Source organism: Moschus berezovskii, chromosome 13 (genome assembly GCF_049115385.1).
Source record: "Moschus berezovskii isolate FMDL1 chromosome 13, NW_MosBer_1.0, whole genome shotgun sequence".
NCBI lineage: Eukaryota > Metazoa > Chordata > Mammalia > Artiodactyla > Moschidae > Moschus > Moschus berezovskii.
Genome location: NC_142472.1, coordinates 56,030,145 through 56,102,034, shown reverse-complemented (window position 1 = coordinate 56,102,034; position 71,890 = coordinate 56,030,145). Strand labels below are relative to the sequence as shown.

General features: G+C 47.9%; 2 long non-coding RNA genes across 2 annotated transcripts; one reads left to right on the top strand and one right to left on the bottom strand.

The window, feature by feature from the left end:
* Positions 1 to 13,271: 13,271 nt before the first annotated feature.
* LOC129556610 (uncharacterized) lies at positions 13,272 to 14,818 on the top strand. Its single transcript, XR_008686038.1, has 3 exons — positions 13,272 to 13,405; positions 13,891 to 14,062; positions 14,643 to 14,818. It is a non-coding gene; the product is annotated as an uncharacterized LOC129556610 (long non-coding RNA).
* Positions 14,819 to 34,864: 20,046 nt separating this feature from the next.
* Positions 34,865 to 41,480, bottom strand: LOC129556611 (uncharacterized). Its single transcript, XR_008686039.2, has 7 exons — positions 41,363 to 41,480; positions 40,995 to 41,063; positions 40,743 to 40,902; positions 40,567 to 40,664; positions 38,275 to 38,383; positions 37,118 to 37,318; positions 34,865 to 36,154 (listed from the first exon to the last, which is right to left on the bottom strand). It is a non-coding gene; the product is annotated as an uncharacterized LOC129556611 (long non-coding RNA).
* Positions 41,481 to 71,890: the final 30,410 nt, after the last annotated feature.

Here is a 71,890-nt window from a genome sequence, read left to right as displayed (position 1 = left end):
AGCGGAGGGGTGGTGGCTGGTGGAAGGAGCCACTGGCTAAAGGAAGCTGAGTTAGGACCCCGAGCTAGGCAAGAGGAGGAGGGGAATCCAGATCTGCTGGTGAAGCTCGTGTTTACAACCTTATTGTTAACTTAGATCTGAAGCTTCTTTATGCCTCTGGTGACAGCAAGGCTTCCTCAATGGAGCTGCCCCCAGGAAACCCCCTCCAGCATCCTGTGTAGTGCATCCAAGGAAACACAGGTCTCTCCAGGCTTTTCATCTGTGGTTGGATTTTCCTCTGCAGTCGATGGTCCCCTGCTGCAGAGGCTCACGCTCTGACATATTCAACAGGAAATAGGAAGGGTGGGTTGAAATGAGTCAGGCACGAGGGTCCCAGGTTCCTTGCCCATCGGGAGGGCTTTGCATCTGAGGACCCTCACCTTCCCCGCCCTGTCCACTGGCAAGGGTCTCCTGTTGTCAGAGGACAGCTTTGGCTGCTCAGCGGATGGCTGGGGAGGGATTTTTCAGGTAGATTTGAGGAAAGAGATGTGAGGGAACCAGATGGAAAAGTGAGAGATTTTTGTCTGTGACTCTGTTTAAGAAATGCATGGAAAGAACATCGACTATTTTGCAGTGGCTCTGGGGTTCATGGATGGTGTTTCCTGGTCTGAAGCTGACCATGTAGCTTATAGCTTCGATGGGATCATGGAAATAACCGTGTAAGGAAGCACATGATAAACCCACACCCTTGCAAGCTTTAGCAGCCCCTCTTGGATCCTGGGCAGATCCAGGCTCTGCATCCAGAAGGTCTCAGGAGGAACAGAGGGATGGAGGAAGCCTCTTCTCTCTGAACCTCTGAACGCATGTTCACGACAGATCCCCAAAGAGCTGGGTCTCCAGGGCCAAGCTCCGTGCGTGTCTTCCGTCCGCTGTTCCTGTCTGTTTCTGGATCTCTTTGTCAGAATGATGATCCCATTTTGTCATTTGCTGGAGTGCTTCTTCAAATGCAATGGGTAATTTGCTTCGCTATACCATTAGCATACATTTGCATATTTGTTTCAGCATTAAAATATGAGTAAGAAGAAATCTACACCAAAACTGTGTGAGTCGCCATGATTAAAACAGTGTACAGTAATTTTCCTCTCTGGTTTCAAGTACGGCATACTCTTGCGTTCGTTGTATCCTTAGTTCTGCAGTGGGAACACTGCCATCAGGTGCTGGGCATGGAAGTTAAAGGTGTTCCCCAAGCTCAGCTAGTCTTCCTCAGTGGTGTGTTTTGTTAACAGGCTTCATAATCATAGCAAGGAGATCCAACCAGTCCATTCTAAAGGAGATCAATCCTGGGTGTTCATTGGAAGGACTGATGCTAAAGCTAAAACTCCAATACTTTGGCCACCTCATGCGACGAGTTGACTCACTGGAAAAGACTCTGATGCTAGGAGGGATTGTGGGCAGGAGGAGAAGGGGACTACAGAGGATGAGATGGTTGGATGGCATCACCGACTCAATGGAGGTGGGTTTGAATGAACTCTGGGAGTTGGTGATGGACAGGGAGGCCTGGTGTGCTGTGATTCATGGGGTCGCAAAGAGTTGGACACGACTGAGCGACTGAACTGAACTGAACTGAAGTATATAAATACCTTAATTTTGGGAGAGGTACTGAATATTGCTCCATTTTTTATTAAAGAAGGAAATGCGTGCCTGCTAAGTCACTTCAGCTGTGTCCGACTCTTTATGATCCCTGCATTGTAGCCTGCCAGGCTCCTCTGTCCATGGGATTCTCCAGGCAAGAATACTGGGGTGGGTTTCCACGCCCTCATCAGAGGATCTTTGGGACCCAGGGATTGAACCCCACGTCTCTTTTGTCTCCTGCATTGGCAGGCAGATTCGTTACCACTCGCGCCCCCTGGGAAGCCCAGAGAAGGAAATGTGAAGTGAAAGGCGCTCATTCGTGTCCGACTCTTTGGGACCCCATGGACTATACAGTTCTTGGAATTCTCCAGGCCAGAATACTGGAGTGGGTAGCCTTTCCCTTCTCCAGGGGATCTTTCCAACCCAGGGGTCAAACCCAGGTCTCCCGCATTGCAGGAGGATTCTTTCCCAACTGAGCTATCAAATAGCTTGGAGCAAATCTTAGGGGCAGAGACTCTGATTGTAGGCTGGTGCTGTGAAACCCATTTTTCTTCTTTGTGAGTGCAAACTTGGGAGAGCTGTTGATCTTTCTTCATAATAAGGAACTCATTTTCTTGAGGATATGGAATTCCAAAGAGTCACCTTTCTGGTGAATGAAAAGCTGACAGTCAGAATTTGGACTTCTTTTTTTTTTTTTTTAATGAGGCTTAGGAGGAACCATTGGCTCGGGTGACTCTGTGTAAGTAAAGTGATGAAGCCCAGTAGAGTCCTCCTGGTCTTCAGGGACCCGCTGCCCATGAAGCGACACCAACCTTGTGAGGGTCTCCCCCTGGCAGCAGGCGCTGGATTCGAGCCCTCGGTAGCCTCCTGCTCGGGTCTTCCTAACACTTGGGACCTGGCTTTTGCACCTTCTAATGAGACCAGGTTCCCGGGACAGAGATCCCCCAGACCTCACGTCAGTCCATGAGCTGTGACTGGACAGGGGATGGAGAGGGACCAGACAACAGCACGGTTTACCTGACTCCCTTCAGAGCCTGGCTGGAAGACCCCTGCCGCTCAGGGGTCACTGAGGACCGGCTGGTGACCGGACGGAGGAGCGCTGGTACCTCCCAGCCGGCTCCAAGCATCCTCCTTGGGTCCAGCCTTAGTCCTGTCCGCCCTTCCCTTCCTGGCCTCCTCTTCCTGCCGCCTCTGCCCTCGTGTCAGTTCGCATCAGTTCCCACCCTGGTTGCAGCAGCACCTCTGCCTCTGGCTTCCGTGCATCAGTCCATGACACCCTGCGCTGGTGGCCAGTTTCCTTCCTCTGCCTGAAACACTCCAGGCTCCCCCTAATTACTGCAGATTAAACAGCAGAGACATGACTTTGCCAACAAAGGTCCATCTAGTCAAGGCTATGGTTTTTCCAGTGGTCATGTATGGATGTGAGAGTTGGACTATAAAGAAAGCTGAGTGATGAAGAATTGATGCTTTTGAACTGCGGTGTTGGAGAAGCCTCTTGAGAGTCTCTTGGACTGCAAGGAGATCCAACCAGTCCATTCTAGAGGAAATCGGTCCTGAATATTCATTGGAAGGAGTGATGCTGAAGCTGAAGCTCCAATACTTTGGCCACCTGATGTGAAGAACTGACTCATTTGAAAAGACCCTGATGCTGGGAAAGACTGAAGGCAGGAAGAGAAGGGGACAACAGAGGATGAGATGGTTGGATGGCATCACCGACTCGATGAACATGGGTTTGGGTAAATTCTGGGAGTTGGTGATGGACAGGGAGGCCTAGCATGCTGCAGTCCATGGGGTCGCAAAGAGTCGGACATGACTGAGTGACTGAACTGAATTTACTGCAGAAAATGGTCCCAATGAAGCCTGGTATTTCAGGCCTTTCCTGATGGCCCCCCCTCACTCCCTGGGCACCCTTGTGGAAACACGGCTCCCCCAGAACGGGACCTCTTCCCTGATCCCCAAACACAGGCCCAGGCCCAGAGGGTCTTCCTGACCCTTTTCTCTTTGACATTCTAGATGCGCTGAGAAGGCAAAGTGTGAGACTAGAGTTGGGTTGAGAAAAAACTATGACAGATTCGGGGACTGGAAGATAGAGGACCACCTGCGGTGGGGGAGCAGGGAGCTGGATCCTCCAGCCTGTCCACCCCCTCTCCCCACCTGCTCCCTTCCGATTCAGATGAGCCACCGGGTCCCTGCAGTTCTCCCTTGGCCATGTTTCTCGAGTCCACCCCTTCTTTTTCATCCTCACAGTCCCAGATACTAAGCCCCTCTTAATCTGAATGTTTCTGAGTTTCCTCCTGACTTGGAATCTGTTCCACTTACATCATCAGGCAGGTCTTCCTGAAATCCTGATTCAAGCCACGTCTTCAGCTAAACTAAGTCATCGGTGACTCCATATTGTGGACAGGCAGGTTGGGACGCCCAGCCTGGCATTTGAGACCCTCCACTTGCTTTTCCATCTGTATTTCCTCACAGAATGCTTCACCAAATAGGCTGCGCTCCCTGTCCTGTGAATGTCATTTCTGTGTTCTCACCTCTGTGCCTTTGTTCATGCCATCACCACCAGTACCACCCCCCCCACACACACACACCTGGCCATTCAGACCAGTGCCACTGAGCAGGTGCTCCATCTCTAGCTCAGAGGGGTGTGAGGACGTGAGGTCTGGACCATGGCAGCCCTTTTGTTTTCATGAAATGAGAACCTGATGACCATGTGCTGCCTCGGGACAAAACCACGAGTGGAGAGCAGGTCAGGGGCAGAAAGGAACTGGCCCTAGTGACATCATTAGGCCCCAGCATCAAGCCTTTCCAAAAGAAAGACAACCTTGTCTCTAGACTTTTCCACTGTGAAGCCAATAAATCCTGTCTGTTATTTAAGGCAGTTTGAGATGGGTCCTCTGTCACATACAATATTAAGTGTCTAACTGATAGACTTCCATTTACTGAGACAAACTGAGTATATCTTTATCCCTCACAGCCTGAAATTGCCTAATTTATAAAGTATCTAATGATGTTTTCAAGGCAATCCTTTATCTGGCACCCTGAGCTACAACTCATTGCCTGCTACACTTCTCTCTTAGAAATAAACCGTCAAACCGAGAAGTACGTCCTTGGAATACATCCTCCGTGTTAGCAGTGTTTCGGTTACTCTTCATTGTGTAACTCTTAAATAAGTTTGGATTCAACAGATGAACAACCAGGAAATTTTTCTTGTGATTGAACTGGTGTCTGGGTTGCTTCACTGGGTCATTCATTCAGTAAATCTATGCTGAGGACTCACCATGAACTGGGGAGCTTGCTAGGCCCTGGGTGCGTATAAAATGAAGAACGAAGCAGACATGGCCTTTGCCCTCATAGAAGCTATAGGCTACTGGGAGAGGCAGACATTAAACCATAACCACATAGATAAGCAGGGCATTTAAATACATTTATGTATTTAGAGAATTGCATGAAAATTAAGTGGGCTTCCTTTGTGGCTCAGTGATAAAGAATCTACCTGCCAATGCAGGAGACAAAGAGACGCAGGTTTGATCCCTGGGTCAGGAAGATCCCCTGGAGAAGGAAATGGCAACTCACCCCAGTACTGCTGTGGGAAATCCCATGGACAGAAGAGCCTGGCAGGCTACCCAGTCCCAGGGTTTGCAAAGAGCCAGACACGACTATTGCTGTGACTAAACAACAATGACAACGTAAACGTTAAGTACTAAGTTTCTAACCTATATGGAGTGGTTAGCAAAGACCCTTTGAAGGAGAGGACTTTAAGCTGAGAGCCAAAAACCGAGTATCTGTTCACTAGGCAGAGAGTGGAGAGGACATTCTGGGCAGGAAGAAAGCACGTGCTTTCTTTTCAGGGCAGGAAAGAGCTTGACTCATTTGGGAGCTTGAGAGAGGCCAGTGTGGTCAGTGAAGTGAGGGAGGGTTCGTAAGGAGAGCGGCCAGAGGGGCACACGGTGAGCCTCACAGTCTGTGTTAAGGATCAGAGCCCGAGTGAATGGGCACCACTGAGGTGACCTGAAGCGGAAGTGACATGCTCTGAGTTGTTCTTTTCTTTTTTAATTTTAATTTTATTTTCATTCATGTCTTTATTTTTACCGCAGCATGGGGCCTGTGAGATCTTAGTTCTTGGACCAGAGTTTGAACCTGTGCCCCCTGATTTGGAAGCACGGAGCCTTAACCACTGGACTCCATGAGGGAAGGAAGTCCAGGGAAATCCTGTGAGTTGTGTTTTTTAATTATAAAAAAATTCTCTTGCTCCTGTGCAGAGAATGGACCAGGGAAGCCAAGGGTAGAAGCTGTGAGACCAGCAGAGGGCATTGCAGGAATCCGATGAAAGGTTCCTGGTCTCTTATATTTGGATGGTATCATGGCCATAGAGTGGAGAGAGTTGGAAGGCATTGAGATGTTTTTAGGGAGAATATATAGGCTTTGGGGGTGGATTGCTTCTGCATATGTTGGGAGAAGTGAAAGGGAGGGGGCTGTCAAGTCACATCAGTCAAGGAACTTGCAAGCGCCCATTGAATACTGAGTGGTTATTTGGGGTTTGATTTGCACGCATGTATTCTTGGGCTTCCCTGGTGACTCAGACGGTAAAGAATCTGCCTGCAGTGCAGGAGACCTGGGTTTGATCCTGGGTTGGGAAGATCACCTGGAGGAGGGCATGGCAACCCGCTCCAGTATTCTTGCCTAGAGAATCCCTATGGACAGAGGAGACTGGTGGGTACAGTCCATGAGGTCATAAAGAGTCGGACACTGCTGCTGCTGCTGCTAAGTCACTTCAGTCGTGTCCGACTCTGTGTGACCCCATAGATGGCAGCTCACCAGGCTCCCCCGTCCCTGGGATTCTCCAGGCAAGAACACTGGAGTGGGTTGCCATGGGCGACAAAACATAGCAACAGAGTTTTTGTCAAAACGGGCAGAAGTTTTGTGTTCATGTCTCAACTGGTTGACCACACCAGAACTTTGCCCAATTAAGCTTTTCTAAATGTAGCTTGAAGTCACACAAATGTGGATAACCAGTCTCACTCTTTCTAGAAAAGCACAGAGAGAAAGCGGAACAGAGCCAGGGCAGCATTAAAGCACTAGAGGGGAGAAGGTGAGAAATCCTCTCCAGTCGGGTCCTCCTCGCTGCCCTGCCACTTTCTTAGTTGCCTCATCATGTCCCTGCTTCGGCCTTTGCAATAGCCTCATACTTGTCTAGTGCCTCAAGCCCTGGGGACATCCCAAAGTTCTTTTAATTTCTTTAAGATTTTCATTCCCTTGACACAGGAGTTCTAGAGGCAGCTAGGACTCTCTTTTTTAATTATCAACTTATTTTCAACAAGCTCTAAAAACACTGTATCGAAGAGATTTTTGGAAAACAGGAAGAAATCATACTCATGATCCCATTGCCCATGTACAACAATTGTCTTTCTTGGTTTTTTGTTTGTTTGTTTGTTTTTTGACTGTGCATATAATGGTTTCAGTCCTCGAGTCACTGATCATTCATTTTGAGTGCTTATGGAGCATATATTAGGTGCCAGGCATACAGAAGTGAGCAAAACAGACAAAAGTCAACAAGCATGCCTACTTCAAACAGTCCTAGTACTGTGTAGATGCCATTCTAAATTAATCTTTATGGATTTCAAATGGTATTTGCATCTTTCTTAATTATCATTTAATGCCTGCATGTTGTAGCAACATGTTAAGAATACAATTCCTGAAGACATTCACCAATTGGGACCATAGGCTCTTTGCAAATAAGAACTAGAATAATTTTTTACCACTGCATCTCCAGCCCCCAGCGGAATGCCCTACAGATAGATAGAAGGTGCTCAGTAAATATTAGCTGAATAAATAATGTCTCTTTGTTTCCAGTTTGGGAATAGCAATTACGCCTCTGCAATCATCTTTGTATCAAGCGGCTCCAGCTTCTCTTAGATTATTTCCTGGAGATGGATCTTTTCAGGCTTTCCCATCAAAGTTCTAGCAGCCGTAGAAAATGCACCTTTGTGAGTATAATATATACATATATTCAAATCTAATTAAAAGTACTTGGATATAGAAAAAGTTTTGCAAAGTATTGCTGAGAATACTTTCTGTTCACCTCTGTTTGGCCCCGGAAGAGGTAGCATTCGGGTTTGACCCACACAGCAGGTCTTCCCAGGTGGTGCTACTAGTAAAGAACCTGCCTGCCAACGCAGGAGATGCAAGAGACACGGGTTCTATCCCTGGGTCAGGAAGATCCCTTGACTCTTCTGTAGGGGAGAGGTCCCCTGGAGGAGGGCATGGCAATCCACTCCAGTATTCTTGCCTGGAGAATCCTGTGGACAGTGGAGCCTGGTGGGCGATACAGTCCACAGGGTTGCAAAGAGTCGGAGACGATTGAGGGGACTTAGCATGTGCTGTTAACTTCCCTCACATTTTACAGCCACTGTTACTGCTAAAAACATCACTATATAAGCAGACCAGTTTAGCCCAACCTTGCTGGATATTGTTCTGGGTTGAATTGTGTCCCCTGAAAGATGCTGAAGTCCTAACACACCAGGACCTGTGAATGTGACCTTATTTGAAAATAGGGTTGTTGCCACTCCAGTACTCTTGCCTAGAAAATCCCATGGATGGAGGAGCCTGGTAGGCTGCAGTCTGTGGGATCGCTAAGGGTCGGGCACGACTGAGCGACTTCACTTTCACTTTTCACTTTCACACATTGGAGAAGGAAATGGCAACCCACTCCAGTGTTCTTGCCTGGAGAATCCCAGGGACGGGGGAGCCTGGTGGGCTTCCGTCTGTGGGGTCACACAGAGTCGGACACGACTGAAGTGACTCAGCAGCAGCAGCAGTAGATGATCAAGTTAGCATGTGGTCATTATGGTGGCCCCTAATCCAGCCTGACTGGTGTCCTGATAAAAAGGAGAGATGTGTAGACAGGTCCACACGCAGCGGGAACATCACGTGAAGCTGGAGGCAGAGATTGAGGTGGAGAGTCCAAGGACCAGCGAAGGCCTCAGCAAGTCACCAGAAGGTGGGAGAGTGGCCTGAACAGATTCTCCCTCTCAATCCTTGGAGGGTTCCAGCCCTGCTCACACCTTGATCTTCGCCTTCTGGCCTCCAAAGCTGTGGGACCATCAATTTCTATTAAGTCACTCAGTTTGTGGCACTATGTTACAGCACTTCAAGCAAACTAATATAGATGTTTTATATAGAAGCTTTTCTTTTTCCTTTATACACCCTAGTGGGTACAAAGGGCTTCCCTGGTGGCTCAGATGGTAAAGAATCTGCCTGCAGTATGGGAGACTCAGGTTCAGTCCCTGGGTCGGGAAGATCCCCTGGAGAAGGAAATGGCAACCCACTCCAGTATTCTTGCCTGGAGAATTCCTTGGATGGAGGAACCTGGTGGGCTACAGTCCATAGGGTCACAAAGAGTCAGACAGTACTGAGCGACTAACACACACACACACACACACTGAATACAAAATGAGTCTTCAAGTATGCTTTAATTTTTTCATAACTTGAGGTAGTGAATTGTGAGTTTGCTGTGAGTTCATTTGTCATATTTCCAGCTGTTTCCTGGGGTAGGAGTTTTTCTCACACATGAGATGGGTGTGGGTCACTATGTACTTAATAGATGAGGAATTAAAGAATCAATAGCATAGTTGAATGTCATTCCGTGGAACGTTTGTCCAGTTAAGTCTGATCAAAGGAAGCATATGCTTTGATTCCTATATCTACTGTCAGCACCTATGACAGAGCTGAGACATTTCCCTAGAGAGAATTATTTAGCTCATGCCATCTAGACTGATATGTTCACGAGTGCTCAACAGCTGTGTGTCTGTCTTGTCTGAACAGTCTGCTTTAGGGAAGATATGGGGACTGATTTATTCAGCTCCCTAGCCCAAGATCCAGAAGTGCCTGTCCCACGGTAGAGGCGCCATACAAGCTTGAGAAAAGAGCTGGGGATAATGAATTGCACCAATGGCCCACTTCCAAGAACATGAGATGGGCTGAAAGTGAATGATCCACTTCGAACCAAGGTGAAACCCATCTGAAAGCTGATCCTACATTAGTTCAGGTTACTGACATGGCCACAGCAGCTGCATCCCTCTGCTTCAGGCCTGAATCTCACTCATGGAGTCTGATGTGGGTCAGGTGGCTCTTCTCCATCTTGCAGTTACATTCTCTGCAGAAGATGAAGGAGATGGAGGCCTCAGGGGCTGGAAAAGAGGAAGCGGAGGATCACACCAGTTCTTAACCATCTCAGCATGGAATGAAAGGGGTAGCTTCTGCTAACATTTCATTGGCCAGCACTGGTCACATGACACCAACCTAACTGGGCTGGGGGTGGGGTGGGGGGGAAGGGCGGAGCTACAAGATGCATAGGATTGCAAATGGACATCATCTCTGCCGTAGTTTTGGTGAAAAGCAACTGGACAGCAAGGCATCCCTGTGCATGCAAGGATTTTCACAATGAAAATCTGTTTAGAAGTAGCCTTGAGGACTTTCCTGATGGACCAGTGTCTAAGACTCCATGCTCCCAATGCAGGGGGCCTGGGTTCAGTCCCTGGTCAGGGAACTAGGTCCCATATGCCTGTTAACTAAGACCCGGCACAGCCAATTAATAAATAAATAAAAATAGATATTAAAAGTAGCCTTGAAAAAATTCAGAGTTTTCATAGTTTGGATTTGGAATCTCCCTTTGAAACAACGCTCTTGTTCCTCCTTTGCAACACAGATATGGAGATAAGTGAACTGAAACCACTGGCCAGTGGAACACCGGAACTGAACCAGGATGCAAAACACAAGTGAAAAAGACGCATGCATATTCGGAGAAGGTGATGGCACCCCACTCCAGGACTCTTGCCTGGAAAATCCCAAGGGTGGAGCCTGGTAGGCTGCAGTCCATGGGGTCCCTAAGAGTCGGACACGACTGAACGACTTCACTTTCACTTTTCATTTTCATGCATTGGAGAAGGCAATGGCAACCCACTCCAGTGTTCTTGCCTGGAGAATCCCAGGGACGGGGGAGCCTGGTGGGCTGCTGTCTATGGGGTCGCACAGAGTCGGACACGACTGAAGCGACTTAGCAGCAGCATGCATATTTGGAGGCTCTTGGATGGTACGTAGGCCATGTTGAGTGGTCACATGTCTATGAGTTGCTGGGTTGGCCTGTGTGTGAGTTTAGTATCAGAGATTCCAAAGGCTCTGATTTTTGGGCTTCTGACAACTTTGCTTTTAATCCCACGGGGGCTTAATTTAGGCTATGAGAACAGTCTGTGAACACTTGTTTGTTTTCAAAGTAGCTGTGTAGGAGGAAGGAGTGAGAAGATTAAAAAGTTCTATGTCGTATCAGAGGGGCTTGGTTTCCAGAACAGAAAAGCAGAAGATGCTTTGCTATTGAGATGCTGGAAATCTTGACAAAGCTGGTCCCAGCATGGCTGGCTGGGCAGAGCAAGGGCGTTCCTGGTGAGCTGGGTGGGGGGGTCACTGTGCGTGGAGGGGTTTTACTGGTGAGGCGGTAAGCAGGGGAAGGAAGGAGGATTTTTCCCAATTCTGAGATTGGGCTGCTATTCAACACCCACTCAGGCTGAGGACCCCAGACACACTTACAACCCCAGATGCATTTTGTAATTCTCTTTTCCTCTTTTTGAAATAAATGGCAGCTCTTGATATGCCTCCCCCATAGCTCAGTGGTAAAGCATCTGCCTGCAAAGCAGGAGATGAAGGTTTGATCCCTCGGTTGGGAAGATCCCTTGGAGAAGGAAATAGCAACCCACTCCAGTATTCTTGCCTGGAGAATTCCACAGACAGAAGAGCCTGGCGGACTACAGTCCATGGGGTCACAAAGAGTAAGACACAACTGAACGACTGAGCACACACACACACACACACACACACACACATTATGTTAAAGATAAAAATTGGAACTTTGGGAGGTCAAACATATAACTAGCTCAAAGCTATTTAATTAACAAGTGGTGGAGTCCATTTTCAATTTCACAGGCTACAAGTGGCTGGCTCACTCAGGTTCCTATTATACAGGCAAGGGAGGGGCTTCAGCGATGTTGTGGCACCCTCCCAAAGGGATCTACTTGGTCAGTGACAAAATCCGAATCAAAACCTGGAGCTCATGACTCTCAGACCAGGTCTGTCCTCTGCTCTGTAGCCTGACCCCCACTTGTCCATCATCCTTTGTCTTTCCAAGAGTAGATACGTGTCCACCGTGTAAGGTCAGGTACTCTGGGGCAAGTGGATCTTTGTCAGTAGCTATGGAACACCAGGACCTCTGTGTGGGGAGGCAAGGTCTCTCTGGAAACCCCCTTGTGGGCTGCAGCCTCAGGGCTTGGCTGTCCTGTGCAGGACACGCAGCCTGCCCACCCACCCCAGCCCTGCCACCCACGAGCTTCCACCCATGTTAGAATCTGGTCGTGCCTCAGCTATTTGGACCAGATTGTAAAATGAAAGGAAGAGTTAGCTGATTTATCTATCAAATGGGACTTGGCCTTGTCTAAGAAAAGAAAGGCATTTTAAAAAGTGAAATAGCAGGGCAACTTATCACAATTTCCTTTCCTAGGGAGTCAGACTCCCTGGAACAACCTATGTAGTGGATGCTTCAGGGAAGTGTGGTAACTGGTGCTTGCTTACTGTTGGAGAGACTGCTTCCTTTTCTCCCTGAAGCACATTGTGAGAAGATATTCCCAGCTTCCCTTGCGGTTAGACCATGTGACTGAATTCCAGCCAATGGCGTGGGTCTACTTTTCCACTCATTGGAAAAGACCCCGATGCTGGGAAAGACTGAAGGCAAAAGGAGAAGAGGGCTGCAGAGGATGAGATGGTTAGATAGCATCACCGACTCAATGGACATGAATCTGAGCAAACTCCAGGAGATAGTGGAGGACAGGGAAGCCTGGTGTGCTGCAATCCATGGTGCTGCAAAGAGTTGGATATGACTGAGCAACTGAACAATAGCAACAGCTCCCAGGCCTCGCCAGTGAGACCTACCCTGCACAACAGCCTCTTTTATCACTTTCCCATTTTCTGGATGTCGATCCCCAGGGCACCCTTAGAAGCAGGACGTTGAAAATGTCAGAGCCTTTTTTTTTGGCCAGGTCTGTATAAAAATGGCAAGATTAAAGGAACACTGCTCACACTCCCATCACCTGCTGGTCATTCTGAGAGGTTCTCAACCAGGATCTATTTCTGTTGCTTGCAACTAAGAACCCAGATGTATACACTGTCAGGAAAAGTTATCTGCCTATAAAGAATTTATTTTATGAGTAAATTGCATTGTTAGGCCAGAGTATGGTGGTCACTGTAGCTGGTCATAATTCACATAGCACTTGTGAGAATTCTTAACACAGCATCACGGGCTGTTAGCTGTGACTTGTGGCCTGGAATTAATTCCGACTTTGGAAAGCCTGTCTGCGAGGATAAACAGGTCATATATCAGACACTTTAGACTGGTTTCCTGAAGAGAGAAAGGTAAGGAGAGATCTGAGAAGGAGAGAGGAAGGTAAGCAGAGATCTGGGAAGGAGAAAAGTCAGATAAACAATAATGATAACATGGGACACACGTACACGGCTCCCACTATGTACAGCTTCTGTTCTCAGGGTATTATGTGCAGTTAGTCATTTTAGCTTCATGACAGGCTCTGCTGACAGGTGTCCTTTCTCATCCCTTGTTAACAGAGATCGAGCCCACTGCCCCAGCCACCTGGCCACTAAGGACTGGCTTCAGGATTTGAACCTGCCAGCTCTTCACCACGACTGCTGGAGGCAGTTAACACAGAGGAATCCGATTAACTCAGAAGTCTCTGTCTTTCAGGTATAATCGGGACAACTGAGAAAGGGCTGAGGGAACAAAATAGAAGCCAGTAATTCTTGAGAGTCACTTGTACTGCAAGGAGATCCAACCAGTCCATTCTAAAGGAGATCAATCCTGGGTGTTCATTGGAAGGACTGATGCTAAAGCTGAAACTGCAATACTTTGGCCACCTCATGCGACGAGTTGACTCACTGGAAAAGACTCTGATGCTGGGAAAGGTTGGGGGCAGGAGGAGAAGGGGATGACCGAGAATGACATGGCTGGATGGCATCACCGACTCTGTGGACATGAGTTTGAGTGAACTCCGGGAGTTGGTGATGGACAGGGAGGCCTGGCGTGCTGTGATTCATGGGGTCGCGGAGAGTTGGACACGACTGAGCGACTGAACTGAACTGAACTGAACTGAATACTTGGCAGGGCACTTGGAATAATTTGCCCGAGGCACCCAATTTTCCCTCAGATAATCTAGACTCCTTCTTTTATAGGGCATTTAAGGAGAAGAACGTGATGACAGGAGATTTCTGAAAATGGCCTGAGGCTCTCCCAGTTCCCTCTCCAGGCTGCCCCTGCTCCCCAGCAGCTTTGCTCCTCACTCCTCCCAGGGTGTCAGAGCCAGCATCTCCGAAAATCACCTGCTGACAAGGTTGACTGAACCGAGTATGTGTGCCCGGGAAGCCTGCCCAAAGAGCCGGGGCCTGGCCCATCACCTTCCAAGGACGAGGCTTCAGGGATGAGGAAGAATTCTGGGGGCCTCGGGTGGGTTGTTGGAAGAAGAGAGTTGTTGCCAAGTTGTGTTAGACCCAGAAGAGCCCTTTTCTGCAGGAGTGAAGGAGGGGTTGTAACAGAGGTGGCGGTGGGAGGGCGGGGGGTGAAGGGGTGGGGTGGGGAACAGAGGGGGTCTAGTTCTGTGTGCATCCAGGGATATTGCCCGGGACCCAGGCCCTGGGGATGGTCTGTCTCACCACCCAGGCCACCCCAGGGCCACCTAGCATGGGGTTATCGGCCCTGGAGCCCAGGGACGTCCCCTGATTTTCCCCAGTGGCGGCCTTGCGAAGGGCCATGTCCTCCTGGGTTCAAAGGTTTGAGAGCCAATGTGAAGGGCCGTGGTCTCTGCTGGGGGCCCAGGAGCCATTCACTAACTGCAGTGGGGGACAGCGAACGAGGGGACCCCCCCTGCTCTGTCCCTGGAAGGTCTGTTTATCTCTCTGGTCCCCATCTCCTCCTTTTCCTCTTACAGCTTCCACACTCGGCAAATGGAGACTGGGCCCTGTTCAACTTCTCCAATCACAGCTCTCGATGGGAAGGTTCTAGAACCCTTTATCCAGTACCGTGCTGGAACTCACCCCACCTGGCCTGTGTCTGCCACCACGGTACCTGGTACCTGGAACTCGCAGCATCACGCGTGCCAGAGCCTGGGCTCTGGAGTCAGACTCTGAGGAAGGGCAAGCCTTCTGGGCGTGTCACCCCTGTTCTCAGCTCCCTGCCCCTCGCTTCAATTTCCTTCCAGTATAACGGCGACCTCTCCTTCCAAAGGTGGTTGCGCGCATCACAAAAGTCAATGGATGCAAAGCCTTGGTACCTCATGTATGGTAAGCGCTGGGTTAAGTGTTAGGTGTTATTATGATCGTAGCGCCCTGGGTATGTAGCCTGCGTGCAAGAGTAAGTTAATAATAATAATAATAACAATAGCATGAAAGCTAACAGCTCACATGCATCCTGCTTCTGTGCCCTTCCCCCTTCGCTTATTAACTCCTCACTCTCCAAGTGCCCGGGTGTCTCTGGTTGCTCAGACAGCTAAAGAATTTGCCTGCAGTGCAGGAGACCTGGGTTTGATCCCTGGATTGGGAAGATCCCCTGGAGAAGGAAATGGCAACCCACTCCAGTATTCTTGCTTGGAGAATCCCATGAACAGAGGAGTCTGGAGGGCTACAGTGCATGAGTTTGCAAAGAGTCAGACATGACTGAGCACACAGGTCACTCTCCAAGCCTGTACCCTTGTCCCCAGGCTGGGTGGGGCTCCTCATCTGTCCCACAATGCCTCTTACTTAATGTCAGTGTGACACCTGCTGCCCTGCATGGTTGCTCTCTCCTCCTCACTCCAAGCAAGCTCTCTTGGGGTGGACACTGGGCCTTTTCCTGTCATGTCCCCAATGTCCTGCCATCCAGATGCTCAGGGTGGCTGGAGGAGTACAGGCTTTCCTAGCCCCAGCTGCAGGTGGCACCTCCATCCTTACTTCTGGTTCCACAGAAGGGACTCTGAACATAAATTCAGAATAGCCAGGGGCTGAGGGGGCCCCTGAATTCTCAAGCTTCCTGCTCAAGGTCATGGCCCTCTGAGCAGTGCACAGCCTTGATGACCGACCTCTGCAGGATGCCCGTCCCTGGATCTGGTCACTTAGAAAAAGAAAGAAGAGCTGGCCCTCCATGGCTCTTACCAAGAGAGAAGTGTTATTTCAGATATAATTGGGGTTGGCGTGTGGACAGCTGGGCCTGATAAATAAAAATACCCATTCGGCCTCATTCCGGGCTCACTGTGAGCCCCACAGAACGGAAAGGACTCTCCAGCATGGTGCTGAGTGGCTCCTGCCTCAAAATTTCATTTAGTGTGAATGGTCACATTAATGCAAAAGGCAAGCCACTGACACTATAAATAACTTAAGCTGAGTCCTGCTGATGGTGACAAGCCTGACACCGAACCACTGCCCTGTTCCCTGTCTGAATGAGGCAGTGATGTGCCCGAACCATCACTGATTCCAAGACGGGCCCCCTGGAGCCTAGCACGACCCCGGCCAGGCGGCATCCTTTACCACCGGACCCATCAGAGAAACTGTGTTGTTTTTATCTTGCATATATATAGATATATATTTGGCTGCTCTGGGTCTTTGATGCTGTGCAGGCTTTTCTCTGGTTGCAGGGACTTGGGGCTGCTTTCTAGCTGTGGGGGCATCTCATTGTGGTCTTCTCTTGTGAAGCACAGGCTCTAGGGCACTTGGGCTTCAATAATTGCTTCTCCCCGGGCTCCAGAGCATCAGCTCAGTTGTTGTGGCGTGTGGGCTCAGTCACTCCAAGTGAGACCAGGGATTGAATGCGTGTCCCCTGTATTGGCAGGCGGATTCTTCACCACTGAACCAGCAGAAAAGCCCCAAAGGAACTTTAAAAAGTAGGTGGGGTGGTCAGAATAATAATTTGTTACAGCAACTACAGGGAACTAGTACTGTAGGCAGTTGCTCTAAAGTGCTTCTGAAAGGATCCCTTTCTTCCACCATGTATTTCTTTCCTGCCTCCCTTGTTTCTGAGAAGGGTCAGAAGCAGAATCAGGGGATGGGAGGGAAGGTTTAAGAGGAGGTAAAGGGAACTCAGGCTTCCAAGGTGGCGCTAGTGATAAACAACCTGCCTGCCAATGCAGGAGACTTGAGACAGGTTCGATCCCTGGGTCAGGAAGATCCCCTGGAGGAAGACATGGCCACCCGCTCCAGTATTCTTGCCTGGAGAATCCCAGGGACAGACGAGCCTGGCGGGCTACAGTCTGTGGAGTTGCAAAGAGTTGGACACAACTGAAGCAACTTAGCATGCACAAAGTAACCTCAGTGTTTGCCAACCACCCACCCGTCGGGGATGAAGCCATACTGCTTGGAAAAACTAACAACATTAATTTTCTTAGTGGGAATGGGGCAGAGTCACTCTTTGTCAAAGCTTTCACATTTAAAAATAGTTCTGCATGGTGACTGTCCCCCATTCTTCCACCCCCACCCCCACTTTGGCTTTCGTGTCTGGTGAAACCCTAGCTTTTTACCTCTTATACCCGAGCCACCAGCCTTTTTCAAAAGTGGGAGATTCATAAGTCATGTGGGGTAGAGTCTGAGATTGCCTGGGGTGGAGGAAGCCGGCTCAGCGTATCTGGCCTCCTGCCACCTCCAGAAGGACTTCCCAAACCTTCATATTACAAACAAGTCTGAGGATCTTATTTAAATGCAGATTCGATGCGATGAGTCCGGCGAGGTGCTGAGATCCAGCCTTTTTAACCATCCTCCGGGGATGCCCTGAGTCCCGAGGACACGAGGGCAGACGTTCGGGGTCTGAGAACCTGGGACCCATGCACAGCTCACCGGTGGGCATACAGCTGCAGTAGAATCTTGCTTCTCCGGGTGTGGTCCCCACAGAAGCAACACTGACAGATCCTGAGCTTGTTAGGAAGGCTTTCTCTCTGAACCCCCATCCTGCCAGGTCTACTGAATCAGAACCTGCATTTTAACTAGACCTTCAGGGGACCCGATGCACACGGAGCTTGGAGAAGCACTGCCTGAGAGCCAGGTTGGTTCTCAGCCTGTCTGAGCCTCAGAAGCACCTGGAGGTCTCAGGACAAGACAGATGCTGGGTTCTGCTCTCGGAGTTCCTGATTCACTGCGTGGCAGATGGGGCCTGAGCACGTGTATTTCTAACCCCAGTCCCCAGGTGATGTGATGCAGACCCACTGCCCTAGGGTGAGCCCAGACCTCCGGACTGGTGGCCAACATCCGTGCATGCTAAGTTGTTACAGTCATGTCCGACTCTTTGTGACCCTATGGACCGTAGGCTCCTCTGTCCATGGGATTCTCCAGGCAAGAATACTGGAGTGGGTGGCCATGCCCTCCTCCAGAGGGTCTTCCCTACCCAGGGATCGACCATGAATCTCTTATGTCTCTTGCATTGGCAGGTGGGTTCTTTACCATTAGGGTCTACCTGGTAAGCCTGGTGGCCAACATACCCACCCACAAGTTCTAGAATGAGCCCCAGGGACACGTGTTTGGATTCTGAGGTCTACCTATTTTCTTCAATGATGAATTTTTGGTGTGTGTGATGTGGTAAGAAATATATATATATTTGGTTTCACATGAGTGTCTTTTGCACGAGATGACAGGGACCGGATGGCAGTGTTTCCGTGGACTGGAAGGGGAGATGGCTTCAGGATGATTCAAGCACGTTACATTTATTGCGCACTTTATTTCTAACATACAGTGGCTCCACCTCAGGTCATCAGGCACTGAATCCTGGAGGTTGGGGACACCTCCTGTAAATGGTGAGGTTCCCAGAGCTTCAGGTTGGTGAAGGCCTCCATGTGCCGGGAAGGTGCTCACTTCAAACTCCACAGGTGTTCCCTTCAAACTCCAAACTTCCAGGATGGAAGCTTCACACTTGGGACCCTTCCAGACCTCACAAACAAATCCTAACAAATTTCTGAAGCTGAGGAGGGCCTTCTAGGAACGTGAGGTATGTAGTCAGTTGGTGAGAAGTATAGGTGGGAACCTGGGGCTTGTGACTGGCCGTCTGAAGTGGGGACAGTCTTCGGGGGCTGAGCCTTTCACCTGTGGGATCCTTACCAATTCCATGGAGTTGATGTCAGAACTGAATTGTTGGACCCTCAGCTGGCATCCAGAGAATTGGAGAATTTTGTAGATGTTGGGGAAGGCGCCACACAAGTGGCGTCAGAAACACTGGTCGTAAAATACCTCAAGGTGCTTTCATATAAATAGTATATGCATTTTCATTTTATAGAACTTTTGTAAAATGAAACAACAGGTGCTCGCCTCAGCTTTATGGTCAACTGCACAACCTTGCCCGGGAATTCCATTTCCTCATCGAGAAAGTGAAGGGGTTGAATTGTGATCATAAAATTCTATAGTTTAGAGTCTACTTTCAATATCAGGTGAAGACGGCAAAAAGTTCAAGACTACTGAATCTTGGCTTTCACGCCATTTATGGGTGAGCCCCCTGGTTTATTTAAGTCAAAAATGCAACCCTCAGCTGTAAAATGGTGCCATGAGGGGGATAAACTCTTTCCCTCCTAGTTTTCTTTATTGTAAAAACAATATTAGAAAGTAGTAAAGACAATTTAAGAGATGAAACATTTCATTCCCGTCTAACACAACAGCTGTTTTCCTTTTGCCGAGTCCCCTTCGCGGATGTGGGTTCCCCTAGAGAAAACACACCTACACTTGTCATCTGTTTCTCCATTCCGTATTTGGTCATAAAAGCGCCACCAGCAACATATACACAAATTAGAAGGCACTGCCGTTGGCAGTAACTTTGGCTAATGTGATGAATGTCGTTGGTAGCTCACTGATGTTTGAAGTTGCAACTGTGTGCCATCAGAGATGTTGATCATTTCCCCCCATCTTGCTTATTAAAATCATATGCTTCGCATCCTCCTGTGTTTAACTGAGAAAACTGCTGCATGTCTAGGATAAAGCAGGCAGGCAAGAACAACCTCAGCACATATGAGTTTACACCTTTTCTGGGGCTCATTTACTTCCCTGGGAATGGTGGTTGGCAGGGGGCTGCAGAAGATGCTTGGTGCCAAGGGGCTGGCACAGTGGTTGGCGTGGAAGGGGTGCCTTTCCCTGTGCTCTTGGTTCACCTGCCAGGGCTTGGAGATGTTCTCAATGTAGCTGATGCCCACTTCGGCAGGGATGTGCCCACGGATCACATGGGGGGTGGGGGAGGGGGAGTGGAGTCTTTCCTGCACTAGGCGAAACAGGGAGTAAAAACACCTCCTCATGGAGCTGCAGGAGTAAATGAGACCACACGAACCCGACACTTCGCCTTGCGCCTGGCGCGCGGGAAACAGTCAATGGCTGTGGGCTTCACAGTGTGCTCAGTCATTTATATTCAGAGAGATTATTATTTTTAATTTTAATGATCTCGGCCAAATTGCTTTCCAAAGATTTAAAGTGGATGTCATTTAAATTTAGAAGACTACTCAGAACTTTGAATTGAAAGACTTATTTGCATTTTAAAATCTCAAGTAACACATTGCACGAAGCCTGTTCCCAAACCTCCCATCTCAGAAACAAGGAGAAAACATTGTTGAAATAAAGGCATTCGCATAGTGCCAAGCAGAAATCACTACAGCCAAGGAAAAAGCATCTTTTAAAAACTCCTATTTGTTGATGGCAAACATTACTTTTTTTTTTTAATGCCCTTGCACTTATATCAACAGAATCTCTTGAGGAAATTTCACTTGAAATTTCATTTTCAATATTTGAAGTGAAATATTACAAAATGATTTAGCGGGGAACTTATGTTAGCCAAGAGTGACTTCAAGTTGAATATAGATAGATAGGTATAGATATATATGTGTGCGTGTGTTCAGTTGCTCAGTCATGTCTGACTCTTTGCGGCCCCATGAACTGTAGCCTGCCAGGCTCCTCTGTCAGTGGGACTTTCCAGGCAAGAATACTGGAGTGGGTTGCCATTTCCTTCTCCAGGGGATCTTCTTGACCCAGGGATTGAACCCAAGTCTCTCGTGCCTCCTGCATTGGCAGACGGATTCTTTACCTGTGCCACCTGTATAGATATACAGAAGCGTATTTTTAAAAATATGTGCCTAAGAATAAGGACCCCATGGAGAAGCTTCTCATTTCTTATGATACAGCAAAGCAATAAAGTGCTTTATGACCTGCGAAGCATCCTCTCACACATTTCCTGATTTGATTTTCACAATAGTCCATGAGAGAGGAGAAGCAGATTTTACAATCCTTATATGAGAGATGAGAACACTCATACACAAAGAGGTTCTGACTTGCTTGTCTGTAGGTCCCTTGGTTTTCTGGCATCAACACATTACAATCAGATCCACCAAAACTCACTGCTGCTGCTGCTGCTAAGTCGCTTCAGTCGTCTCCGACTCTGTACGACCCCATAGACGGCAGCCGACCAGGCTCCGCCATCCCTGGGATTCTCCAGGCAAGAACACTGGAGTGGGTTGCCATTTCCTTCTCCAATGTGTGAAAGTGAAGTCGCTCAGTTGTGTCCGACTAGTAGCGACCCCGTGGACTGCAGCCCACCAGGCACCTCTGTCCATGCTATTTTCTAGGCAAGAGTACTGGAGTGGCTTGCCATTGCCTTCTCTGCAAAACTCACTGGTCTTGGTCAAACAAACCCCAAGCCATTGGAGATGCAGAAAGAGAATTTCTGAACCTCTAAACATAACTCGCATTCCATTTTCAAAAGACAAGCATTGCCCATGGGGACAAGAACATGCTCATTGCTGTTGAGGATGATGAGATGGTTCTTGGTTAGCTGGGTTCCGCCCAGGGCTCCCACAGTGATTCATCTGGCTGCGTTACAGCCCAAATGTGTCCGTTTCCAGGGACTTGGAGAGCGGTTAAGCAAGCACAGGTGTGTTGTTGAAGACTCTGATAGGCAAAGGAGCAACAGTACAGAGATCCATGCCCCGAGGAGGCTGCCAGCCAGTGAGGACCGGCCCAGTTCCCAACTGGACCCGCTTGATGTGGAGCCGGCAGCTGGGGCTGACTTATCGGAAGGCAGCTCCCCGATCCTGGGGAGGGCGCATCTCCACGGCCCCCTCCCCCAGTACGGGATGCTTATGAACATCCTTTGGGCCACATGACCTCATGCAGCCCTGTGAAATTAGCACTGGAGGCTCCAGATGAGGCCATGGGACTATTAGCAAATGCTGACTGTTTCAAGCAAGGTTAGACAAAGAGCCTTCTTAGTCCTAAAGGTAAACATTGATACGTATGTATTCAGGGATGCTTTATGTCATAGGAGACTTCATTCCTGCCTGCGTGAGTGTCCTGGCCTGGAAAGACACTTTGGTCCCTTTCTGGTGTTGCTACTGATTTTCTCCCTCTGGTATCCACGGGGGATCTGCTCAGATACCTGGACTGTGGCTCAGAGACCTGGATGGGAAACGGGTCCCACCAGGGACAGTTGTGTGGTCGTGGGCAAGGCGGTTCGCATCTCTGAGCTCTGCTTCCTTATCAGTAAAATGACGATAACTGTTTGTTCTCACACAGTTAGGAGATGCAAAGGTGACCCAGTACGTGAAAGAGCACGGGCCATTAGAAAGAACGATTTTTTCTGGAATTTTTTTGGATTTGAAAATATTTTCAAATTATGAGAATATAGCCTGTTGGTTGTAACAGGTGAAACAGTTTTAAGATAGATGAAGGAAATCTCACCATTACTAACTTCCAGTCCTGCTCTCCTGAGATATCCAGAGTCCTTGTACTTTTATGTTGCTCATCTAGGCAACTACACACACATACATTGGGGTTTTGGCTAATTTCTTTTTAATGAATGGAATCACCAAGCAATGGCTCTGCATCTTGCTTTTTCATTTCATGGTATCATAGACACCCCTACAAGTCTGTGGATATGAACTTACTTGGTATTTGTTCCTTAATTTCTTTATGAACACACACCTACAAATACATGCGTATCTGAGCTGTGTATGGAATAGTTTTTATTTTTAACTTTCCCCCTCTCCCACTACCCCTAATGACATTGCCTCTTCCCTGTATAACTATCATATTTTCCTCCATGTTGATATGATCACATAAACTCTTAACACACACATGTATTTTTGTAAGGGTTTTCTTCATTATTAGTATCAAAACTGGATTGTATGCACACTTCTCTTATTCCACCCCCCAAAAATACTTGTAAAAGTACCTATAGTGTCAACTGATTTCGCACACCATTTTTAATGGCTATGTATCATTTTATGCTGGTAAATGTTCAACAACTAGCTCTCTCAGGAAAAATGCTGGTTGGCAGTGTTTGCGGATATCTGTGCACTAAATATCCCCACCCTTGTTCATTTCAAACCTGGGTGACATGCTGGTGGGACAAAACGGGGATGGGAAGATGTGTGCGCGCTGTGTTGGGGCCTGATTCCTGCAAACTATTGGAGAAGGTTCCTCAGTGAATCCAATTCCTCTCCACTGATGATGAGCACAATTTGTTTCCTGGTTTCCCCACCCCCCACTACCAACAGTGACTCATTAACCCAAACTTATAACTCCATTCTAAAGGGGATCAATCCTGGGTGTTCATTGGAAGGACTGATGCTAAAGCTGAAACTCCAATACTTTGGCCACCTCATGCGATGAGTTGACTCAGTGGAAAAGACTCTGATGCTGGGAGGGATTGGGGGCAGGAGGAGAAGGGGACGACAGAGAATGAGATGGCTGGATGGCATTACCTACTCAATGGACAAGAGTTTGAGTGAACTCTGGGAGTTGGTGATGGACAGGGAGGCCTGGCGTGCTGTGATTCATGGGGTCGCAAAGAGTCGGACATGACTGAGCGACTGAACTGAACTGAACTGATAACTACATTCTTCAAACTGATTCTTTTATGGGCTTCTCTGCACTAGATCCCCGAGTGAGATTGCTCTAAAAAATGAGTATGGATTTCTTAAAATTTTACTATATACTGCCAAACTGTTTTTCCAACTTTTTTAAAAAAACATTTGCAATTCACATTTCTACCAGTATTATAAGAGAGTACTCTTTTCCCCAGCATCTCAGCAATGGGTATTAATGTTTATATATACATAAATATAAATATATATATATATATATCAGTCAGTTCAGTTCAGTCGCTTAGTCGTGTCTGACTGTTTGTGATGTCATGGACTGCAGCATGCCAGGCTTCCCTGTCCATCACCAACTCCCAGAGCTTGCTCAAATTCATGTCCATCGAGTCTGTGATGCCATCCAACCATCTCATCTTCTGTTGCCCCCTTCTCTTCCTGCCTTCAGTCTTTCCCAGCATCAGGGTCTTTTCCAATGAGTTAGTTCTTCGCATCAGGTGGTCAAAGTATTGGAGCTTCAGCTTCAGCATCAGTCCTTCCAGTGAATATTCAGGACTGATTTCCTTTAGGATGGACTGGTTGGATCTCCTTGCTGTCCAAGGGACTCTCAAGAGTCTTCCCCGAGACCACAGTTCAGAAGCATCAATTCTTTGGCGCTCAGCTTTCTTTATAGTCCAACTCTCATATCCATACATGACTACTGGAAAAACTATAGCTTTGACTAGATGGACCTTTGTTGGCAAAGTAATGTTTCTTCTTTTTAATATGCTGTCATAGATTTTCTTCCAAAGAGTGAGCGTCTTTTAATTTCATGGCTGCCGTCACCATCTGCAGTGGTTTGGGAGCCCCCCCCGAAATAAAGTCTCTCACTATTTCCGTGGTTTCCTCATCTATTTGCCACAAAGTGATGGGACTGGATGCCATGATCTTAGTTTTTTGAATGTTGAGATTTAAGCCAACTTTTTCATTCTCCTCTTTTCACTTTCATCAAAAGGCTCTTCAGTTCTTCACTTTCTGCCATAAGGGTGGTGTCATCTGCATATCTGAGGTTATTGATATTTCTCCCAGCAATCTTGATTCCAGCTTGTGCTTCATCCAGCCTTGCATTTCACATGATGTACTCTGCATATTAGTTAAATAAGCAGGGTGACAATATACAGCCTTGACACCTACTTCTTTCCCAATTTGGATCCAGTTGATTGTTCCATGTCTGGTTCTAACTGTTGCTTCTTGACCTGCATACAGATTTCTCAAGAGGCAGGTAAGGTGGTCTGGAATTCCCATTTCTTGAAGAATTTTCCATAGTTTGTTGGGATCCACACAGTCAAAGGCTTAGGCATAGTCAATAAAGCGAAAGTAGATGTTTTTCTGGAACTCTTTTGCTTTTTCGATGAGTCAACGGATATTGGCAATTTGATCTCTGGTTCCTCTACCTTTTCTAAATCCAGCTTGAAAACATCTGGAAGTTCACGGTTCATGTACTGTTGAAGCCTGGCCTGGAGAATTTTAAGCATTACTTTTCCAGCGTGTGAGATGAGTGCATTGTGCGGTAGTTTGAGCATTCTTTGGCATTGCCTTTCTTTGGGATTGGGATGAAAACTGACCTGTTTCATTTCTGTGACACTTCTGAGTTTTCCAAATTTGCTGGCATATTGTGTGCAGCACTTTCGTAGCATCATCTTTTAGGATTTGAAATAGCTCAACTGGAATTCCATCACCTCCACCAGCTTTGTTTGTAGTGACACTTCCTAAGGCCCACTTGACTTCACATTCTAGGATGTCTGGCTCTAGGTAAGTGATCACACCATCGTGGTTATCTGGGTCATGAAGATCTTTTTTTGTGTAGTTCTTCTATGTATTCTTGCCACCTCTTAGTATCTTCTGTTTCTGTTAGGTCCATACCATTTCTGTCCTTTATTATGTCCATCTTTGCATGAAATGTTCCCTTGGTATCTCTAATTTTCTTGAAGAGATCTCTAGTCTTTCCCATTCTATTGTTTTCCTCTATTTCTTTGCACTGATCACTGAGGAAGACTTTCTTCTGTATTACTATTCTTTGGAACTCTGCATTCAGATGCTTATATCTTTCCTTTTCTCCTTTGCCTTTAGCTTCTCTTCTTTTCTCAAGTGTTTGTAAGGCCTCCTCAGACAACCTTTTTGCCTTTTTGCACTTCTTTTTCTTGGGGATGGTCTTGATCACTGCCTCCTGTACAATGTCACGAACCTCCGTCCATAGTTCTTCAGGCACTTTGTCTATCAGATCTAATCCCTTGAATCTATTTGTCACTTCCTCTGTAATGGATTTGATTTAGGTCATACCTGAATGATCTAGTGGTTTTCCCTACTTTCTTCAATAAGTCTGAATTTTGCAATAAGGAGTTCATGATCTGAGCCACAGTCAAATTTATATATATAAATATATATATATTTCAGTTTGGTAGATTTAAAGTAGTAACTCATTATTGATTGTTACTTTAATTTGGACTTAACACTCAATCAGATTTGAACATTATTTCAAGTTTTTTGGTCATCTGGATTGGTAATTTAGCATGTGTTCTGGATCCAAGACGTGTTAAAATCATAGCTCTGCTACTCAGTAGCTGTGTGACCTCTAGCAAGTTACTTAATCTCAATAACTTGCCTCAGTCTTTCATATGTAAAATAAAGACAGAAATATGACTTATCTTATTTCATAACAGGACTGTTATGAAAATTAAATGAATTAATGTATGTAAAGCCTGCAGGGAAGTGCCCTATAGGCAGAGATACTAGACAAATGTTAGTTCTTGTATTCTATCAACTGCAATGATATATCCATGGATAATTTTACATTAGCTTGTTTGCCTTGTGGATTTGTAAATGTCTTTTATGTGTTAATAGATACTGGTTCTTTGTTATTTGCATTGAAAATATTTTTCTAGATCAATTGTTCCTCTACTGACCTCCTTTATAATTACTTTTGCCATTTAAGAAAATTTCTTTTTTTTAATGTAGTCAAATATGTCTATCTTTTCTCTATTTTTTCCTGGGTTTTGCAACTTAGCTGAAAGGGGCAATTCTCCTGAATTTTTACTAAGTCTCCTAGATTTCCTTTAAAGACACTTTTGTTTATTTTTCACATTCAAGACATCAGTTCAAGTGAGTTTATTTTTGTTTATGGTCTGAAATTGGAGTATTCTTGCTTAGAGAATCCCGTGGACAGAGGAGCCTGGTGGGCTGCTGTCCCTAGGGTCACACAGAGTCAGACACAACTGAAGCGACTTAGCATGCATGCATGCATTGGAGAAGGAAATGGCAACCCACTCCAGTATTCTTGCCTGGAGAATCCCAGGGACAGAGGAGCCTGGTGGGCTGCCATCTATGGGGTCACACAGAGTTGGACACGACTGAAGTGACTTAGCAGCAGCAGCAGCAGCAGTTTTCTCTTCAATGACTAGTCAGTTGTGACAGCATCATGTGTTAAAATTTCCTACTGGATTAAATATCACCTTTGCTTTATATTTGGAGAAGGAAATGGCAACCCACTCCAGTACTCTTGCCTGGAGAATTCCATGGATGGAGGAGCCTGGTAGGCTACAGTTCATGGGGTCGCAACAAGTTGGATACGATTGAGCGACTTCAATTTCACTTTTGCTTTATATTAAATTCCTTATCTATTAGGATCTATTTCTGGAAACTTTAGTCTGGTCTACTAAACTGTTATTTTTCTATATGCTGTACAATATTAACAATATTTGACTACACTGATTCTCTAGCATGTTCTAATATCTGGTTGAAAACAAAAAACTTTCCCGGGCTATTCTCTGGAATTTATTCTTCCAAATAAAGTCAAAACTACTTACTTCAAATAAAGCCTCAGACATTTGTTACTTCTAATTTGAATTTCAATAGATACATGTGCTAATTCTTTTTGGAGAATTTTTATGTTTGTGTTTGGCCTGTCTATCTGAATACATACTGCATTTTTCCTTTATTCAGATCTTGGCTATTCAGGAAGACATTATACAGGTTTTGCTATTATGATGAATGGAGCCCCATATTTCTATTTTAAGTGCTTATTACTGTAAAGAGAAAAGCTATTATATATATAAACTCTCTTACTAATACCAAAACTCTCTTCTTAATATGTTAGGGGGTGGGGGGGGGGTGGTCTTTGTTCCACTTTCCTTTTGTGTCTAAAACTTACCAAACTCTCCTACTGATTCAAATAGTTTTTAAGAAATTGTCTCTTGGTTTCTCAGCAGTGAGCTTGCTACACCAGCCTCCCTTGAGAAGTGGACAGTGGAGGGGAGTCAGGAGGTGATGCTAGCTGGTGATTAATATGATGGGAGTGTCCATGACTGAGAGTTGGGGCCTGGGTTCCTGAGGTTCCTGTTGAGTTTCCAGCCGTCCTCCTGGCTGGTAGCTTGATTCACCAGCCTTCTGGAGAGTCTCTGAGCTTCCCCGTGTCATTCAGCTCATTTGAAAATTTCCAGTCCATCACAGACTGGTACTTTCGGAAAACATAATACATGTGAATTACTAGAAAAATCAGTATAAAAATGAAACAGCAAATGCCCTCCAAACATACAAAATATAAGTGTGGATTTTTCTTATCAATTCAACAACATAAAAAGATTCTGTCTAATTGCTAGGAAAGTTTCTACTGATTGCTCTCAATCTCTTGTCACGGGCTGGTAACAGCTCACAGACAGCTACAGACCCGCAGACCACACTTTCAGTTGCTCTGCCTTAATCAGTTCCCTTGGGGCAACTAAGCTTCAGAATTAACAAGAGGTGAATACTCAATACTGATGCTGTAAGCCAAGGCGGGTAGTTAACAGGAGCGTGTTCAACAGTCCTTCCATTTTTAACAGGAGATGAGTGGGCATGAAGGATAGAAAAATGAGGATACTGGGGCCTTTATAGGAAGAGTGCAGGTTCACAGGCGGGGGAGCTGCTGTCAGCTGTGGTTTACAGAAAACACCAGCAATCTGCATTTCTCACCCACTTCCCTCTCTCCGTGGAGCACAGGGGAGATGGTCAAATCCCACTCGGGTGGTGAGCACGCCTGGCCAGGTGCCAGAAGACATCAGAGAACAGACCCGGATTCCTGCTCTCCGCGTTCCTGAGGGGAAGGTCACAGAGCAAGCACAGTACAAAGACATCCTGATGGGCCCATCAGGTGTGCTGAATGATGTCAAATTGTGCCCTTACACCTGGTTAAGAGTTCCATAGTTTATCACTCCAAACCCCTCAAATAAATAGCTTTTAAAAAGTAATTTATAAAATATGTTTGAAGCTGATCGCATGTGTGCGTGCTAAGTTGCCTCAGTCATGTCTGACTCTTCGTGACCCCGTGGACTGTAGTCCACCAGGCTCCTCTGTCCATGGGATTCTCCAGACAAGAAAACGGGTGGGTTACCATGCCCTCCTCCAGGGGATCTTCACGACCCAGGGATCGAACCTGGGTCTCCTGCACTGTAGGCATATTCTTTACCATTTGAGCCACCAGGGAAGCCCTTGAAACTGATTAGTGCTACCGAAAGGAACAGGCACAGCAGGGTATGGGGTATGCAGGGAAAGTGCCCCTGGAAGTGTCAGGGAAAGCCTCCGTGCTGGAAACCCAGCAAGACCAGTGACAGAAGGAATTTGAGAGACTTTTCTGCTATTTAGGCCTCAAATATGCCAATGAGAATTTCCTAGACCCTTGAAAACAACTTCGGGAAATGGAAAAAAAAAAAGTAATTTACGGTTATTTTGTTAGTTCATCTAATATTTATTTTTTAAAGTCATAAAAAAAGAACTCTTGGGCTTTGAAATCATGTCTTATAATTCTGTTTTAAAAATTAGTTAGAATTCAGGGACTTCCCTGGTGGTCCAGTGGCTAAGACTGTTCTGTCAATGCAGGGGGCTCAGGTTCAACTCCTAGTCAGAGAACTAGATCCTACATGCCGCAACTAAGACTGGTGCTGTCAAATTAAAAAATAAAATAAAAAATTTTAAATTAGTAAAATTTAACAATTGCTTTCAAAATCCTTTTACCACTTAGTTAATTAAATTTCCTTAAATGTGTATGGTATTTGCTCAGTCATGTCTGATTGTTTGTGACCCCATGGACTATATAACCTGCCAGGCTCCTCTTTTCTTGGAATTCTCCAGGCATGTATAAATATTAATATTTAAACATGCATAAATATTAATATTTAAACATGCATAAATATTAATAATTCTGGGCTTTTTCTTAGTACCAGTCTACTTAGTAGACTACCAGAACTCTCCTTAAGGTTAGGTAATTTTTATAAATATAAGTTAAACTTACAAGTCTGGTTACTCAAATTCTCTTAGGCATTTCAATATTGTTTACTAGCTTTATTCTCTTCCATTTTTCAGCTTAGAAATCTTAAAATTTAAAGCAATCACTCAATTACATATCAAACTGGAATCACAGGCTAACCTATTAGCTGCTCCAATATAAGAACTTCTCATATACGTGACGTAAATAATATTAGAAATACCAAGTATATATGCTGCAGAGGAGGATCAGATTTTCCTCTGTCCTTCTTGGTTCTTTGACTTGACTAATAATCAAATTAACATCAGACAGATTAACAAGACAAAAACAAATTTAAATATATACATACAGGAGCCCTATGGGTTCCCCGGTGGCTCAGTGGTAAAAGAATCCATCTGCCAATGCAAGAAACACAAGTTCGATCTCTGGGTCAGGAAGAAACCCTGGAGAAGGGAATGGCAACCCACTCCAGTATTCTTGCCAAGGAAATCCCAGGGACAGAGAAGCCTGGCGGGCTACAGCCTATGGAGTCTCAAAGAGTCAGACACGACTTAGCAACCAAACACCCACAGGAGCCATAGACAGAGATGAGGGCAAGTCAGGCAGCAGAGGCTTATATGCCATCCTGACCTAAGAGATAGGATGGTGCTACTGTATCTGCTCTGGGCCACCAACCTCTGGACTTCATATCTGGGAGACGAAACATCTAAACTGTTAAACCCAGAGTTGTCCCATTTCTGTTACGTGCGGTAAAATCCAATCCTAAATGATGTGACACTATTTTATTGTCTGGCTACATTATTATTTATTGGACTAGTTTTCTTTAGATGAAAAACACTGTGATTTAAAAAAAGAAAAATTGGGGGAGTTCCTTGGCAGTCCAGTGGTTAGGACTCCGAGCTCTCATTGCCAATGGTCTGTGTTCAGTTCCTGGATGGGGGGCTAAGATCCCACAAGCTGCTTGGCAGGTTCAAACAGATAAATAAAATAAGGACTTCACTGGGGGACACGAGTTCAATCCCTGATCCAGGAAGATTCCACATGCCACGGAGCAACCAAGCCCGTGTACTAAGGCCCTCTGTGAGCCCTGGAACCTATGCCCCGGAACAAGAGAAGCCACTGCAATGAGAAGCCCACACATCACAAGGAGAGGGTGGCTCCCACTCGCCACAACTAGAGAAAAGCCCAAGCAGCGACGAAGACCCAGGGTAGCCAAAAAGAGATAAACAAACAAAAAAAAAGACAACTGTAGTTTTCCATGCATGAGAGTATATTTATAGAATAAATTCCTGGAACTAGAATCACTGGGTCAAAGAGTACATACCTTCTTAACTTTGATCAACATTGCTGATATATCTTGCTATATCTCCATCAAGTTGTACCAATTCTTGGACAATTCTCAATGTGCTGGGGAGAAGTCATCCATTATTATGTCTTTAGGGTATGCATAATCAAAAGCTGAACTCCATTTTAGAATTTTTCTTGGTGAAATAGTTGGCTTTTCTCCTCTGGAAGGAGAAAGGCTTCAGTGGACCCTGTAACTGGCCACAAGGTACTGTACAATTCGCTTACTAATTGAGAGAGATTCATCAAAGAAATGCTGATGATTCTGGGCTGAAGATCTTTTCCTCGAATTGACCTTAGGACTCACATCAGATGTAAATCACAGTCTATTTCAGAAAAGGCCCTCATCTCTCCTCTTCTGACATGATAGGGTAGCCACAGATGTGATCAAACACATATAATTTGAGCATCCCTTGGGTGTCAAGCACCAAGGTTGGTGCTGAAAGAACGCTGTAGTAGGTTGACTTGACTCCCTCATAAAGTATGCTCAAGTCCTTATATAAGTACAACATGGATGCAGTTCCTCCATGCACTCCCTGGTACTTGTGAACGGGACCTGATTTGGAAAGGGAACCTTTGCAGGTATAAGTGAGTTCAGTTGTTGGCCCTGGGTGTAAGTGTTGGCCCGAGTGTGGACCCTGGCCCTGTGTACAGGTGTCTGGTTGCCCTCAGCACAAACCACGTCTGGGTGCTTTCTCTGCCAGGACACGCCCAGCTGGAGACACACCAGAGGTATGAGCAATGGGGAAAGTTGCAGACTTTATCTTGGATATTCGGGCCTTCCTGCTCTGTTCTGTCTCCCTTCGGACACTCAGCATCCAGGCTCACTCCAGCCTTCTCCCCATTGGATGCAGTCCTGTGCAGCCAGGAGGCAGGGCCATGCTGGGTATCAGATGAGAGAGCCTGGGGACGAATCTGGATCGATCTTCGTCTCAGCTCTACCATGTCATTCACTGCGAACTCTGGGTAATTTACTTAACCTCTCTTGTCTTGGTTACCTCCTCTATAGAGTGCAGAGAATATTCATTTTCATAGCTATCTGGAACTTATGGAAGCTTCACTGCAGAGAAGGAACTGAGCATTCAGAGTCTGAAACTGCAGGCTGGTGGATACGTGGCTGGGATAACCTCATTAATTCTGCTGTGTGGGAAGTCTCAGAGTTGTTTGTAAAAGATTCCCTCTTACAGCATCTTAAAGGCATCCCCTGGCACCTGGCAACAGCTGTCTGACTGCACTTCCTCTCATCCCTTAAGTTGGACCAGCACTGGAAGCCACACTCAGGCTTATTGTTAACAGTAACAGCAAACGTTGTTTCCATTTATTGAGCACCAAGTTGGCTGGGAGCTGTGCTAAGCACATTCATGAATGCTTTGTCTTCTTCCATCCTCACAACAAACCAGTAAGTTAGCTACTGTTATTACCTTCATTACAGCCGAGGAAATGGAGGGCAAGGGAGCTGGACTAGTTCAAGGTTAATTAAGGTCACTGAGCTGGTTAGCTAACCAGTGTTTGGCTCATGGCAAGCCCAGGCTTGGGATCACTGCCATACTGCTTTTCAGTCATTCCACTGCTTGGGTTGCTGAAATTTTGGAAACATTTTTGGACCTGTGACGCCTCTCTGAGATACTCACTCTGGCTGACCCTTCACGCTCCTTCCCTGCATGGTGTACTTGGGGGACAGCCTCTGCTTTGGCCGCTGCTGATCACCTAGGTCAGGTCCTGACTTGCCCTTGTCCTGGTGTTTATTCTTTCAGCTGGACCTTTCCTTCTTAGCTGCCTGAGTCCAGCCTCCAAGACTCTTGCACCTGTGCTCAACATCTGTCCATTTGCTCTCTTCCTGGCCTTCCTCTCTACACTCCAGATCAGCCCAAACCACTCCCAACACTGTTTCATCTCCAAGGTCCCCGATCATGACATCACCACTCCCCTCAGACCAGAATCTCTTTCCCAGCACAGAACCTGAAGATGTGCTCTTTGGATGAAGTAAGGTCTCTGCTCCCAGAAGACCGGACCACGGAGACAGAATGGGGACGTGGTACCCAGGTCCAGTGTTCATCCCTACGTTTGTCTTTTGTTGAATTCAGAGAGTACATCTTACAGTAGAGAATGGGGACCCCAGTGCTTGATTACAAATACATAAGAAAACTATCTCGGAGCAGATCAATCCCATATTTGTTAGCACACCCATCACTTTAATTATCACATGTAATAAAATAGTGCGATAAAAATTTGTCCTTGAGTAAAACTGCATATGAGTCTTGTTAGATTAATTTTTTCTCTATGTACAGCCCTAATCACTACCTTATGCAGCCGCTTGTTTTCTGGATAGATATTGATTAACTATATTTATTCATGCAGAACTAAAACCAACCAGGTAATGTTGTTCTGAACTAACACATCTGTATTCTGCTGGGGAACTTTCCAGAGAGAATTCATGACCCTGAGAGTGAGTCAGAGGGAAGAGGATTTCTCCTTCTTGACAACCAGAATGGATGTGCAGAAGTGAAAGTAGAACAGGAAGGGCTCTCCCCCTCCCCACCCCTCCCCACCCCTCCCCCTTCTACACCCATCCCCCTCCCCTCCACCCATTCCCCCCACCCATGCCCCTCCCCCACCCCTCCCATGACCCTCCCTCCCTCCACCTCACAAGCAAAACACAGAGGGGGATATATTTTCTGTGTGATTCTGGTCTACACTTCAACTATTATGGGAAGAAATCCTTTTTGAGTCTATATTATGACTGATACTAGTCAGTTGAATTACTTAATTTCATTGGTTAGTGAAAATTTTCCCTGAAGAAACAATAAAAGCCACATGACTCGATATTTTATTCTTGGATGAGGAACCAGCCTTCGGACACAGTCTCTGATGAGCACAGGTGGAAGCCACTTCATCACAAAGTCATCCCTGAAGAGCTTGCCTTCTGATTACTTGTTCAGTCACTCAATTGTGTCCGACTCTTTGTGACCCCAGGAACTATAACACGTCAGACTTCCCTGTCCTTCATCACCTCCCGGAGCTTGCTCAAACTCATGTCCATTGAGTCAGTGATGCCATCCAACCATCTCGTCCTCTGTTGTCACGTTCTCCTCCCGCCTTCAATCTTTCCCAGCATCAGGGTCTTTTCTAATGAATCAGCTCTTCCCATTAGGTGGCCAAAGTATTGGAGCTTCAGCTTCAGCATCAGTCTTTTCAATGCATATTCAGGGAAGATTTCCTTTAGGATTGACTGATTTGATCTCCTTGCAGTCCAAGGGACTCTCAAGAGTCTTCTCCAGCTCCACAGTTTGAAAGCATCAGTTCTTCGGTGTTCAACTTTCTTTATGGTCCAACTCTCATATCCGTATATGACTGCTGCTCTCTGATTAGGGGATGTTGAGTAGGGTACATCCCTGGAAGGGAATTCCCTGGAACATTGCTCCTTAGCGATGTCCTAAAGAATAGGCACCCTGAAAAGTACGGGAGAGGGAAAAAAGGCAGAGAACCTAAGAAGGTTCGGTCAGATCTCTTCTTCTTCAGTCTAATTGTTTTCTGAAAGGCATGCAGCCCACATTCAGGTCTGTTCATTTAGCCCACACTGCAGGTATTGATAATAAGTAATACACTGATCCCTTAATCCTCCTTTATCCCTGGTCCCGGCCCTTGGACGAAATAAGAGATTACAGAGATGTGAGAGAACTTAGCTTGACTGCACACCATCCTCAAATATCTGTTTATTATTTTCCAGCTCTGGTTACATTTCTAAACTAGATGGGAGGCAGATGGCTTCCTGAAAGTAAAAATAGATTTTATCCCCTGAAGTTTCGCAGCCCGTTTGAGGGGAAGTAGCTGAATCCAGGGTTTGAAGGAGCCTCTCTAGAGACGCACATGTGGCTTTATGTTGCATACTGCGGTGAGACGGATGATCAGAAATCTGTGACAGTGACTGCCGGGAAAGCACAGATGCCCCAGAGACTGCACTCGGGGCAGGTCCGTGGTGGACCTCCAGAGGAAGAACCTGATTGTGAGAAAGCACAAGAGGGCAGGACCCAGAAAATCTGTGGTCTGGTTTCCAGTGTGGCAATGGTAGTGATGGCCTTTGTCAATTTGCCTTATTTCTCTGAGCCTCTGTGTCCAGAGTTGTAAAATGATCTGTCATTGGCTGTTTCGTCACTAAGTCTTGTGCAAATCTTTGTAAACCCATGGGCTGTAGTCCACCCGTGGGATTTTCCAGGCAAGAATACTGGAGCGAGTTGCCATTTCCTTCTTCAGGGGATCTTCCCGACCCAGAGATTGAACCTGTGTCTCCTGCATTGGCAGGGGATTCTTTACCATTCATTCTTCCACCAGGGAAGCCCACAGTGAGCTGAAGCAAAGGGTAAATGAATTAATGTGTATTAGTGATTGATTGCGGAGAAGGCAATGGCAAGCCACTCCAGTACTATTGCCTAGAAAATCCCATGGATGGAGGAGCCTGGTAGGCTGCAGTCCATGGGGTTGCTAAGGGTTGGACACGACTGAGCGACTTCACTTTCCCTTTTCACTTTCACACATTGGAGAAGGAAATGGCAACCCACTCCAGTGTTCTTGCCTGGAGAATCCCAGGGATGGGGGAGCCTGGTAGGCTTCTGTCTATGGGGTCACACAGAGTCGGACACGACTGAAGTGACTTAGCAGCAGCAGCAGCAGCAGTGATTGATTGCCGCTGTGTAACAAATTACCCCCAAAACTTACTAACCTACAGCAATAACATGTGTTATGTCACAGTTCTGAGGATCTGCTCAGCTGGGTTCTCTAACTCAGGTCTCATAAGAGTACAATCCAGGTCAGCCGGGCTGTAGTCATCTCAAGTCTTCTTGGTAGAAGAAGGAGTCAGAAGTGAGCAAGCTGTTGGCAGACTTCGGTTCCCTGTGGGCTGTGGGTTGGAGGCCTCAGGTCCTCACACCCTGCTGGGTGGCGGCCTCTCTCAGTTCCTTGCCATGTGGGTCTGTCTGTAGAGCATCTCACAACTCAGGAGCTTGCTTCATCAGAGCAAGTCAGGGAGCAGAATCTGAGAATGAAGGAAGTCAGTTGCTTACAGTTTAATCTTGGAAGGAACATCCCATCACATCTGCTGTATTCTATTTCTTAAAATTCAGACACTAGATCTTCCTCACCCCAAAAAATTAAGAGATAATATAATAGATTATATTTTAAAAACTCCAGGACTTCCCTGGTGGTCCAGTGATTATGATTCCATGCTTCCAATGCAGGGGGCACAGGTACAAACTACGGGCTGGTAAGTTCCACATGCTCCGTGGTTTGGCAAAAAAAAAAAAAAAACAACTAAACCTCCAGTCAATTTTCTAACATCTAATTCAGCTCAACCAACACCCACAGGTTGCATACTTATGAATGCTTTAAATCATCACCTCTTGGTCCCTAACCAACTAATAAGATTGCTGACAGTCACTTGTGTGCCGTGATACATGTGGTTTGCATGCCATGTCACAAGCATGACCTTTAAGGTGAGTCATGGCAATTAAAGAAGGCAATTATCAGTCAATTAACCATTTGTAGATAAAAACACAGATAACATTTACAGTTCACTTTTACTTTTCCAGTAAAACACACAAAGCAGTTTCCTGAAATGAACTGCTTTTCGTTAAGTGAAGAATTTTAAGGCTGGAGGGGTGGAGAAACGTCACATGGCAGAGCACTTTGCTGTTGCCTGGAAAGCCTTTCAAGACACTGACGCATGCTTCCAACACTCTACCAACTGTGTCTGGACTGCAACTCGAGATTCTACCGTGCATCATCTTATCAAAGATGTCACGCTGAGCTGGTGGGATGGAAGTATACATTTTTCCTATATAGGCATCAGCTGAAGAAAATATTGTTTTGAGAGATGTGCATACTCTTCCAAGTTAGGGAATTAAAAACCAGAGGGATCCTATGGTTGGAGTGTGAACTTAGAATGTCATGAGCAGGAGATGGGGAGATAGGTAATGGAGAAAAATAAAGCAGTGTGTACTTCGTCGTTCGGTCATGTCCAACTCTTTGAGGTCCCATGGACTGTAGCCTGCCAGGCTCCTCTGTCCAGGAGGATTGTCCAGGTAAGAATACTGGAGTGGGTTGCCATGCCCTCCTCCAGGGCACTTGCCCAACCCAGGGATCGAACCTAGGTCTCCTGCATTGCAGGTGGATTCTTTACTGCCTGAGCCACCAGGGAAACCTGAAAATAAAGCAAAGGAGGAGTAAATTGCTGTTTGAAAGAGTGGGTCAGCGAAGAGTGGGGTATTGGAGTCCAAGAGAAGGAGGGACAAGCTATATGTTTCAGGGGCAGAGCACGGGGGCAGAGGGACCCCTGGTTTGAAGCCCTGAGGTGGAGGGTATCACTGGCAACCTCCACCCTTTGCAACAATCACCTCACACCCTTTGGAATCCAGCAGTGCCCGTGGCATCCCTGTGCAAACCTGCACTTAGACATGAAGTGAAGGTGGGTGTGATTCATAGGGCACCTCAGGGCCGCAGGTACCACATTCTGTGCTTTGTACACACAAAGGGCTCCTTCCATCAGCTCAGCAATTTTATGTGGTCATTATTATTTTTTGATTGGGGTATAGTTGCTTTGCAATGATGCATTAGTTTCTGCTATACAATGAAGTGAGTCCGCTATGCTTAGACATCTGTCCCCTCCCTCCTAGACCTCCCTCCCTGCATCACACCCTTTGAGGTGACCACTGAAGTCATTATTTTTATCCCCATTTTACAGATGAGAAAGCAGAGGCTCAGGGGTAAATAACCTACCCAGCGTCACAAAGTTAATGCGTTTACTGAGTGGGATTCAAACCCTGGACTTTCTGATATCAGAGCCAACATTCTTCATGCTGTTCTGTCTAGACTGATGTTTCACCAGAGTGCGCCGGACTGTTTTATGGGATTAGACAAAGTCAGGGCTAGGGCTACGGTTAGTGGTCAGGTGTTTTCTACCTGGCAGGTCCATGTCAAATCCCCTGGGGGCAGAGAAGAAGCTTCTTTGGTAGGAAGGGTCTTTGGGGTTCAGGAAAAGGGGGTGAGTAGTGGGATGGCAGCTGAACATGGAGGTGGGAATGTTTCCTGCCATTTGGGAGCCCAGGGCCAGACCACCCTTCTAAACTCCCCTCTGGGTGCCATACCCCCTGTACTCACTGGATTTAGCTTGGCAATGATTTAAATTAATGGTGCAAAGATTCGCTAAATGAATCCAGCCACGAACACTCAGATATCTCAGTAAAGATCCAGTGCTTGGGAGTTGGTGCTGAAAAGAAAAAAAGCCATTTTACAAGAAATGGCTCCATTAACGAGGCAAAAGAAAATGGGAAAGAAGAGCGGGCCGTACAGCCTTCCTTCCCCACCCCCCTTTCACAATGACAGGCTGAGTCCAAACCGGCGTGAAGATAAAGTCACAGCTAGTTGTTTTTTTTTTCCCTAACGCTGAAGTATAGGGAAATCTTTCATCTTCACCAGTCCTGGGGGGTGGAGGGATGCAATTTTGCTAAATAGAATACCCCTACCAAGCACATTTTATTAGCTCTACTCTCTGATGGTGCTTTCAATTTTTAAAACAGTGGCTTTAAAAAGCCTCTGGGGGATGCACAGCAATCTCAGTTAATCCCATAATAATAAAACCCAGCAGCTAAAATGCTGCTGTAACAATAATGACCAACGAACAGGGTTTAAGATGGATGGTGAGGAGGATTTCTTGACAAGGAGCATTACGGATTCACCTTGGACTCTCTCTCCTTCCTTAGCAAGCAGAACGGGGCTCATCTTTCTTGTCGGGCTTTGCTGAGCTTGCCTAGAGGCAGATGAGGTAACCTCTCAGCAGTCTTTCCCATCCTGTGAGTCTGAAGACATCCCTGGTGACCTAGCCCAGTGAGAACTATCTTTTCCATTCTGGGCTGAGTGTGTGAAACCTCAGCAGAGTCCATCCGATAAATATGCACTGAAGAAAGCCAAAGTGTCACTCACTTAGTTGCCTCCGACTCTTTGCGACCCCATGGACTGTAGCCCACCAGGCTCCTCTGTCCATGGGATTTCCCAGGCAAAAATACTGGAGTGGGTAGCCATTCCCTTCTCCAGGGGATCTTCCTGACCCAGGGATCAAACCTGGGTCTCTTGCATTGCAGGTAGATTCTTTACCATCTGAGCCACCAGAGAAGCCTTAAGAATGCTGGAGTCTGAAGACATCCCTAGTGACCTAGCCCAGTGGGAACTGTCTTTCCCATTCCGGGCTGAGTGTGCGAAAATCCAACAGAGTTCATCCAAAGAATATGCCCTGGGCAGCCTCTATGTGCAAATCCCTGTGAAGATTTAGAGCAGAAAAGGCTGAAAATGGGGGTAGGGACTCCAACTTCAAAGAACTGACATCTAATGGGAGACAGAGGGTGTTAATGGGAACCTAAGGTCAAGAAACTCCAATACTTTGGCCACCTCATGTGATGAGTTGACTCGCTGGAAAAGAGTCTGATGCTAGGAGGGATTGGGGGTAGGAGGAGACGGGGATGACAGAGAATGAGATGGCTGGATGGCATCACCGACTCGATGGACATGAGTTTGAGTGAACTCCGGGAGTTGGCGATGGACAGGGAGGCCTGGTGTGCTGTGGTTCATGGGGTCGCAAAGAGTGGGACACGACTGAGCGACTGAACTGAACTGAACTGAACTGAAGGTCAAGTGAAATAGGAAGGAAGTTAGAAGTTAGAGCAAAGGGAGGAGGGAATTTGGAAGAAGAAATAATTTAGGATGGCTCAGCAACGGATAAATGCTTCTGGAGAAGGCAGTAACTGGGATCACTTTTTAAAGAGGAGTGGGATTTTGGTAACTGGAAAAGGGGGAAAGGATCCAAGGTGGAAGAAAGAGCATTAGCAGAGACACAATCGTGTGACTGTGTGGGTTTGTCTGGGTTCTTTCTGGAATCAAAGTACAGCCCTGGGAGAGTAAAGAGTTGGAACTCACAGACTTGAAGGCCACACCCAAGAGTTTGCTCTTTATCCCACGGATGATGGTGAGGTTTTGAAAGGAGGGAATGAGCTAACCATGAGCTCACCTTTAGGAAAGTAACTCTGATGATGTAAAACCAAAAAGAAAAAAAAACTTTTAGGGGCATATAACATTTTGTCCACAAGGTCGAAGGTACCGTGGCTTTTCACCCAGACCAGAAAGAGAGTTCCAACATGGAAAACTTCTTGTCTTGGTCCCGAATGCTATACTGTCCTTCAGTCCTTTGATAAGTCTGGGAACAAGCCATTCACCGGCATTTTCCAAGAAGGTTCCATTCATAAGTGATCGCATGACAGCTCTGAAAACAGAGGTCTTCTAGACCCATCACTTGTGAGATGCCTCTCAGGGTTTGGCGTTGCCTCTGGTTTCCAGCTTTATATCTAGTGGCTTGAAAACAGGGTCAGCTGAAGCTAGCAACAGGGCAGAAAGAAGACTAACCTTCAGGGGTGATGAGGGGAGGGTGGGGTATGCTGTCCTGGACAGGAGAGATTGTTCCTCCATCATTTCATGAGCCATGTCTTTCTGTCTCATTGGTTCTGTAACACAGACTGAGTCCTATTTGTGAGGCCCTTGGAACCCATTTCATCCCTTTTGATTTCTTTTTTATAACTCACCTTGTCCTCTGCTTCCTTGATCATGACACACAGACAGCATCCTGCATCGTCATTGAATCCATGGTGCCCGCACTCATTCGGGGCGCTACGTGGGGGTGGCTGGCATTGAAGAGAGGAGATTCCTTCTCCCATCTGTGGCAGGCTGTGAGATATCTCTTCCCTTCAATGGACAAGGAAACAACGTAAAAATCCTCCTCTCAGCCCACCTCCCACTCATCCACCTCTTCATGGATTTAGTCAACAAAAACTGACCAAGCTTGTATTGTGCCACCTGCAGCAACAGATAGAGAGAGTGCAGGAGAACCAGGCATGCTCCCGGCCCTGGAGGAAGTGTAGTGTCAACAAATCATTGGTGGTGGCAGGGTACATGCCTGAGTCGGGGGAGGGACAGGAGCTGCGGTGGAGGGGCGGGGGTGGGGGGTGAGGGGGGCGGAGGGGTGGGGGGTGAGGGGGGCGGAGGGGTGGGGGGTGAGGGGGCGGGGGGGTGGGGGGTGAGGGGGCGGAGGGGTGGGGGGTGAGGGGGCGGAGGGATGGGGGGTGAGGGGGGTGGAGGGGTGGGGGGTGAGGGGGGCGGGGGGGTGGGAAGAGGGAGAGACACAGCCCAGGGAAGAGGCAGGGACCTGCTCTGTGAAGTGAGGGCAGGGAAGGAGGGCAGTTCCAGGCAGAATGAAGAGCAAAAACAAGTGTCCACGGGTGATGGAAAGTGGGTGAGAGTCTGAGGCCCTGAAAGAAAGCCAGGTGGGGGACGAGCAGGAACTGCAGAGGGTGACGTGGGGAGGAGACTGCAGAGGAAGACGGGTTCGTGTCACCGTGGACTCTGCTGTAGACGTCGGTGCCTGTACAGGGTGAGCTCCTCGACCTCTCCAGCTTCCGTTTCCACTCTGTATAATGAGATTAGGGCAATACACCTGGAAAGGCAGGTTTGATGTGACAATGACAGGTGAACTGCTTTGTAAACAATCAATTATTCATAACATTAGACAATCAATAAAGCATACGGAGTTTATTAACTCCAAGTTCTACAAGACAGGTCTCTCACTATATACCATTGGAAATCTCCCCAAACCCACCAAGCACACAGCCTGATGCTCCATAAATGTTGGGTAAACTGAGTTGAAAGACCTGTCGATGTCATTTGCCACAGACTGCAGGGGACAATGGGGGTGGGGGAGGGGAGATGGTCCATACAGAGCCCCGAGCCATGGTGTTGAGCTCTTGAGGGACTTAGGGATGTGGTCTTAGAAGCCATAATAGATCAAACCAGCGATGTTCTGACTTCATAGTGAACCTGAATTCAAATAAAATAAAGCTTCTAAACAGATTCATCCTAACCCAATTTATTTCACTTGGGTGCATTTTAAACTCAATTTGATGTATACAGCTCACTACATGGCAAGGAAACTGTTTGGAACTCTTATTGCCCGTGTAAGATTTTTAGTCCCACAGATAATATAAGAAAAAAATACCCCAAAGCTTCAGCATAGAATCTTCATAAATAGTGGAGATGGCTTATCTTTACACTGACCCAAAGGGAGCCCTTGTGAGCAATGCATAGGTAAATCATTAACAGTTTGTGTTTCTCTTTGTTTGTTTAAACGGCATGGAAGCTATATACACTCAAAAGTACTGGAAACCGGGGAGGTTTTACATCTTCCCCGATGGCTCAGAGGGTAAAGAACCCACCTGGAATGCAGGAGACAGAGCAGATGCAGGTTTGATCCCTGGGTTCGGGAACATTCCCTGGAGGAGGAAATGGCAACCCACTGCAGTATTCTTGCCTGGAGAAACCCATGGACAGAGGAGCCTGGCGGGCTACAGTTCCTGCAGCTGCAGAGAGTCAGATACGACTGAGCACACACATATAAAAGTTCTGTGTTCAAAAACTCAGGGAATGTTGTAGATGGTTATCGTCTGTGAAACCTGAGAATGAACACCATCTGATACTTACTGGCTGTGTGACCTGGGGCAAGTTACTCAGCTAGTCTGAGCCTTAGATAGTTTTAGTCTGATAATGTAGATGACCACTTAACCAAAGCCTGTAAAGGATTTAAAGAGTTAAAACAGTGCCTGGCGAACTGATCTAGATTGATCAGTAGGTTAAGAATGAGATAGATGCTATAACAGAAAAAGATCTTTCACATGATATGTGTTATTCAGAGAGATAATGAGATTATCTTCCTTAAGTATATCTATGATGGGATTGGTTCCTATTATAGATGTCCAGCTCAACAGAGATGAGATTCTTCTAGAGGAGACAACTTTATTATCTTTATTTAAAGGCTTTATTGACTATGCCAAAGACTTTGTGTGGATCACAACAAACTGGAAAATTCTTAAAGAGATGGGAATATCAGACCACCTTAACTGCCTCCTGAGAAATCTGTATGCAGGTCAAGAAGCAACAGTTAAAACCAGACATGGAACAACAGACCGGTTCCAAATCAGGAAAGGAGTATATCAAAGCTGTATATTGTCACCCTGCTTATTTAACTTATACGCAGAGTACATCATGAGAGATGCCTGGCAGGATGAAGCACAAGCTAGAATCAAGATTGCTGGGAGAAATATCAGTAACGTCAGATATGCAGATGACACCACCCTTATGGCAGAAAGTGAAGAACTAAAGAGTCTCTTGATGAAAGTGAAAGAGGAGAATGAAAAAGTTGGCTTAAATCTCAACATTCAGAAAACTAAGATCATGGCATCTGGTCCCATCACTTCATGGCGAATAGATGGGAAAACAATGGAAATAGTGACAGACTTTATTTTGCGGGGCTCCAAAATCACTGCAGATGGTGAGTGCAGCCATGAAATTTGGAAGAAAAGTTATGACCAACCTAGACATCATATTAAAGAGCAGAGACATTACTTTGCCAACAAAGGTCCATCTAGTCAAGGCTATGGTTTTTCCTGTGGTCATGTATGGATGTGAGATTTGGGCTATAAAGAAAGCTGAGTGCTGAAGAATTGATGCTTTTGAACTGTGGTGTTGGAGAAGACTCTTGAGAGTCCCTTGGACTGCAAGGAGATCCAACCAGTCCATCCTAAAGGAAATCAGTCCTGAATATTCATTGGAAGGACTGATGATGAAGCTGAAACTCCAATCCTTTGGTCACCTGATGTGAAGAACTGATTCATTAGAAAAGACCCTGATGCTGGGACAGATTGAAGGTGGGAGGCGAAGGGGACAACAGAGGATGAGATGGTTGGATGGCATCACTGACTCAACGGACATGAGTTTGAGCAAGCTCCGGGAGTTGGTGATGGACAGGGAAGCCTGGCATGCTGCAGTTCATGAGGTTGCAAAGAGTCGGACATGGCTGAGCGACTAAACTGAACTGAGAGGAGACAACATTGTAACACCCACAGAGGCTGCAAAAGCGTTCCCTAAAGGATAAATGCATGGGTCATGAATATAACCACAGGCACCACTATTGTGAGTCCATGAGCCCCTGAGACTTGAGTGGAGCTGAGGATGCCCTCTGACCAGGATAAAGCTTTTAAATCATCCAGACAAAAGAGATCCTTGACAGAACCTCATCCATTGTGATTGACATTCATTATCTTTGCTATTCATGGGGCTCTCTTAACATGTGACACACACACCCCCCTCTGTGATGGGGACACTGTCTGGTTGTAGCAGAGTGGCTTTCTGAGCACATGTGGGGACATTGGAGGGATCTGATCCAGTTTATCCCGTGCATTCACTTCCCTTGGTAGCAAGTGAGAGTCTGGTGCCTTACCTCAAGAAGACTGTCAGATAGCATCCCTACCTCTACCTGCCCTGAAACCTCCAATGACAACGTGTTTTATCACTGCCTCTCTGTGTGCAATTCTTTCCTAGGAGGCAATGCAAAAGGAATCCCCCAAAGGGATCTATGCTGTAAAAGCGTTTCTACTCTTCGACAGGAAGCTTGGAGCAGGCTCACGAAAAGTTTCCCATCACGAATGGAGTTCATTCCTTCTCGAAACCTGCCCTCTCTTCAGTGGGCTACATAGCTCCCGGGGAGGCCAGAGAAATGTCTATCCAGCTCAGACAGCCTCTTCCCCCTCTGCCCTCGTGGTCCACTGGCTGCTGTCCCTTCTCCTCTTCCTATCCAGATCCATGATGCGAAGAACTAACTCATTGGAAAAGACCTTGATGCTGGGAAAGATTGAAGGCAGGAGGAGAAGGGGACGACAGAGGATGAGATGGTTGGATGCCAACACTGATGCAACTGACATGAGTTTGAGCAAGCTCCAGGAGTTGGTGATGGACAGGGAACCCTGGCGTGCTGCAGTCCATGGGATCACAAAGAGTAGGACACGACTGAGCGACTGAACTGAACTGATCCAGATCCAGTTTTAGGAGGGAAATGATCCCCTTGCCAGGTGCATTTTAAGGCCATGGTCAGCATTCCAGAGAAACAGACTGTGGCCTCTACTAGACAGGAAGCCTGAGGATGCTTCTAACAGCCGTGTGGCCATTCCCGAGGCTGGGGTGGGGCTGGCTGTAGCGTCCCATCACGTGGTTTGGCCGAGTGGCACTCCATCATGGACAAGTGTCCACTGTCCTTCCTCTCAACAGCCCTTCTCATCACCTCCGGGCTTCTATTATTAATATTTTGCTATCAGACATCACTGACTCCTCCATGATTACCAAACCTTCATATATGTGATTTACCCACTCTGCAGCAATTCAGTGCTTGTTTAGCACCAGGTTACCCTTGGTGACCTTCCTGCTAAATCCGGGGATCAGCAAGGAATCAGGTAGAGCCCTGCTCCCAGGGGGCTCACAGTTTGTGTGGCTTGGTTACTTGGAGGGCTGGTTCGGAGAGGAGCTGTTGTCCTTTAGTCGCTCAGTCAGGGTCTGACTCTTTGCAACCCCCTGGACTGCAGCACGCCAGGCTTCCCTGTCCTTCACAATCACCTGGAGCTTGCTCAGACTCATGTCCATTGAGTCAGTGATGACATCCAACCATCCTCTATCGTCCCCTTCTTCTCCAGCGTTCAATCTTTCCCAGCATCAGGATCTCTTGCAATGAGTTGGCTCTTTGCATCAGGTGGCCAAAGGATTGGAATTTCAGCTTCAGCATCAGTCCTTCCCATGAATATTCAGAGTTGACTGCCTTTAGGATGCACTGGTTTGATCTCCTCGCAGTCCAGGCAAGAAGAGAGGGTGCTTTAAAAAGATTTATCTGAGCAAAGTTTAAGGGGAGGACTCTTCACTAAGGGTGGGCGGGGTTAAGGGAACCAAACAGGGATGTTTAGACCCCCAGGGCAGTAGTAACAAGAGAAACCATGACCGCCCCAGCCCAAGGGGCAAGGGAGGACTGCAGCCCACAAGACCATTCTGCTGGGAGGGTCACCCTACAGGAAGTGAACCCTGAAAAGAGTCCAGCCTCTGCCAGACTCTCCTCAGGTGGGGCAGAATATTAGTGGGGAGTGAGGGGGGGGCTTCTGGCAAATGCCTTGACCTCCTCTCTCCTCCCACTCTCTCTCCCAGGCCTGAACTCACTTGGCAGCCAGAGGACCAGAGCGCCCACAGGGTGCAGACTTTAGGGATGGCATCCAGGCACGGAGCAGTGGGGAGAGGTGAAAAATGGAGCTGGGGCAGGGAGAAGGGGCAGCACAGTGGCCCCTGTGTGTCACCTGGGGGCAGGGCTGGGAGCATCCAATGTGCTCAGACTGAAGTCCCAGCCCCTGTGCCCTGAATGCAGGCTGGGAGGAGGGGAGCGTGGTGCGTTCCATCTGGGGGGCATCACTGCCAAAAACTGCCCCCCTACAGACGCTGGCCACTGGGGTCTGGACTCTCTGAGATGGTCCACGGACAGGCCCAGTTATCACTCCGGGAGCCACGAAGAGGCGGCGGAGCTGCAGTCACTGGGCAGTGGGGGAGTCTGAACAAAGATCCCGAGGCACTGCTTCAGAATCACATACGAAATACGACATGGCCTTTGTTTTCGAGCCACGTATAAGCTCACCATGGGGAGCAAAGCTAGGCAGAAAAATATGAAGCAATGACAACAAAGGCAGGGGAAATAAAAAGCCGTCACGGCAGAGACCCAGAGGCAGGCAGGTTGTTGCTAGTGGCAAACGCAGCCGGCCGGCAGGTGGGGCGGGCACCCGGGTGCCTGCAGCCCTTGGTGCGGGGGTGACCATGCGTGTGCACACTCAGAGGCACGTGCAGGCAGATGCAGAAGCACACAGGCATGCACAATGCAAAATGTTTCCACTGCTACATGGTCACTCCTGGCAGTCTTCTTTGTTTGCTTTGCTGAAACGCACACCTGGAAACAGGAGGGAGACAGGCAGAGGTGAGGAAGACTGACAGACTGACATGGTTGCTGGGGCTCCTTTTTCAGCAGCCATGTCCTTTTTGGGCTCTGGGTTATCTCAGAAGAAAATAAAGGTCTGTCTGCCTTGCTGGATTCATGATAGTTTTCCTGACGGTATGATGTGCAGCTGACACCATAGGAATCAGGGGACTGGAGCATAGATGATTCCAGCCTAGCTCCAAAATGGACAACCTGAAGATGGCTTATACACTTCCCATTTAATGATCTCCTCCCGGTTTCTGCCTTTGTGGCACCCTCGGGACCATCTTCCCACAATGGAAAAGTACAGAGTTTCAACAACACGGGAGGGAACAGTGGGTTTGCCACCACTTTGTTTTTTCTGGGAGTATTCACCTCTGGCAATCCCTTCCCATCTCCTCGTGACACTCAGGTCAGCATCTTGGTACCTGGGCTTCTCCCAGGTTCCAGTGCTCTGGTGTGACATGACACAGATATTGCACGTCGCGTGTGATGGCTAAATATCCTGAAACAAGGGAATTGCAGGTGTCGTTGTGAGGGTCTTTCCATCTGTTCCAGAAACGCAGAGCCTTGGAGAATGAAAGGACAGGAAACATTCACAGGAGCAGCTTCAATGCTCAGCCCAGAACCAAAGACAGAGGGAGGGCTCTACCTTCTGTGGGGACACCGCGGCTGTCTTGCAGCGGTTAGACTAGGGGAACAATCCCAGTATTTGAAAATGGCTTTATTTGTGAAGATGCTGAGTCCTCCACATTTCCCAAAACAGCACCTTTCATTGTGTGAAAAGTGCAAGTGTTAGTCATTTAGTCGTTTCCATAGCCCACCAGACTCCTCTGTCCATGGGATTCTCCAGGCAAGAATACTGGAGTGGGTAACCTTCCCCTTCTCCAGGGGATCTTCCCAACCCAGGGATTGAACCTGGGTCTCCTGCATTGCAGGCAGATTTTTTATCATCTGAGCCACCAGGAAGCACCTTTCACTTGTCCATGTAAAACCCTGAAGAACAGGACTAAAGAGAAGTGTAGCTGAATTCACAAAACGTGGAATAAATTGCTGACGCTTGGTCACGTGACTTCTTGTGCGGTCTGTTTTCCAGCTGACAAAACGGATGCCCACTCCCTGGTGTGTGAGTCTTGTGCACAGGTCTATATCAGCTGAGACCTCTCTTGGAGACTGGAGAAGTTAGCTCCACACTGGAACCATCCCATCCTCTGTCCTGTCTCTGCTTCCCATCAGCGGCTCACCTTGCTTATTCCTGACCTTATCATTTTCACGCATGCCTTTCTCCCAATTCCCTCTGAGTCTCACAAAGCATGTAGCTTGGAGATCCACACCTGGGGAGGTCCATCATACGTGCTTGATGATGAAGTGCCTGGACCCATGGCAAAGGGATCCAGTGGGAGCGGTCACATCTGGCCTGGCTGATCCTGCTTTGTCCTCCACTCCAGGGACATTGTCCAGAATTACAGGTGGTCAGCACTTACTGCTGAACATCCTGAGAACCTTCCAGGGCTCTGCCTTTTTCCCATCAGTGCCACCCTAGGTCCCCAGGCCCCTTGACTCAACACTTCAGCGTTTAAACTGGCACATGATGTAACCAAAGGCTCCCAGGGAAGGCCACCCGCCTCTAGTGCACCCACCTTAGCTACTATGCCAATAAAAAGTGACTCATGTTCCAAAGCACTTTAGAACTATCTGGGGCACACCTGCTGATGCCGTCACCAGCCCCTCGATGCCTTCTATATCATAGTGAGCAAACCACCCCCACTAGCCAGCCCCCAGGACCTCCACGGCACACCGAGCAGACTTTTGTGTGAGGAGGGCCAACCCACCCCCTACCTTTTACCCCCCAAGCTGGACACTTTGTACGTCCTGTCCTCTCAGCCTGACACTCAGAGGGAGACCACAACTACCTTTCCTTCTGCAAGACCCAGTTTTCCCAAACTCCACCCATTTACCCAAGAAAGCAGGACTGATGGAGTGGGCAGGGGGATGTGATGCCAATGTGTAAACTAAAAAGAATTGTGAAACACATAATTGTGGTTTGGAAGAGATGTCAGGAAAGCCTCCTTCAGTTATGGAAATTACTGTGAAATAAACAAAAACCAGTTGGTCGCCTTCTTGTGCAATTCTTGCTGTTCTTTTTCCTCCTTTTCATTTTCACCATAAGAATCCATAACTCGGCTAGGGAATAAGTCTTCCTACATAATATAAAAGCAGTAGAACTACTGGTGATATTAATAATACTTTACATTTATAGAGCATTTCTCACCTTTAAAGCCCTTTATAAAAATTAACTAATTAATCCCCTTAGCAACAAAGTACTTACTTTGTTGGCTTCTAGGCATATAATTCAGCAGTGGCCTGAATTATACATCTCCCTGTCGAGTGGTTTGCCATTGTTTTCAAATGCACAACATTGGTTGAGATGCATTTTCTGTCCAATTCTGAAGTCAAATTTTAAAAATCAGTATAAAAGAAATGGGGCGGGGAGAATTCTAGCTACAGCAAAGGTATCCCAATTATCAGCTTGTGCTAAAGGCAGAAAATGTTTTCAGCACTGAATCTCATCTAAGGCTTGCTTGGTATCAACCGGTGCCCTAGTTGCTATCATCTCTGACAGGCTCACATAGAAAATTCCAGAAACAAGCATCCTTGCTTCTATTTACGCCTATTTAAAAATAAAACTGACATCAATACTGATATTGCTCTGGGCTATTATTGCCTCAGGTGTTTTTCCTCTTTGCTTTTTGAGGTTTGAATCAATAGACCAGCAAAGACAATGGGTAAAACACTCCCTCCCTTTCCTTCCCTGCCCTCCCTCTGTACCTGCCCCTCCCACTCCCACACCTGTGGGTCCATTCAGGGGTAGCCTCCCTGCGGAGCACAGTTCCTGGCACTTTGTTGCTTAACCGCTCAGTTGTGTCCAACTCTTTTGCAACCTCATGGACTGTACCCTACCAGGCTCCTCTGTCCTTGGGATTTTTCAGGCAAGAATACTGCAGGGGGTTGCCATTTTCTACTCCAGGGGATCTTCCCAACCCAGGGATTGAACCCACATCTCCTTCATTGCAGGAGGATTCTTTGACACTGTGCCACCAGGGAAGTCCTTTCTGGCACAGATATGCTAGCCCAAGCCACTCCTTTGGCCCCTGGGAGGCGTGGATAAGGGCCCGGTGGGCGGGAGGCGGGGCTAGGGTGTGTGGTCCCCTCCCTCCGGGGCTGGGAGGGGCAGGAGGTGTGTCCTCTCCCAACTCTCTCTCCAGGTACCCACACTGCTAACCTTGGCCTCCTTGGATTGCCAGGCCCTGAACTGAATGCCCCACCACCCGACCCACATCTTGGCAAAAGAACCTGATAAAACTCTCTTCCATCCCACTCACGTGGGGCCACCTGCTTCCATTGCTCCCCTTTTTACACTTGGGGAAACCAAAGTCTGGAGAGTTCCATTGACAGAAGAACTTGGCAGGTGACAGTCCACGGGGTCAAAGAGTCAGACGCGACTTAGCGACTAAACCACCACCAAACCCCACCGGTGGTTGTAGGCTTGGCTCCAGCCACCACCGTGACCATCAAAGCCCACGTGCTTGTGGCTGCTCCAGGAGGCCCCCTACCCATGACCCTCAGTATGGAAGGAACTGAGAGGTGATTCCAAACATGCAGAGTAGCCCACTGTGGGCCCCCCACCACTCGGACTCCTTTGAGAGTCTGCGCTGGGCTCTTGGTGCTGAGAAACCCTGGCAGAGGCTCTGCTGCTGGGTCTGCCTGATGGGCCCCTTCCCTTCCCTCCTGGGGTAAAATCTGCATATAGTCACTCTGCCAGAAAACAAAAGTAGAATTCTGAGGGTAGAATGAAATCTCTGCCTTTTCCTGCTCTGGGTCCTGCCGTTTCTGGCTTAATTGCTTTTGTCCTGAGCCGGGCTGCCCAGGCCCTGGTGGGGGACAGTCTCCCACATGACCTGGGATGTCTGCACATTTCACAGACACACTCAGGGCTGTGTCGTGACTCCAGTGGCCTGCACATTCTGCCAGGTTTACAGCGCCCACAGCCGTGTCCACCTTCCCATCTTTAAACCTCCCCTTGGAAAAGACTCTGATGCTGGGAAAGGTTGGGGGCAGGAGGAGAAGGAGACAACGGAGAATGAGATGGCTGGATGGCATCACCGACTCTGTGGACATGAGTTTGAGTGTACTCCGGGAGTTGGTGATGGACAGGGAGGCCTGGCGTGCTGTGGTTCATGGGGTCGCGGAGAGTCGGACTCGACTGAGCGACTGAACTGAACTGAACTGAACTGGCCACACCTGGGGTTAGAAGTCCCTGTAAATAATCAAATTCTGTTTTTACAAAACTCTCACTCATAGATACTCCCCACCTCCAGCTGTAAGTTTCAATGTCAGCAAGGAACACGCTGAGCCAAGTATCTTCCCACCCCTGAGAAGAACTGGACCTGAAGCCAGGTGCCCTTGGAGACCCCGCCTCTGTTTAGAGCCTTGGTCCCTGCAGGAGGAGGAAGCACAGAAGAGACCCTGGATGCATCTCAGTTTAGGACCCAGTGGGATGTCGTTGGAGTCAACGGGCCCACCTCTAATCCCCTCTGGGCTGTCCCCCCACGGAACCGTCCCGGGTCACACAGCTGCGAGGTGCAGAGCCGGCCCCCAAACCCTTGGACCCTCAGCTGGATTTTCCCTGAGCCTCGGGCTCCTCCTCTGTGAGGTGGGCTAAGCTCATCCACCACCAGGGCTGCTGGGAGGACCGCATGGAGACAGAGGATGCCTGTAAGGCCTGAACTGGGCCTTTAGCCAGTTCCTTCCCTTCTCTTCCACGGTGGCGAGTTCTCTCCGGGCAGCTGCTCGGGGTTCTTCCTCAATGAGTGCAGGTCAAGTCCCCATGCAGAGATTCAGGTCCACAGGGAGAGGGGAATCTAGCGAAGATTCCATGAGAGGCCGCACCCCCAGCCCGGCCACCCCTGCCCCAGGCGCCAGGCGCCCACACCCACAGGAGTCAGACCCACTTTATTTACCAAACAGTGCGTCCTAGCGCAGCTCTGTTGCCAAGGACGACGGTGACTGTCCCGCTATTATTCAGAACACTGCTATATTCTCTCTCTCACAATAGAGGAAAAGAGCATGTTCTACTGAGGAGAGGGTATGAAAAGGCTCGGCAGCGTCAGGACACCCCAAGGGCCAAGACTGAACGCTAACATGCGAGAGGAAGCACTTTTGGAGGAGCCTGGCAAGTGGGCTGCGCTGGGCAGGTGCCCACACCTGCAGCCCCTTGTTGGCGGGTCTCAGAGCATCCCTGTGTATGGCTATTCAGACATTGGGAGGGGTTCATACAGCCAGGGGGGCTTCCCTAGTGGCTCAGACGGTAAAGAATCTGCCTGCAATGCAGGAGACCTAGGTTTGATCCCCGAGTGAGGAAGATCCTCTGGAGGAGGGCATGGCAACCCACCATGGAGAATCCCAAGGACAGAGGAGCCTGGCGGGCTACAGTCCATTGAGTTAAGCGACTTAGCATGCACGCACGCATACAGCCAGGAGCTCGACCTCTCAAATGGCCAGATGACTGGGCCTTTACTGCCCTGTCCCAGGCTGCACTGATGTGTCCTTAGATGGGATGTCCTCCCTGAAGGCCAGGGGTTCCCATGGCTCCAGCCCCATGACCCGCCACTTCACAGAGCAGACAGGGGGCGAATGAGACCACCCACCCGTCAGGCTGAGTCAAGGGAACCCACCCAGCTTCAAAGAAACAGCTGGTACCAAAGAGCCAGCAGGGAAGGTCACATCCCCTGAGTGGTGCTGACATATTTAACCTCGGGATAAATTTCAGAAAAATGGCACAGAGTACCCTCCAAGGGATGAGCACAGCAGCAAGGACTCCAAGGTGCGTTCAAGACCCGCGTGTCAGGACGGGGACAATTTGCAAAGGTGCCCATAGGGAAGGGGTTAGAAAAGCAACCACCCCAGAGGGCACCACCTCTGGGTGGGAGTCAGGCAGAGAGTGTGGCCACCCAGGATCGAGGCAACAGGCAGGGACAGCCACCCAGACCCCAATGGCAGAGTGAAGGCCAAAGCAGGGCATAGCAAGGGAACACCGCTTGTCTGGAATATCACGGGGAGCCGCTCCTGGGCAATGGTGCAAAAGTGGAAGAAATAGGGACCCCTTTCCCGACCTGGCCTCAGGAGATTTGGAAAGAGACTGAAGCTGGGAAGGGGAGAGACCCCCTTCCTCTACCCCTTCCTGCCATCTAATTCTGCCGGAAAGGAAGTTGCTAGAGGGGCAGAGGAGAACAGCCATCACTTGAGTGCTTGGGAAGATGGATGAAAACCCAGGCGGATAAAGATGCAGTCCGCCTGCCCTCTGCAGCATTCTTGTGGCCCTCGGGGGCCTGCGGAGCCCGAGTTAGCATGGAGACCGCGGTGACGAGAAGTAATTTCATATCAAGAGCCCTTCTAGGAACGTGAGGCCGAGCTGTGGCAACAGGGAGGTTCGGCCAGTGGAGCAATGGGGCAATCACCTTGTTGTGTCCCCACCTGCTTGTGGGGGAGAGGGGCGCCCCCACCCACGGCTTTGTCCCAGAACATGAGCAAAAGAGACACAGAAATCAGAACATCGCTGTGAAACTTAGCAGTTCCTGATCAGAAATCGTCCAAACAAGAAGCTCCTATTTCAACAATTAGCGTTGGGAACAGATTTACAAACCAAAACCACAGTTAGTAAGTGTGCTGATGAATCTGAGTTTGACCTCAAGCTTCTGCCCTGTCTTTGGCTGTGAACAAATAACAATAAACAAGTCTTCAGATGTACGGGTGTGTTCCTAGGAGACTGCTTTAAATCACGTTATTTTGTAGTAATATACCATCTTTCCAGGTGTCTATTATATCTTTGGAAAGTTATCTCAACTTAAAAAAAGGACCTTACTGCATTTAAAATAAAAACACTGAAAAATGGGTTAACCCTCTAAACACCAGACATATAAATACACAGCCAGTGCTCTGGGCAATATATTTTTTTAAGAGAGATTGCCTTTTTATTTTTATTTATTTATTTTTTATTTTTTTTTGGCTGGGCCATGGGATATTAGTCTTCCAAGCAGGGATCAAACTCACAACCCTTGTGTTGGAAACAGTCTTGACTACTAGACTGTCAAAGAGGTCCCAAACCCAGACTTTCACAGAGAGGTGATTTTTCTGGTAAAGTGATTGACAAAGCAGGATTTCAGCTCTAAGAGGCATCAGTTCAGAATCTGACACTTGGGGCCGGAGTGTGGGAGATGTGTTTTCTATCTGGTACTTGATCTTTCAACTTCATTTTCTCTTTCTTAAAGTAAACACCGCCTTTAAAAACAGCAGCCTTTTAGCGACTCTTCCCTGAATGGTGTTTATCTTCCAGGCTATCTATTAATTGTCAGTTTATTTAGCAAACCTAGTTTGCCCAGGGTTGACGGATCTGTTTAATATCCTTCTTTAAGATAGACTGGCTTATCTTTACAAAAAATTATTATCAGGTGCCTGCTCTAAGGATCATTACTTTGATTTATTGTTTCCTCTGCAGCAAATATCCAATAATGGGTTTTCCTTAAGCCTTATTCGTACTCCTTTTGGTCATGAATTTTCTGTGCCTCTCTTGTTTCTCTGTGCATAAGTACTGTGTGGATTTGAGGGCCAGGATGTTTCAGGAACTCACCCAGGCCCTGTCCACATGGCCTCAAGGCCTCTGATGGGTAAGACCATGGTGATGCCTGCAGGAGAGTGGTAATGGAGAGCATGACCTTGAGCAGGTGAGAGCCCCCGGTTCCTGTCACCTTTAAGAGGACCTCCCAGTGGACTCCCCAGGTGGTGCAGTGGTAAAGAACCTGCCTGACAATGCAGGAGATGTCAGAGATGCAGGCTCGATCCCTGGGTGGGTAGATTCCCCTGGAGGAGGAAATGGCAACCTGCTCCAGTATTCTTGCCTGGGAAATTCCATAGACAGAGGAGCCTGGCGGGCTAGGGTCCATGGGGTCACAAAGAGTCAACTGAGCCGCTGAGTACACATGCTCAATGTGTCAGGAAGCAGGTACCCAAGGAACACCCACCCCACAGAGAGCCCAGGCGCCCTATTGGTCGTGTGCAAGGTCCCAGGTAGGCACCTTCCAAGGTATCCCAGGTCAGTAGGGCTCGGGGTGGGGTGGGAAGGGGAGAGCAGTGAGGGGGTCACTGAGGGGCCCGTGCAGGTCCCACATGGGGGCACCAAGTCCTTCACCCACAGTTCAAAGTCCTGAGTGGAGAAGTCATTCTAGCTCTGGTTTATGCTTCATCTCTGGTGTTGCAATGAATCATCTACTTCCCCTTTGTCTTCCACTTCTATAAAGAGTGGTATGAGTAACACTCTTCATATTTTCCATTTCAAGAGAATTTCAGAAAGTTTAGATAGACTGGGGGTTCTTGTTGCAGGATTTTTCCCCTTAAACAGTCCCCCCATCTATATATGTGTAAACAACTCTCTTAGACATGTACACATCAGAGGTAAGTCCTTCATGGCCCAGCTCTGACCTGTCCTGTCACATGGGCAAACAAGGAGAACCCCAAATGGATGTTACTGAACAGGACCCCTAAGTGTTAGCTGTTTGGAGGAAGAGAGAAATACAAACAGGGAGTGTATGTTTCAGCTTTTCCTGAACTACCAAATGCCCCAGAAATACTTAATTAGCTGAAATGTTAAGGGATATTGGAAATACAAAATGTGACAGAACAAAATTTCTTTGTGGTGGAAAAAACCTGGCTACCAGGCTGTGTCTGTGTGTGCGATTGTGTGTAAGAGAGAGGGAAGGAGAGAGAGGAGAGACAGCGAGGGACCCCTCCCTTTCTCAGAACTATAACACTAACTATTAATGGCCCAAAGTTCTACTGACGCTCACACTGGCCGTGAAGTCCTCTCATTTATCGTTTCCTCCTATTCCTGCTTGTGTGTTTCAGGAGGGCCTCATGAGCAAACCCATGGCGTTCCTTCAGGTTTGCTTTCTGTGGGAATGAGGAGGGGCAGGAATGGGAGGCTGGAGCGCCCTCCCTATGCAAATGCCAGCCCTGCCTTTGCTCAGGGCTGCCAGTTTGAGGAGTGTGTGGGTTGGGATCCTTTTGTTCCTTTGGAAGAAAAAAAATGTGCTGCGGGTAAAAATAGTATTTTTAAGTCTTTTTTTTTTTTTTTAAATAATGCACATCAGAGCTGATGACAAGGGAGCTGTTTCCCTGGGTGGGACAAAAGAGTGACTGAGCTGGGAAAGACTGAGGTTTCCCCCAGGCCCGGCTCCAAGCATCTCCTCCACCTTGGTTTCCGTCAGCAGTGGGGTCTGGGGAATGAGCCCAAGTCCCAGCCCCTTCTCCTGTCACCTGCTTGTACGATTTCAAGATAGTCCACTTGCTTAGGGCCTTTCACTAGGCACAGGCGGACGAGGCTGGGCTGGCTGCTCTAGGCTCAGCCCGCCTGGAGCTGCTCCCCGGTCTCAGAACGTCTCTCCCTGCCTCCTCTTTTCACTTTCTGGGGTCTCGGCTCCCTCCTTCTCCTCTCTTCTTTGTCCCGTTTATTCTTTTCTAAGTTTTACTTGAGAATTCCAAAACTTTTCTCTAAATTCCCGTTTCTAGACTTGTGTATGTTTCACTGTCAGCAGCATTGTCTCCCTCCTTGGAGTGGGGCATTCTTAAAAGAATTTCAGCTCCATCTGAGAAAGCAGACTCTCAGGGACTTGTCCAGCTGGGGCAGGAGGCACTGGGAGTCAAAAGACGCTGGGTCTCTCCAGTCCTTCACCCCCATGGCATGGTTTCCTTCTTCTGTGACACTTGACTTCAAGGCAGGAACTGGCTCCCACATGAATTAAACAAAATAAAATCAATAACATCAACATAAAAGCTCCTGAAGGTGGGTAGGGACCTCCCCTTCTGCACCACCCTTGGGTCCCGGCTCATGCCCACCCACAGCACTTGGCACCTGCAGAACTCAAGTGCTCGGATGGTGGGTCACCCATCACTCTCTAACCTTGGAGGAAGGGTGATGGAGAAGGTTGCAGCAGGTCCTACTTACAGATAAAACGACTAGTGACTTACCTCAGAGCTCTCATAATCCAACTTTTAAAAAATTTGTAGGTGAGGAATATGAGAGTCAGGCATGTCAAGTCACATGCTTAATAACCCAGAATTGCTTGGTCTAAGAGATGGTGCTAGAATCCAGATACGTTCGTTCTTGCTCACGGCTCTTTCCACCAGGCCATGGGGCATCCCCGCAGTGTGCTAAGACAAGAGCCATCTGGCCACTTAATACACTTTTGTTTTTGTACTTTTTCTACGAGTTTGAAAGGCACTAATTGGCCTACTTTACAAAGAAAAACTCTATCTGTACATAGTTATGTACATACGTGTGCGTGTATTTTCCAATGGTTTTAGAATCAGTGTCACAGCATGTTGGGGCTGGATTCGCTTGGCGATCACGTGCTCCAGCCCCTTCAAGTTACTAAGGAGACTGAGTGTCTGGTGGGGCCAGAGTGGAGCCACACTGTCCACTTTGCTGTCTCCTGAGAACAGCCCTTGAAAGTCAAAGCCCTTTCCTTTTTTGTTGTACAATCAGATAGATATTTTTTTCATTTTCTTGGGCGATAGCCCCACTTTTTGTGCACCTGGAGCAGTCAGGTCCATATCCGCTCACCACGCACAAATGATGCTGGAAGGCCATGGCTGAGAGGCTGAGCAGCGGTCTTGTCCGCTCACAGCTGGGTGCAGGGCCCTCTCCAAACTGGCAATGCTCTGGCCTGCCCACAGCCCTGCCCCTTGTCCTCGTCTTCTCTTCTGAGCCACAGCCAGCCTGATTCTGTTGGCCAGAATGAGGGGCAAGTGTAGTGAAAGTGTTAGTCGCTCAGTCGTGTCCGACTCTCTCTGACGCCGTGGACTCTATTTCCAAATAAAGTCCCATTCTGAGATATGGAGGGAGGTTAGGATTTCAACACATGAATTTGGGGAGGCATAGTTCACCCCCTAACAGAGTGATGGAATAACATCATGTTGCTATGTCTCATGAAATAGTGAATCTAGGCAATGGCCATTAGTAACTGCTAAAACCACTCAGCGGAAAGCTGATGAGAAACTTTAGAGTGAGTGGAGCAGGCCGATAACAGCAAACCCGCCGGCCGATCTTAACATCACCAGATACAAGACACACAGGTCTCAGGCTGCCTCTCCATGTGATGGAAGAGGAAGCACACAGCAGCGCCTTCCCCGTGTTCTTGCCTCTCTCCCCTCCAAAAGCAAAAACGTAGGACCTTAATCTGATCAAGCCTTTGATGAAAATGTAAAACAACCATTCAGAGGATTTCCAAGTGAGAAAAAAATGTATTGAATGACGCCTTAGGTATGCGATCAGCAAAATCCAGAATGTGAGAAATTATGTAGGAGAAAATCCCTAATTTCTTAACAGATGTTAGAGGGAAAAAAAAAGAGGAAGTGGGGACCTAGAGGTCCAAAGAGACTTAAAATAGTGTATCAACTGAACTTGGAGTGTGCATCTTGTGTGGTTTGGATTCGAACAAGTCATCCATAAAATACAAAAAAAACATAGACAGGGAAATTTGAACACTGGGTATTTGGCGATGTTAAGAAAAATCACGCATCTTTTGGAAAGATACACTTATTCATTCTTGGCTGCACCGGGTCTTTGTTGCTGCTCTCAGGCCCTCTCTGGTTGCGGAGGGAGCGCCTCTCACTATGGTGGCCCCTCTCACTTCGGAGCACAGGCTCCGGGCACGTGGGCTTGTGGCTCACGGGCCTAATTGCTCTGTGACACGTGGGATCCTCCCAGACCAGGGATCGAACCCGTGTCCCCTGCATTGGCCAATAGACTCCCAACCACTAGACCACCGGGAAAGCCCCAAATCATCAATTTTTCAAGTGTGATAATAATGCTGTTGTAATATTTAAGTCCTTATTTTCAGGGATACCACTAAGATCCCTACCGATGAAACGTGAGTGTCTTGGACTTGTTTCAAAATAATCTGGGAAAGAGGTGCTAAATTGGGTGAATCCAGATGACTTGTGATTGGCTAGGTGTTGAAGCTGGGGTGATGGGTATGTGGGGTTTCATTATACTCCTCTCCCTGCTTTTATACGTTCGGAATGTTCTATAATAAAGTGTTAAAAATTGATGAGGTGGCTCTCCTCCTATAAAAGTCCTATCTATTCATCTCTGTTCTGGATACTATCCCATCTTGTCTTCTCAAGGACTTAGCTCTCCGTTTATTGCCTCCCTGAGCATTGTTAAGTCTCTCCCTCTCCCTGAGCCACCCCACAGCTTATAAACACCTTCTACTACTTACCATTTTTAAAAACAGAAAGAAAATGTGGAAAATCAACTGTAATTCCCCCCTTGGCCCTTCTTATCTCTCTCCATCTGCCCAATTTTTCTATCTCCCCCGTGCAGTCCAAACTGCTCTTCCTGTGGACAAACTCCTTAAACCCTCACCATCCGTTCACTCCTCAACCAGCTGCCCTCTGAGAAACATGGTCAGGGTCACCAGCATCCCACAGGTTACCAGTTCCAGTGGACAGTTTTCTGCTTGCATCTTCTTCCTGACTCTTCCCAGCTATCTCCTCCCACTCTTCCCTCTTCAGGATGGCCTTCAGGACATTCCACATCTGGGTCTCTCCATCAATCTCTGTCATTGTACCAGCTTCAATTCTCTTTATAGTCCTTGTTGAAAACTGCAATCAGGTTTTATTTGTACATTTCCCACTGGACTGTCAGCTCCACAAGAAAAGAAACTAAATCTGTTTTGTTCACCCCTGTAACCCCAGCAAACAGTACAGTTCCTGGCACACCACAGACGCACTTAAAAAATATTTGTTGAATGAAAACATTAAGTGATACATCAGCCAGATGATTACCCAAATTAGGATAATAACAAATTGTGAAAAGCTCTATGAAAAAAAGCGTTAAGAGTGTTGATCTAGTCTGAAAGGGTGGCAAAAGCTTCCATGTGAAAATCACATTTGAGCTGAGCTGCGAAGAGGGGGAGATACAGAGAAGTCGGGAAACAGTGAGAGAAGAGTCAGCCGACTGTGAGGAAAGGATGCAAGCAGGGCTTTTGAAGCCAAAAATTGCCTGGGGATCAGAGATGCGCTGTGTCCTCTACTGGAGTGGGTCTGTGTGTGTCCCTTGAGAGTGAGAAAGTGACAGAACACAGGGTGAACCCAAAGGACGATGTGGTTCAGGCTATTTTTAACCCCCTGTGGACCAGCAGCAAGAAGAGTTTCAGCAAGATTTCACTTTCCTTGCTCCTTCAAAGCAGGAAGTGCGCCAAATGCGTTAGTGAACGCCAGGACAGGACGGAGCTGGGGCAGCTGCGGTTCACCCTAACTTCACACCTTCCCGTGAGAAATGAGCCACGTTTGCACAAACAAAACCTCAGACCCTGTCTCTTTCGATTTTGCCCAGATGGCCTCCTTTGTTCAGATCTCTAAGTCTGATCAACATTCAAACACATCTCCCCTAAAAGGCGCCTTTCGGAAGGCAGAAACGTGAGGACCACTCAGCCAGCATGGACCAAAAGAGGATGAGACTCCAGGGGCTTCAAACAGTCCCCAGATGAACAAAGGACAGGGAAAGGGCTTCTGAAGCTAGTTCACAAACACATGCACAGTGAAACAGTTTTTCAAGTATATAACACGTCCTTTGACCCAGTAACTCTATTTCTAGAAGGAAATAACAAAAGGCAGGCAAAGACGAGTGTACTAGGATGACTGCATTAACACTATTTACAAAAAGAATCAGAAAACCTAATGTCCAAAACAGAGAGAGGGCTCCAGAAATTACATCATGCCTGAACTAGGATACAGCCATTACCATTACATTTACAAGTAATCTTAATTGTTTGACAAATGCTCAGAATATAGCATTAAGGGAAAGTAACTGCTTATACATTATGAACTCAAATATGTGAGTTTCTGTATACATATCAGATGGATAGAGAGATGCCAAGGGAAAAGACTGGATAGAAGTCACAATGAGAGTTAAATCTAGTTGGTGCAAATTGCTTTGTCTCGATTTTTATACTTCTCTGTATTTAATTTTAACAAATGCATATAATATAATCACAAACAAACAATAAGATACTCTTTGATATGTTCATTTATTTTCTTTCTTATTGTGGGAAAATGTACACAGCATGACATTAACCATTTGAGCCATTTTTAAGCTGGGAGTTCAGTGGTATTAAGTACATTCACAGGGTCCAACCATCACCACTCCAGAACTTTCTCATCCTCCCAAACCAGAACTCTGTGCTCTTTAAACACGAGCCCCTGCTTCCTCCTCCCCCAGGGCTTGGTAACCACCGTCCTCCTCTGTGTCTCTCTGAATTCGGCTTCTCTAGGCACCTCTTATGAGTGGAATCGTGCAGTATTTGCCCTGTTGTGTCTGGCTTAGCTTATCGTAATGAAGTGACTTAGCAGCAGCAGCAGCAACATCTTCAAGGTTTATCCGTGGCTGCTTTATTCTCCGGGCATCTTGGTGTTGCTCCCACACTGTTACACCTCAGTGCTCACCCACAGGGATATCCAATGAAGTCTTCTGCTCGGGGCCTGATGAACCCAAATATCTCGCTTGAAATGTGAAGGCTCCTCTCAAAGGACCCAGGAAGTGGCGTGAAGAGACAAGGTCGAGTGTTACACGCTCACCTCCCCTTTCTCGCCAGCAGCCTCAAGGAGCCAAGGATGGGACCTTCTTGTATTACGTCTTAAGGAAAGGGCGAGTAGGAGAAGAAGGTAGGATGGACACTGATGGAAGGAAGGCCTGGGAGGAGCTTTGAAAACATCGGCTGAGGCCGGCTCGTTTGCAGAGGCTGAGGGAACAGGCATTAATGGTCCCCATGCACCAGGGAAGTGAGGCAGCGTCGTGATCACAAATGCCAGGTCAGCCCTTGGGATTGGCATGACCGTGGGCGGTTTCTCAGAGATCCAGAACTGCCTCCTCATCCTCAGTGTGGGCCCAAGAGTGCACCCCCTCCCTGTTCTGATGGGCTGGTGAAGTTCCAAGTCCCGGGAATGCTGAGAGTATTAGGTACTTGATATGCAGTAATGTTATGAAAGTGTGAGGAGGAGGAACGAGCAGCAACTGACTGGCCTGTTGGGACTCAGAGAAGGTCTCGGAGGCTGGAGTCTTGCCTGTAAGAAGCGGGGCACAAAAAGGCCTCCATGCCTGGGAGCCCCCAGGGCCCTGCTCCGCATCAGCAAGTGCTGCTGCTGCTCCTGCTAAGTCACTTCAGTCGTGTCCGACTCTGTGCAACCCCAGAGACAGCAGCCCACCAGGCTCCCCCGTCCCTGGGATTCTCCAGGCAAGAACACTGGAGTGGGTTGCCATTTCCTTCTCCAATGCATGAAAGTGAAGTCGCTCAGTTGTGTCTGACTCTTAGCGACCCCATGAACTGCAGCCTACCAGGCTCTTCCATCCATGGGGTTTTCCAGGCAAGAGTACTGGAGTGGAGTGCCATTGCCTTCTCCACCAGTAAGTGCTAGTATTATTTAAATTACTGTTGTTGCTGTTTAGTGTCAGATGACAGACTCAGACTCAGATTTCTTAACTCCTGGGCAGAAGCTGTTCTTACCAACTCTCTTTTTCTCACCTGTGTCCTTCCTTTGAACCTTGATCCTTGACCGTTCTCCTTTTCCATACTCCTCTTTGGAACTCTAAACCTCTCAGAGAAGAAAGGGCAAAAGAGTCTGCCAGAGTTCGCATTTGCTGGGAAGGAATGAAGAAGCAGGCACCCAAATCACTGTTTTGCAACTTACAGGTGAAACTCAGGGCCCTTTCCCACATACCCATGGTTGTGCTGCTGCGTCACTTCAGTCGTGTCCGACTCTGTGTGACCCCACAGACAGAAGCCCACCAGGCTCCCCCGTCCCTGGGATTCTCCAGGCAAGAACACTGGAGTGGGTTGCCATTTCCTTCTCCAATGTGTGAAAGTGAAAAGTGAAAGTGAAGTCGCTCAGTCGTGTCCGACCCTTAGCGACCCCACGGACTGCAGCCTACCAGGCTCCTCCATCCATAGGATTTTCTAGGCAAGAGTACTGGAGTGGCTTGCCATTGCCTTCTCCGTCCCATGGTTGTATGTGCCAAGAAATATCTGTCTTCTATATCTCACTATGGATTTTTGGTCAACTCTCATTTCAACAGGTTGCAGATAGAAACATTTTGGTCATGATAAACAACGACTTTTTTCAAGCTATATTCAAAGTGTGTTGGGAGAGGGGGAGACCTAGATTTCTTGAACCTTCTATCCATGATCATTTTCAAGATAGCCATAATTCCCTTCAAACTCTTGATGTGTAACCTCTGATTCATTGGAAAAGACCCGGATGCTGGGAAAGATTGAAGGCAGGAGGAGAAAGGGGTGACAGAGGATGAGATGGCTGGATGGTATCACCGACTCAATGGACATGAATCTGAGCAAATTTCAGGAGATAGTGAAGGACAGGGGAGCCTGGCATGCTGCAGTCCATGGGGTTGGAAAGAGTCAGACACAACTTAGCAACAACACCACCTTTGGTTCCCTGTGTATGCTAAGTTGCTTCCATCGTGTCCGACTCTTTGTGACCCCACGGACTGTAGCCACCAGGCTCCTCTGTCCATGGGATTCTCCAGGCAAGAATACTGGAGTGGGTTGCCATGCCTTCCTCCAGGGGATCTTCCAGACCCAGGGATCGAATTCCCATTTCCTGTAGCTCCTGCGTTGCAGGTGGATTCTTTACCACTGAGCCACTGGGGAAGCCCTGATCCCTTCCATATCTGACTCGAAAGTAAGTTGCCAGTGGGAGTGTGAAAGTTCTGTGTCTTGTTTCTCCCACTTCAGAAAGACCTCTCTCCGGCTTCCCCTGGCCGTCTGCTCCGCCTGGCTGAGGAGGAGACAGCCCAGACCTCTTCCACCCACACAGTCCTGCTGCCAAAGACCCGAAATGCAGGGAGTGGTCCAATTAAAACACTGGGTACGCAGGGAAAGACGAGCATCAAAGGACAACCCTGTTTGCTCTTTACTGAAAAAAAAAAAAAAGTAAGAGAAAGGAAAAAACAACACATGTAAATATTTTTTATCTCAAGTTCTCTTGTGCTAATTAAGGAATAAGGACATTTGTTTTTAACAAGCCTTGAGCAGCTACTCACATTGAGTGGAATCCCCTGAATGGACTGGGGTAAACAAGAGAGAAGGTCTTAAAAAGCTCATTACTCTGACACAGCCCCAAGCGGGTTCCCCTCAGGTAGCTGCTGGCTTCCAGGACATCGTGGGCGAGGTGAGGCGAGCCCAGAGGAGGCTTCTTGTTCACAGGGCATCTCTGTGTGAGGAGACGCCCCCTGACCCCATCACCGAGTGTGCACTTGAAGACTGTCATTTTCATTCTGGAGGCCTCAAGCACCCCATTCATTTCTGAAAACCTGTGTGCCAGCTTAGCATCCAGCTCGGCATCCAGCTCAGGGGGCATAAAATAAATCAGGAAGGGGAGGGAAATGTCTGGCGCGCACACTTTCTAATTATGTCTGTTTTCTCTCCTTCTAGCCCCTCCCCACCTCCCGCTGCAGCACCCCCCTTCCTCCTGCTGCCGCAAGTAACACGACCCATGAGGAAATGTTTTCAATTCTGTACTACCTTGGCAATCTCCTCAAGTTCCGAGCTTCGCCGCTGCTGCTTGTGAATTCAGGAGGCATGAGCTGTGCATGGGGGCCACTCCTCAGCTTGGCCAGGCCCACCTGGCTCGGCCGACGACTCTGAAAGATGCAATCCTAAAGAGGAAGCCATCTCTCTGTTGAGAACAACTGCCCTTGGCCTGAATTTGTCAACAGGATTTATGGGGAAAGGACGAAGGAAGGCAGCAGGAAGAAGACAAATACTCAGCGTATATTAAATAAACACACGTTAGGGTGTGGCTCAGCTGTGCAGGGGGATGATGCAAACTGCTGCTTCAAGGCAGAGTACAAGGCTCATAATCAAGCATGCCAGGCTCCATCTTGGAGACTTTCACTGGGATGGCCCCATTTAACCCTCCCAGGAAACCCCCGCCAACGCACCCTATTATGCTACCCGGTGCCCTGAAAATTTAGATCCAGAGGAACCAAGGCCGGGGCTCCCAAGACGCCTTGTGACTGCATGACCAAACTCCACAGGGAAAGAGAAAAGAATCACTTTTAAAATTACCGGAGAGGGCTTCCTGCCAATGCAGGGGACGTGGGTTCAATCCCTGATCTGGGAAGATCTCAGGTGCTGCGGAACAGTGCAGCCCGTACACTGCAACTACCGAGCCTGCGCTCTAGAGCCGAGTCACCACTACGGAAGCCCGTGCTCTGCAACGGGAAAAGCCACGAGAACGAGAAGCGTGCGCAGCAGCGAAGAGTAACCCTCACTTGCCGCAACTAGAGAAAACCCCATGCAGCAGTGGAGACCCAGCGCAGCCAGAAATCTATCAATAAAAATGACTGCACATTATAATTAGCCATGGTAACGCAGATGCTAACGTGAAGGGAAACTGGATGAGAACGCCTCTCTGTCTTTGCAGCTTCTCTGTAAATCTAAAACAGTTGCAAAATCCAAGGCTTATTTTCAAGAAGCGAGCCACCATCTGAAAGGATGTGCGCATGCGTGCCGAGTCCCTCAGGTGTGTCCTACTCGTTGCGACCCCCACGGACTGTAGCCCGCCAGGCTCCTCTGTCCATGGAATTCTCCAGGCAAGGATACTGGAGTGGGTTGCCATGTCCTTCCCCAGGGGATCTTCCCAACCCAGGAATCGAACCCATGTCGGTTATGTTTCCTGCATTGGCAGGTGGGCTCTTTACCCCTAGCACCACCTGGGAAACCCACCTGGAAGTACAAGTCCTTCTAAAAGGAATGTGACACAGATCATTCCGTTGTCCTGCTCGACTGTCCACCCAGAAACGGGTGGCGAGAACAGGAGGAGCCCCTGGCACTCAGCCGAGGGTGCTGGTGTGTGCAGCAGAGGAGACGCTTGGTGTCTGTGAAAGGTTAGGACACGCACCCTCGTTAGACTGGAGAGTCACGGAAGACATCTCAGAGGAATTAAGATGGATGAATTTTTAGCTTACTGATTTATGGTCTCCTGGTCAATTATGAATATTAAGTTGTTATGTGTTGAAACCACTTTCTGTTGATGCTTGTCTCTTGACTTTCTCCTGTCTTTTCTCGTTTTTCTTTAAATGAAAACATCTTTCATTTAAAAAATTACAATTAGTAGCCTTGCTCCGTCTCTGAAAGGAGAAGGGGCTGTCATTGTGAAGGCAGAATTGGGGGGAAGGAGAAGGTGTTTTGGAGCCAGAGAGATTTGGCTGCAAGCCGTAGTTAAATGGCTTTCTGGCTGTGTGATCTCAACGAATCTGATCTCTGAACGTCAGGTTCTTTCTATGGAAAATGCAGCCATCATATCTACCCAGCAGGACTGTGGCATTAAACTATACAAATATGGTGTTTACTGATGCATTGTCTGTGCTCAGAAAATATATTCATGGATGATTAAATATGGGTTAATACTTAAAATGGAACATGTGTGCTTAATTTAACAACAACAACAAAAAAAAATCAAGCATTCTTACAGGGAAGAGTCTAGTAGTTTAAAAAAAAATCACTTTAATTATGAGCAGATCCCCCTGGTGGTACAGTGGATAAGAATCCTCCTGCCAACGTATGGGACACGGGTTCCATCCCTGATCCAGGAAGATTCCACATGCCACAGGCAAGTAGGCCTATGCATTACAACTGTTAAGCCTGTTGATCTAGAGCCCTGCTGCTGCTGCTGCTAAGTCACCTCAGTCATGTCTGACTCTGTGCGACCCCATAGACGGCAGCCTACCAGGCTCCTCCATCCATGGGATTTTCTAGGGAAGAGTACTGGAGTGGGCTGCCATTGCCTTCTCCAATCTAGAGCCCAGGAGCTGCAATTACTGAATCTATGCGCCTAGAGCTGGTGCTCCAAAACAGGAGAGGCCACTGCAATGAGAAGTCTACACATTGCAAATAGAGAGCAGTCCCAGCTCACTGCAACTAGAGAAAGCCTGCTCAATGAAGACCCAGAGCAACCAAAGCTAACTAACTAAATACAGAAAAAAAACACAAACAAACTATGACCGTATCTCCAAGATCTACTCAGGGGTGTTTTCAGTGGATCTCAGGCAGGGTTGGGCGCACACAGGCCCTAAGTCTGGGTGTGAAGCATCGGGCAGGCCTGGGAGTAGCCCGCCTTCCTCTCACCCATTGTTGAGCAGAGCTGGATCTACACAGGCAGATGGAACAGGAACCTCCTGACCAGATGAGGGGCTGGGGTCGGGGGTGGGGGCTGCCTATTCGCTGGGGAATAGCAGAAGTGTTTCTACTCATCGGTGAGGATCTTGGCTGGGATTTGTTTAAAAACTGTCACCATGTGTCTTTGAAAGGATGTGAGGATTCCTGGAGAATCGGGAGAGGAGAGGAAACCATGACAGGCCAGCATCTAGCTCCCTTGGAGGGGTGGGCAGCCAGGAGGGGCATCACAGCCCTTTCCCGTGTGTGGGCATGGCACCCTGGACAAGCACAAAATCTTCTCTTCCAGCTGGGCCAAGCCTCCTTATTTATTAGCTATCCGTATACCTGGCCATTGTCCTACTGTCTCATAAAATTAGCCTGTCAGCCAACAAAGCCAAGGCAGACACCTCACCTGAATTTATCAGCCAGAACCTGGCTCCCCAAACGCTGTGACCTGGAAAGAGGTCTGCCTATCACTCACTCAAGCTTTTACTTTTTTGGCTCAGTCAATTCTCACAGCAGGAAAATGTCAATTTATCACAGAGTATCCCGTGCCTAGCGTTCTTCTTCCATACAATGTCTGTGTGAGGGGGCAGAAGGAGAGGCTAAAGGTGGACTAGTTTCCCAGACCCTCCAGAACTCAAATCGGCTATTTTAAAATATGCTGAATAACAGGCTATTTAGGTGAAGCCCTGGAATATATGAATTTTTAGAAAGTTCCTGGGTGATTCTGATGATCAGCCAGGACTGGGAATCACTGGACCCTATGCTTTACCAGGTGCCCTTGTTATAGAACATCCTAGGTTTTGGAAGTCCAGAAAAAAAGTGAAAGTGTGTTAGCTGCTCAGTTATCTACAACTGTTTGGGGCCTCAAGGACTGTAGCCCACCAGGCTCCTCTGTCTAGGGAATTCTCCAGGCGAGAATACTGGAGTGGGTTGCCATTTCCAACTCCAGATCTTTCCAACCCAGAGACTGAAGCCCGGTCTCCCGCCCTGCAGGGGGATCCCTTACAGTCTGGGCCACCAGGGAAGCCCTCCAGAATGGCTCACCTGCACAGAAACCAGCACAAACACTGGTTCACGCCACTGGTCCTCTCCTCAGTGGTGCTCTGGGATCATCTGAAGAGTTAAAAACAAAACAAAACCAAACCCTGAGCCCGATGTCCAGAGTACAGAGATTATTTTAAATTCCCCAGGTGATTCTAAAGCAACCCCTGGATAAATTGTTTAAAATCCAAATCCACTCTTTTCCCCAGGGGGCAGGGTTGTACTGAGGGTTTTGCTGTGCATCATTACTGGTGTTTTATTTTTTTCTCCTTCATTAAACTAATAGGATCACTTGGAGGCACGGTTGAGACAGAGAAAGAACTAAAAATATTCTCCCACAAACAGGGATGGATCCGAAACCCTCTGATCAAAACGGGAGGAAAGAGGGGCAGTGGATGCTGAGCTAGTAACTGTCTCAATGTAACTCAGATTTGTTTGGAGCCTGCACAAGGGACTGACACTTTCTGGACCAGCGCGAGCTTCTCCCCGCCTTGGAGAGAGGAGCTTATTGAACCACCAGGTAGTGATGGGACCCCGTCCCCAACACACAGGGGCCTCTCTCTCCCCCCAGAACAGAACGTCGTTTCTTATGCTTTTATGTTCTAGGTTAAGCAGTCCTTTCCCTGTCAAAGCCGAGTATGTATGGTGTGTCTATTGAGACACAACAGCAGTCCATGCTGGAGAAATAACAAAAGGGCCCATGGAGAACTTTAAGTCTGTGACTTTCAACTAAACCTGGTTCCTGATACATTAAATTCTCCCAGAGCCTTTCTTGGGCCCAGAGTCAGACTGGACTGCATCCCTGGGTGGGGGGTAGGGGGGTGATGAGATGGTGCTGAATCTGTCCACGTGGGACCGCACTGCTCGGAAGGCTCAGATTTGACTTTGGACATAATCCCTCTGGGCTTCCCAGGTTGCTCGGTGATAAAGAATCCCCTTGCCAATGCATGAGCCTCAGGGGGACGTAGGTTCGACCCCTGGGTTGGGAAGATCCCCTGGAAGAGTAAATGGCAACCCACTCCAGTATTCTTGCTGAGAAAATCCCATGGACAGAGGAGCCTGGTGGGCTACAGTCCATGGAGCTGCAAAAGAATAGAATACGGCTAAGCGACTAACACTTATCACTAAGTACAGAGAATCCCTCTGGTCCCCAGTTTTCTCACCTGCTTTCTATCTGATCTTGCGCTTCTGAACCCCCAGAGCAAGGACCTTTGGAGGGGAGATGCTGAAATAAAGCATAGGAGGCAGCGCTTCACACACACCGAGGGGGCTTCTCCCCAAGCAAATCCCAGCTGTCCCTGGGTCCCAGGCCCACCCCGGCTTTCCTGGCTTCTCTCCGCCCCGACCCCATCCCCTGCCCTCTACCCCCACCCCCGACCCCACCCCTCACCCGCCCAGCGCTGAGGCAGCATGGGACACACAGCTGTGTTCGCAGGGCTCTGACTGTGTTCGCAGGAAAGCTCCCACAGTAAAAATAGCTGCAGGAGGTGGTGGCTGGACTCGGTGCTTGGGTGTGGCTGCCAGCCTCACTCCACACCGCTCACTGCAGGCCCGTGGATCAGACATTGGAAACCCTGTTAAAAGCCCCCGTGTGATTCACCCGCCCTCCCCGAGCCTCTCAACTGAAACCTGACCTCACCTCCTTTCCCTTCCCTGACCTCCTTTTCGGAGAAAGAGCCAGGCTTCACTGGGAGGCTGGGAAAGCATCAGGAAGACTGATGTCCCAGGTGGGACAGAGGGGGCAACAGGGAGGAAGGAGACCCCACAGCCGTGAAGATGGGCCCCCTCGGGCTGGGCCTCTCCCCCCACGCCCTGAGCTTGGCTTTGATCGTGAGTCGCCTCGGTGTGACCTGAGGATGTAGCTCTCCTCTCTGGCTCCCGAGGCATCTCGGCACACGGGACCCGGCCTCCATGAGATCTAAGAATGCACTCATTCTCATGATGCTGTGACTCTGGGAGAAATTCACAGCCCAGGGGGTCAAAAATGCTGGTGTGGCTGTTAAGAAGCTATTTTGGGACAAGAAATAGCATTTTGGGTGAATCCAAGGGAGTAATTTTGTGAAGTTTCAGACAGTAGCAACAAAGAAGTGACTGTATCCAGAGGCGGTGCCCAGAAAGGGTTGGCACGGCCACGCGGACCGGAGCTTTGCCCTGGAGCCCGGCTGTGGTCATCAGAGTGTCCTCTGTCCCCTGCCGTGGCCTCCCAGACCAGAAGCACAAAGGACACCTCATTGACTCTAGACACGAAGGATGCCAGAGGAGAGAGAGGCAGAGAAAGACAGGAAGGGTCAGAGACGGCGCAAGAGAGCGATTCCGAAAATAGCTCTACGCCGTGTTCATTTTTGCTGAGTGTCCACCAGGTCCTAGACACCCCGCTAGATCCTAGGGCAGGGGCATGCTCACTGTGACCACTGAAGATCCACTCTGACTTTATTAATAATACCCGCTACGCTGGAGGTCTGAGCTTCCCAGGTGGCGCTAGTGGTAAAGAACCCGCCTGCCAATGCAGGAGATATAAGAGATGCCAGTTCAATCCCAGGTCAGGAAGACCCCCTGGAGGAGAACGTGGCAACCCACTCCAGTATTCTTGCCTGGAGAATCCCTTGGACAGAGGAGTCTGGTAGGCTATAGTCCACAGGGTAGCAAAGAATTGGACACGACTGTGTGATTAACACACATATTGGAGTATAGCTGATTAACAATGATGTGATGGTTTCAGGTGGACAGCAAAGGGATTCACCCATACATATACATGTATTCATTGTCCCCCAAACTCCCCTCCCATCCAGGCTGCCACATAACACTGAAAAGAGTTCACTGTGCTCTACAGCAGGTCCTTGTTGATTATATAAAAGTGTGTTAATTGCTCAGTCGTGTCCAATTCTTTGCAACCCCACCAGCGGGGTGCATTTGTTACAAGTGATGAACCTGCACTGACCCGTCACAATCCACCATAGACCATAGTTTATACTTGGGGTTCACCCTTGGCGTTATATACTCTGTGGGTTATGAATAATAATGACATGCATCTACCATTATGGCATCATACAGAGTATTGCCACTGCCCAAAAAACTCTCTGTGCTCTGACTTTTCATCCCTTGCCACCTCCATCCCCAGCCCCTGACAGACCCCAGCAACCACTGACCTTTTTACATTCCCTGTCGCTTAGCCCTTTCCTGAATATCAAACAGTTGGAACCATAAGGTATGCAGCCTTTCCAAACTGGCTTCTTCCACTTAGCAACATGCGTTTAAGTTTCCTCCACGTCTTTCTGTGGTTTGATAGCTCATTTCTTTTTATTACTGAATAATATCTCATTGTCTGAATGTCCCACAGTTTATTTATCCATTCCCCTACTGAAAGACGTCTGGGTTGCTTCCAAGTTTTGGCAATTACTAATAAAGCTGCTATAAATGCACATGGGCAGGCACTTGTGTGCACATAATTCCTCTGGGTAAATACCAAAAGACCGGCGTGCTGGATTGAGTGTGCCTGTGTGCTTAGTCACTCAGT